This window comes from Medicago sativa, chromosome 5 (genome assembly GCF_051527215.1).
Source record: "Medicago sativa cultivar Bolivia chromosome 5, Bolivia_mono, whole genome shotgun sequence".
NCBI lineage: Eukaryota > Viridiplantae > Streptophyta > Magnoliopsida > Fabales > Fabaceae > Medicago > Medicago sativa.
Genome location: NC_140753.1, coordinates 8,619,132 through 8,671,493, shown reverse-complemented (window position 1 = coordinate 8,671,493; position 52,362 = coordinate 8,619,132). Strand labels below are relative to the sequence as shown.

The 52,362-nt window shown below is 37.1% G+C and overlaps 2 protein-coding genes and 1 pseudogene across 2 annotated transcripts; 1 reads left to right on the top strand and 2 right to left on the bottom strand.

Annotated features, from left to right (window-relative positions):
* Positions 1–11,719: 11,719 nt before the first annotated feature.
* On the bottom strand, positions 11,720–16,376 carry LOC146919733 (uncharacterized). The gene is made up of 4 exons (XM_085711062.1): positions 15,422–16,376; positions 14,892–15,091; positions 12,261–12,447; positions 11,720–11,739 (listed from the first exon to the last, which is right to left on the bottom strand). Exons 1-4 carry the CDS (start codon positions 16,374–16,376, stop codon positions 11,720–11,722), a joined length of 1,362 nt encoding a protein of 453 aa, XP_085567188.1.
* A 1,864-nt stretch (positions 16,377–18,240) lies between these two features.
* Positions 18,241–22,798, bottom strand: LOC146919732 (uncharacterized). Its single transcript, XM_085711061.1, has 4 exons — positions 21,844–22,798; positions 21,314–21,513; positions 18,683–18,869; positions 18,241–18,245 (listed from the first exon to the last, which is right to left on the bottom strand). The coding sequence occupies exons 1-4, from the start codon at positions 22,796–22,798 to the stop codon at positions 18,241–18,243; spliced, it is 1,347 nt and encodes a 448-aa protein (XP_085567187.1).
* Positions 22,799–48,816: 26,018 nt separating this feature from the next.
* The window catches only part of LOC146919731 (uncharacterized), a 4,949-nt pseudogene continuing 1,403 nt past the window's right edge, over positions 48,817–52,362 (top strand).

Below are 52,362 nucleotides of genomic sequence, written 5' to 3'. Positions count from 1 at the left end.
TACTCTTAATATGTCTATGCAAAGAACTTAACTTTGCGCCTTATCTTTCTAGGGATCTTGCTATCTTGCTAATTCTCGACAACTATGTCGAGGCTCTAGTTCTTTCCCTTGCTTACTGATTAACTTGCTACCCGATTCACGACTTGTTCCTCTCGTATACCATGCCTTGCTAACATACTTAATACTTGCCTCTTTTTCACAAAAATCTTGCTTAGATTGATCATCATTTAGGACCTTGGTTTGAGGGGTTTAACTTATAAAAAGACTGCTCAAAGGATCCGGAACGGAAAACACCGAATCTGCCAGAACGAGCAAGCAGTACCAGGAAGTACCACTTGCTCGCCATTGCGAGCTCCTTTACTCGCCATTGCGAGTAACTGGACTTTGCTCGCCATTGCGAGCTCCTTTACTCGCCATTGCGAGTAACTGTTCCTCCAGGGAGGGTGTTTTGCTTGCCATGGCGAGTAATAGCTCGCCGTGGCGAGTTATGACAGTTCAGAACCTGCATAAATGGCATTTTAAGCCCAAAAACCTCAAACCAAGTGTCTCTAAGTGTTATATGACCCTTAGGATCATTGGAAACCTGTAAAACATAAACTCAGCAAGTATTCACAAGTCAAGCAAGCATGGCATACTATTGGGGTAACTAAAATTATACTCAAACCCTAGAATTTTCATATGATTCACATCAATTAACAAGGCTTAAACATAATCCCAAAGGGTGGGAAAACTATCTATGGAACTCACCTAATGGTTTGCATTTGATCATCAAGCTTTAAAGCATCAACACTTCACAACTCTATGCTACATGCCTCATCAAAAGCTTCCATGCCCAAACCATCAAAACCCTAGCCTCTTGATTACTAACCAAACCCTAACTTCCATAATCAAACACCTTGGAGAACCAAAGAGAAGGAAGAGTTCAATTCAAACTCTAGAGCATGCAACTCCTTTCAAAGAACATCAAGTCTTTGCATAGGTTAAACTTAAACCATCCTTGATGAATCTTCATGCATAAGTCTTCAATTGATCCACTACCACTCCAAACCCTAACCCTAGAATTTCCATAGCAACCTTAAAACCTTAAATCCAAAGCCATAGTTGTTCCTTGCTAACAAAATTGATACATCCCAAGCTTGATTCATCACTTAAACAACTTGAAAGAAATGATGTTGAGAAGAGAAAGAGATGGATGAGCTTCATGAAGGGTGGAAGAAAGGAAATCAAACCATAACCAAACTTCTACTTGTACAAAGGACCATGAGGAGGCCATTTATTTCACTTGCCATGGAGAGGGAAGAAGATTTGGAAGATTTGGTGAAGAGGGAAAGAGATAGGCGTGTGGGAGAAGAGAGAAGGAAGAGAGAAAAGCTTTCCAACATTCAAGAGAGAGAAAGAGAAATGAAAATGAGATATTTTTGCCCAAAAATCAATTAAATATCCTTTCCACGTGAAATTACCATTTTACCCTTGGCTTAAGCGTGTTAAAAGACACACTGATACTTACTCTGTAATGAGCTGACATAGCATATTAAATATTATCCATACTTACTTTCCTTGAATTTAATCCTCTGGCACGATCGAATGACAAAATAACGATACTGACAGGCGGGATGTTACAGACGACTTCTTTCCTATTCAGGGACTAAAGTGACTAATCTCCCGGAAAAGAATTATACCAAAAAGAGTGATTTATCAACCCTCGTTTCATTCCAATAGGGATGACCATTCAAAAGTACTAAGATTTAAGTTTCTTTTTTGGTACAATGAGATTTTTAAGGTTTTGGTTAGTCAAAAAGAGTTATTGATTTACCATGTATTTATGTTTTGTGGGTTTCACCAAATTTTGAGTTAGAAGAACTCTAATGAATGTGAGTTTTTTCAAAAGAAAAAATTAATTAAAATATGATTTTTCGACTAAAAACTTAAATAAATCTCTCAAACATCTATGTAGTCTTTTTTTAAGAGTCTAACTGCAAAATTGCATACACACTAAGCGCACAAAATTGAAGAATTACTTATTCGAACTCGTATTACAACATATCAAACTTCCCTACAACATTGTATCATTTAAGTTGTACTTATGAGACATATACACATTTATGTTTAATAGACAAACAAAAACTGTCTCTCAAAAAAAAAAAAAGACAAACAAAAACTAAAGAATTGTCAACAATATTATTATTTTGAAACTACCAACTTATGAAATATAATTAAAGTTTTTATAAGCAAATATGATTAAAGTTTAATCCAATATTTTAAAATACTAACATAGAAATTACTTTAGAATAAGGTAACATGTCTTTTTTCAATGGAAATAAGTTAAAGTATTGAGGGATCAACTTCTTTTATTTGTGAAATACAATTTTCTGTCGAAATTAAGATGTTGTCATCTTTCATAAACAAACGAATTTCGATCTGAATATTCAAACATGATGTTTTAAAAATAAAAGATCCAATATAAATATTCATACATAAAGTTTTGAAAACTAAACTCCAGGTCTGAATATTCAAAGTGGATATTTTAAAATTCAAAACATACAAGAATTTCTACAAAATTACTTTTTCTTTCCCAATATTTGGTCATTTGTGTTTTTTTTTTGAAATACAATAATTGTTTTTATTTATTAAAATAAAAGGTATTTAGGTGGTTCGTGTATTTTGGAGCCTGCAGGGTTATTTGGGGTGGGTGGGGGGTATAAAGTTAAATTTTCATGATTCTAGACTAGATGATATGCTAGCTAGCCCACATGCATTAGATATTTACAAGCATATCTTTTCTTTTCCCACCTTTCATGCTTCTCGCACGCCTTCCATATTTCCAATTTCGCCCCCATTCATATTATATAACCTGAAATATAAAAACACACAACATATTATATAATCCAAAATATACCAATATAAAAGTCTTGTCATCCTCCTTCTCTCATTTCTTCAGTTTCAAGTTTTACCGTAAAATACTTCCAAACCTCCCAAAATCTGAACTTTGCTACGTTGTGCCTTATATGAAAATAAATAAAAAAAGTTAAACAAAAACATTTCTTTATTTTTTGAAACAACCAAAAAGGGATGTAGTAATAAAATAAACAATTGAAGACTCCTTATGCTGAAAGATACATACATTTCCTTTCTTCCAAATAACTCAAATGCATGCCATTCGTCGATTGAAAACATGAACGATCCTTTTAGAAACACTCCTAAACAATCAAATTGAATAAGATGATCATAAAGATGCACCGAAAACTCTAAATACATATCTAACCATTGCAAAATCAAAGACCATATACTCCCAAAAAATGTGTAACGTCCATTTCGATTATTTAATTATTTTAAATGAGTTTTAAGATATATTTATATGATTAGTGTGATTTATAAGATTTATGTGATTTATATGATTTTGGAGAAATTTATGAGATGTTGTGACTTATTTTATTGTTTAATAAAATAAGATTCGAAAATAAAATAAATATTAAGTTGTGGGGTTATTTTGTGTAGAAATATATATGTTATTTGGTGTAGAAATATATTTGTTATTTTGTGTGGAAATATATATGTTATTTGGTGTAGAAATATATTTGTTATTTTGTGTGGAAATATATATGTTATCTGGTGTAGAAATATATTTGTTATTCAGTGAAGAGATATATTTGTTATTTGGTGTTAAAATATTATATACATATATATTTTGATGAAATATGCTATTATGTGTTATTTAGTGTATTAATATTATTAAGTGGGAGATATATATATATATATATATATATATATATATATATATATATATAATTTAGAAATAAATAAGATTATGAGGAAAAGAGTAATTTTGAGGTGTAAGAGAAATTAGATGAGGGGTTATAAATAAAGAGAAGTTAGGTTTAGAAAGACATAGAACGTACGATCAGTTTTTGGAGAAAACAAGGTTTAGAGAGAAGAGAAAAGAAGAGAAGACAAAGAGAAGAGAGAAGAGACTGCATCAATTGTTAAGGTAAGGGTGAGACTAACATTCAGTATTATTAAGTCTATGATTCTGATAATTAGATTTAACATGTTGTAGGTTGAGTTTGTGAGGATTTGAGAATTAGGGTTTAACATGGTTGTTGTTGTTTGATTTTGATGATTAGAGAAATTAGGTTTCACTCAAAATTGATGAAATATAATGTTGTTGTTGATGAATTCATTGATGCTAGTTGTTGTTATTGTTATGATATGTTTTTGTTAATGATTGATGCAATGGGTAATCATAATCATAGAGCTTGAAGTGAATTTATGTTGTTCTTGAAGGTTTTCATGAAAAATGGGTCAAATGGTGATTTTTGTTGAAAGGATGTTTTAGTTCAAGTTTTATATGGATTTGGGTGTCTTTTCATGTTTATAAACGTTTAAACAAACTTTGGGACCAAATTTGGGCTTAGGGGATTCAAAATTGGGATTTTGGGATGAAAAGTGGAGTTTTCCCGAGAGCTATCTCTGACAGCATTCTCTGTTTCATGTTTTTGTATCTTTTTCACACGTGTCAGTTTTGAATTGGCTTTAGCTGTAAACACGAAAATTGTAGGTATGAATGTTAGCTTTCTAATGCCATTGGTTTGACTTCAAAATGATTTATAGAACTTGAGTTATGGTCAAATTACTGCACGTAGGTCATAGTGAATTTTTATGGACTTCTGCACAACTTTTTTGAATTTAAAATAAAAACTGGTATTGATCGGTACAGAATTGGTCTTTGGTGTAAACATGAAAGTTTTAGATAATTTTGTTAGCTTTCCAGTGGCTTTGGTTTGACGTGAATATGATTTTCAGTTTTTGAGTTATGATGAAAATACTCCAAGGAGGTCTTAGCGAAATTGTACGGTGACAACATTCTCTGTTTCATGTTTTTGCGTCTGTTTCACATGTTTCTGTTCTGAATTAGTCTTTGGTATAAACATGAAAGTTGTTGATATTTGTGATATCTTTCCAGTAGCTTTGGTTTGGCATGAAAATATGTTGTGGATAATTTATTATGTTTTTGCAAAGATATGTAGTGAAGTATTGTTAATGTTTAAATACGATGTTATATGATGTTGTTTATGATTGATGATTATGATGTTTTAAGATGTTGTTTATTATCATTTGATATTGTTATATTATGATATGACATGAATTATTATGTGATCCATATGTTGTCAAGATGCTAAGATGTTAAGATGTTAAGACGTTAAGATGATAAGAGTTGTTAAGTCGTCAAGTCGTTATGAAGTCATCAAGTTGTTAAGAGGTTATGTTGTCAAGATGTTTAGATGTTAAGATGTCATAGATGTTCATGATGTTTCCTAAGACGTAAGATGTTAAGTCCATGCATACTAATTTATAGATGAGGGCTCATGCCCTGAAGCTTTTGCTCTACCAAAGACGAGGGCTTATGCCCTAGGAGCTTTTACTCAACGACGATGAGGGCTTATGCCCTAGAAGTATATTTATGATCAACGACGATGAGGGCTTATGCCCTAGAATGGTAACATGCATTTGCATTTCATGATGATTCGAGATGATTTAAGACGAAATAGTTGCATAGTTGAGTCAAGATCATTTAAGATGAAGAGTTGCATAGTCGAGTCAAGTCGTTAAGTTATGATGTTTAAGATGATGAATGATTATGATGTTTAAGATGATGAATGATTATGAAGTTGTTTATGATGAATGATTATGAAGTTGCTTATGATGATTGATTATGAAGTGGTTTATGATGATGATGTTATGTTGATGCTATGATGATAATTACTATGATAAGTTGATGATATGATGCTATATGATTTATGATATGATGTCTATGTTTATTAAATGGTATATGATGTTACGATTAAGATGATATACGATGCTTGTGATTAATATTTGATGATAATGTGATGACTGTTTATGACTAATATTTGATGATATGTGATGATGCTTTTATGAATATATTTATGATGACATATGATGACGTTTATGTTTGTACTTATGATGCTATAAAATGATGTTTTACGATTATATTTATGAAGATATATGATAATGTTTATGATTGTATTTTTGATGATGCATGATGAAGTCTATGACTAATGTAGGAAGATTAATGATGCTAGTTAATGAATTTTAAGATGTTAGATATAATTGTTGAATTATATGCCTAATATTATTGTTTTGTGAAATCTCACCCCTTCTGCTTGAAAATGTTGCCCTTCGTATGTGTAATTTGCAGGTAACCAAGATTAGTTGCGGTTGTGAGTGGACTCCTCACAAGTGTGTGTCTTAGGTGCTCTGATACGTAACGGGATGGGAATATGTCTTTACTTTCTGTTCCTTACGTAATACTTTATGAATCTTTCAAGAATTGATGTTGAACTAAGTTTTATGAGATTTTATATCGAGGCCCTTGTGCCAGAGATTATTTAAGTTGTCAAACTATTCCGCTGCGAAGTTTTTAATATTATGTTGTTGAACGTTTTGAAGGATAAATTATTATTTATTCCATTTATGATTTTTAAGAAATGTGACATTCCGTTTTATGATGAAAAACTCTGATTTTATTTATGAAAATAATACGTTGGGAAAACGGGGTGTTACAAAATGCACACTTCAAAATAAGATGATCACCACTTTCCTCTAAGCCACAACCAGCATCACGAAAACTAGCATATGAATGAAGAACTCCACACCAAAGCAAATTGTCAATTGTGGGAATTCAATCACTTAATAATTGCCAAACAAATAGAGAGACCTTCAAAGGGGCTACTTTATTCCAAATAATATTCGAGATGCCTGGATGATTAATATGTCTCACGTTAGACAACATGTGATAAACATCACTAACTATATAACCATCACCTGGATAAAATTTCAATCCCACTTATCGTGCACATCAACGTGTGTATTCCATATTATTTTGACATTTTTAATCTCTTAAGCAACTACAAAGAGAGCTTAGATAACAATAAAAATTGTCAAAACAACGATTAAAGTATATTTTATTTCATTTATTTAGATTCGGCCCCTCGTGAAAAAATAGCTAGCTTCGCCCGTTGTGTAAATCCATATTCTTAATGTTTATCCATATTCTTAATGTTTTTTGAAGTATTTAATTGCATTTTTTTTTTAATTTTCAACTTCTCAAACTCTTCTTAATTTCATTTTTTTAAATCCATATTTTTGAAATACTTAATACATATGTATACGAAGTTTGAGTTTAAGTTGCATGTATAATATTCAAAAGTCTTCTCTTTCATCAGGAACAGATCTAGACATTTGGTATATGTGTGGCTAAAATTTTGCATAAAAAATAATGCAAATTATATTAAAAATAAGAAATACCATTGTTTGATGCAATACAATTACAATGAAAATTGTCTCCTATTTATTTGTCGAAAATGAGTTAAAATAACAACATTGCTAATTTTTAAAAGAACATAGTTGACTGTTCACAGCTTTTGTAGGTGAAAATACACATTCAATACTTGCAATTGCTACCCGCAAGAGCAAAGCCAACTTCAAAAGCTTATAAATCATAACAAATGTGTTGCACTTATTTGTTTCACGCGCGAGAGATAAGTGTTTTGATATAATTGTGTGTTTTATTTATAAATAAAATAAATAAATAAAACTTTGGGGAGTGGATGTGTGGCTTTAGCCACACATTGCATCCGCCCATGTCTTTGATGATATATTTGAGGCTAGCATGTTTAGAATGTTAGATTAGTGTCTTAATTCGTTCTTTTTTCTTTGGGCTTTAACCATCTTTTGTACAAAAAAAAAAAGAACAATGAACTTGTTAATTACAGATATCTTGTCTCCTTTGCAATCAAGGATTTTACGCATTCACTTAGTTGAAATTTTGGTAATTATTCGATCAAGACTAGACAATCTATATTCATGTTTGTTCGGTATTTTATTTATAAAATAAAATTTAAAATATGTTTTTTTTAGACCGTTTTATATTAATCGAACGACTACAAATGTCTTGACAACATGAATACAAGATTCCTTGAATGCATGGAATCCAAATTTGTTAAGTACTATATGCATTAACAGTGGAATGTAGTAATCAAGTTTTAAGACCTCCCTCAAATATAAAAAAAAAAAAAGTGATGAGACCAGTCATGAACATGTCGTGTTTTATACTTATATTACATCACAAGCTTTTAATTAACATGACTATTTTTTTTTTCTTTCTTTGTTCTAAAGTTAAGTTGTTCTATGCATAACAAAAAGAGCAGTGTTGGCCTCCCATGATTTTGACAGATTATTACTACTCACCAACCACTCAATTTGTTTTTAGTCTTCAAATTTCAAAAGGACATATTTGCATGTTTTCGTGATAACTATGATTACATAGTGAAAAATAGTAATACCATAAATTTTATAATTTTGGTAAAATTTTGTGCTTATTGCAAAACGTTTAACACTTGTAATGATAAGTTGGAGCAATTCAGAAGCTAAGAAGACTAAAATAAGTTAGCCACATTCTAAAGGAACTCCATGATCATTTTGGTTTGAATCCATTGAGTTTGTAACTGAAGCAACCCACCAACAACTTTTGATGTTGCTACCTAATATCATACGGTTGGAGTTGGTGTCACAATGTCGTGAAAATTATTGTTGGTCTGTGTTTTCTTATTTCCGCAATTCAACAAAGAGAAAATCTCTTGTTATTTGCAGCAATGTGATTCAATATGGTACCATAACTTGTAGCTGGTGTGAGTGGTGATGCATGAGTAAAACCTGCCATCATGAGACTAAGGGATATACCAGTATCACTATCATTAAGAATTGACATTTGACATTAAAATTGCTTTAGCAAAAAAGAAAATATAAAATATGATTGATGAACCATGATGTATATAAATGCTTGGAATTGTCACATGTGGAATTCGTGACATAAGGCAAAACACCGACCTTGATCTTACCTATAATCACAATATAATATTTTTATTTTTACATGTCTTGGATTTAAACTCCAATAAATTATTTGTTTTAAAACATAACTCTGAATTCAAACCTACAATTTTCATAAGAGGAGTATGATTAATGTTTAGTACGAGCATATTTGTGCTAAGAATGGATTTTAAAATATATATATATATATATATATATATATATATATATATATATATATGTACCTTAATGTAAAATAGTTTTAGACTAACATTTAATAAAAATTTATTATTTTACCACACCACACACCATTTGTAAGGATGTTTAAAATTTGTGGTATATAATATAGAAGTAATCTTTATGGTATGTTAGTGTAAAACTATTTTACAATGATAAAATTTGTCTATTAAACTCTTTACAATGATTATCAACCATATAGAAACAAGGTTAATATTCACCTTAATAGGTGCGATTTACTACTATTGATTTGTGTGTAATTTGTGCATAAGTTATTGAAACATTTAATCTTTTGCAGAAACATATCTTCACACCTCCTAACACAAGGCATATATTTAAATATTTAATAACTTATTTAAAATCTAAAACTAAATCAATCCGGCTATGGATTTAATTTGTATGTACAGATAGTATTAATTTTTTAAATTTGTATAACATCGTATCAATATGTATAGAGATATTTAGGAACTAACTTGATAAAGTGTCATTGTCATTAGATTTGATTGAATGCATGTATAAAAAGTGTTATACCGTTAGTACATATTAGTATATACTTATTTAATCTCTTCGGTTTTAGAATTAACATTGTGTAACATAATTAATATACTATAACACCCATACTAGACGTATCTAGAAAGTTTATCATGAGTGTTATCTTTAGTACTGGATACATTAAAAATATACAACATAAAATTTCCGAATGAATATAATATTTACAACAAGTCACGTTAGTATAAACAATAATACAATACATCACGTCCATACATAAAAATACATCCTTGATGACCATAACATCCTGCAGCGGTACGAACGAACCCTTGATGAAACATCCATCCGGCTACGAACATGCATAATCATCCTGCTTATCTGAAACAAATAAGGATTGGGATGAGACATAATGTCTCAGTGAGTTCCCTTAAACCCTAGGCTATAGGTAACCTCGGGGAAACATGCGGTCACCACGTGTCTACAATACAACCTGACGGTTGATTATACGTGTGTGGTCATGCTTTCCTAGACGGTAGTGCATACTAGACCCATCATAGGTTTATCTTACTTGTCATAGGTCTTTCTATCATCATATTTGTCATGGCGGTTAAGGGATCCTAGAACCGCAAACTCAAGATACGATATACGCATCAAGACTTAATGTAACACTCCGTTTTCCCAACATAAAAATTTCTTAAATAAATCAGAGTTTCTCAACGTAAACGGAATGTCACATTTCTTTTCTTAAAACAGTAAACGGAATAAATAAATATTAATCCTTCAAAATCCAACAACGTAATATTTAAAACTTCTCAGCGGAATTATTTCAACATCTCTAACAGTCTTTGGCACAAGGGCCCCAACATAAAATCCCATAAACTTAGTTCAATAATAATTCATGAAAATCTTCTCAAGTAATACGTAAGGAACAGAAAAGCAATAACAAAATTCCCATCCAGTTACGTATCAGAGCACCTAGGACACTCTTGTGAGGAGTCGACTCACGACCGCAACTAATCTTGGTTACCTGCAAGTTACCCATACGAAGAGCAACATTTTCAAGAAGAAGGGTGAGACTTCACAAACAACAATATTAAGCATGTAATTCATCAATTACATTTAACAACAGAATCATAAACATAAACAATAGTCAGGTAGCATCATAATATCATCATAATTCAACTCATAATCAACTTAACAACATCAACTTCATAATTAACTTAACGACATCAACTTCATAATCAACTTAACGACTTGACTCGACAATGCAGCTGAAAACTCGGTAATGCAACTTCAACTTCTTAAAATCATCTTGACAATGCAAATGCATGTGGTACCAATCCAGGGCATCAAGCCCTCAACATATTTGAGCGTAAAAAGGCTCCCAGGGCATCAAGCCCCCAACATAATTGAGCAAAAGCTCCAGGGCATCAAGCCCTGAATATAATTGAGCAATGGCTCCAAGGCATCAAGCCCTCAACTTGAATGAGTATGCATGGACTCAACTTCTTACAACTTGAAACATCATGAACATCCCATATGACTCCAAAAATTTGGACAACATCTTACAATTTTACAACTTAGACCGACATTTACAACTTTATGACATTAATGGTCAACAACAACAAAACAACGACATATGCAACATATAACATCTCTTGTATATATCATATCAACATTAAAGAATGAATCACATTAACATAAGCATCATAAGTAATCCAAATTGTGCATATATATCATTAACACATTACTAATAACATTATTCATCTTAATTCAGGCTCTCTGGTCAGCTTATAATGTTCTAAACAACCTTCATTCCTACCCCTGGAACCAACTCATAACTACACGTGCGAAAGGATCGCAAGGAAAATAATTCTAGGCAACCTACAACACTTACTCGCGTGGCGAGCCAACACATGCTCTCTGGACCTCCCAAAATTGCTTGCTCGCGGTGGCGAGCGATATGGGCTTACTCGTTGTGGCGAGCGATATTGCTCGTGAGGTGAGCGATGAATGTCAGGCTCAGACAGAATGCAGTTTTTCTCAAATTTTCACCTAATCTCATGGTCCTAACCTCAAAACTGATTCTAATTATCATCCTATAGATTATCTAAGGTCTGTACACATTTTCTGCATCAATCAAACAAGTTTTCATCATCTAACCATCAAATCTCTCTCAAAACCCTAATTCTCAAATCCTCTCAAACTCAACCTACAACATGTTAAATCTAATTATCAGAATTACAGACTTAATAATATTGAATGTTAGTCTCACCATTACCTTAGAATGATGAAATCGCAGCTCTCCTTGTCTTCTCCTCTTCTCTTGACTTTTCTCCCTTTTTCTCCAAAACTGATCGTACGTTCTAAACTTTTCTAAACCTAACTTCTCCTATTTATAACCCCTCATCTAATTTATCTTATTTTCGAATCTTATTTTATTAAATAATAAAATAAGTCCCTACACCTCATGAAATCACATAAATCACATAAATCTTATAAATCACGCCAATCATATAAATATATTCTAAAACTCATTAAAATAATTAAATAATCGAAACGGGCGTTACAACTCTCCCCAACTTATAGAATTTTTGTCCTCGAAAATTTACCTCAAGCAAACAACTCTGGATAAGACTCCAGCATCTTACTCTCTAGCTCCCACGTCATGCTTTCACCAGGCGTTCCGTCCCAAACGACTTTCACAAGAGGTATCTTTTTGCCTCTCAACTTTTTCACTTCACGACCTTCAATTCTCACTGGTAAGGTCTCAACCGTAAGGTTATCTCTAACTTGCACATCATCTCTTTGGATCACATGAGATGGATCCGGAACATACTTCCAAAGTTGGACACATGAAACACGTCATGCAAATTCGAAAGATGTGGTGGTAAACCCACTTGGTAAGCCACCGTTGCAATTCTTTCCGATATCTGATACGGACCAATAAACTTCGGAGTCAACTTCCTTGACTTCAATGCACGACCAACACCAGTCATGGGAGTAACTCTTAGGAATACATGATCTCCCTCTTGAAACTCAAGGTCTTTCCTACGGTTATCATGATAACTCTTTTGTCGACTCTGCGACGCTTTCATCTTTTCTTGATTCATCTTTACCTTCTCAGTAGTCTGTTGTACAATCTCTGGTCCTAAAACCACATTCTCACCTGACTCAAACCAACACAACGGAGTTCTGCATCTCCGACCATACAAAGCCTCGAAAGGTGCCATTCCAATACTAGATTGATAACTGTTATTGTACGTGAACTCTATCAGTGGGAGGTGACTATCCCAAGTTCCTCCTTGCTCAAGTACACAAACCCTCAACAAGTCTTCCAACGACCGAATCGTTCTTTCCGACTGACCATCAGTTTGCGGATGATACGCTGAACTCAACCTCAACTTAAAACCTAAAGCCTCTTGCAGACTCTTCAAAAATCTAGAAGTAAATCTTGGGTCTCTATCTGATACAATGCTCGAAGGAACACCATGCAGCTTCACTATATCTCGAATATAAATCTCCGCCAACTGAGACACAAGAAATCTGATATTAATCGGAATAAAATGAGCCAACTTCGTCAATCTATCAACAATCACCCAAATAGCGTCATTCCCTTTAGGAGTATTCGACAAACTCGTCACAAAATCCATGGATATACTATCCCATTTCCACTCTGGCACATCTAAAGGTGTCATCAACCCAGCAGGTTTCTGATGCTCAACTTTTGACTTTTGACAAATCAAACAGGAATACACAAACTGTGCCACATCACGTTTCAATCCAGACCACCAAAACAACTTCTTCAAATCATGATACATCTTGGTAGCTCCCGGATGAATACTCAAGCTACTTCTATGACTCTCTTCAAGAATCATCTTCTTCATCTCATCATTGTCAGGAATGCAAATCCTACCTCGAAATCTCAACACACCTTGATCATCGACTTTAAAGTCACCATCCTCAGTTTGATTACTAGCAACCAACAAGTCCACAAACTTAACATCCACTTTCTGCGTTTCTTTAATACTTTTCAAGAAGTCACTATCAATCTTCAACATCCCTAGCTTCACACTCTGAGGCGACAATTCACAAACCAAACTCAGGTCTCTAAACTGTTCCAGCAACTCAAACTCTTTAGCCATCATAGCAGACATATGTAAAGTCTTCCTACTTAAGGCATCTGCAACAACATTAGCCTTACCTGGATGATAATTCAAACCAAAGTCATAATCTTTCAATACTTCGAGCCACCTTCGCTGTCTCATATTCAACTCCTTCTGGTCAAACAAATACTTCAAGCTCTTGTGATCACTAAACACTTTAAATCTCGAACCATACAAGTAATGTCTCCAAATCTTAAGCACAAATACCACTGCAGCTAATTCAAGATCATGAGTAGGGTAATTTCGTTCATGAATTCTCAACTGTCTTGATGCATAAGCAACCACTTTATCATCTTGCATAAGCACACCACCTAACCCCAACTTGGACGCATCACAATATACCACAAAAGGTTCATCGGACTTTGGCAAAATCAAAACTGGGGCCGTCGTCAACCGCTTCTTCAATTCATTAAAATTATTCTCACAATGAACATCCCACACAAAAGCTTTTCCTTTACAAGTCAACTGCGTTAACGGAAGTGCCAACTTAGAAAATCCCTCTATAAATCTCCTGTAATAACCAGCCAATCCTAAAAAGCTTCTAATCTCTGTAATCGACTTAGGAGTCTCCTATTGTGATACCGCATCAACTTTAGACGGATCAACTGCAATACCACTACCGAAAATAACATGGCCAAGAAAACTTACCTCTTTCAACCAGAATTCACACTTTGACAATTTAGCATATAACTTCTTCTCTTTTAGCACTTGCAAAATGATCTTCAAATGCTCTGCATGTTCTTCTTCAGACTTGGAATAAATCAAAATATCATCAATGAATAGCACCACAAAACGATCCAAAAATGCATGAAAAATGCGATTCATATACTCCATAAACACACCAGGTGCATTTGAAACACCAAAGGGCATCACCTTATACTCATAATGTCCGTAGCGGGTTCTAAAAGCTGTCTTCTGCATATCTTCATCCTTCACTTTAATCTGGTGATAACCCGATCTCAAGTCAATCTTGCTAAACACACTTGCACCCACTAACTGATCCATCAAGTCGTCAATTCTTGGAAGTGGATACCTATTCTTTATAGTTACTTTATTCAACTGTCGATAATCAATGCACAACCTCATACTACCATCTTTCTTCTTAACTAGCAATACCGGTGCTCCCCAAGGTGAAACAATCGGTCGTATAAACTTCTTATCAAGTAAATCTTCCAACTGTTTCTTTAACTCAACCAACTCAGAAGCCGACATACGGTAAGGAGTCATAGACACAGGCTTCGTTCCCAGAATGAGATCAATCGTAAATTCAACTTCTCTCTCCGGTGACATATTACAAATCTCATCAGGAAAAACTTCTGGAAAATCGCATACCACTTGTAGCTTATCAATTACCGCTTGATTCTCGATGGACAAAGACGCCATCAATGAAAACATCAAAATTCCATCACGTTCTAACTGCTTCAGCTGTTTAGTAGACAAAAACTCTGCTCCACTTTCTTCTTCAGCAGAAGAGAAATACACCGACTTACTAAAACAATTAATGTGAACATGGTTGTACTCTAACCAGTTCATACCAAGGATTACATCCATTCCACTCAAAGGTAGACAAACCAAATCAATTTCAAAATCTCGACCAAACATAGACAAAGGACATCTTAAACAAACAAGAGAAGTGGTCACCGAACCTTTAGCTGGAGTTTCGACAACCATCTCTCCATTCATATTTGACATAGCAAGACCCAACTTAGAAACACAATCAATAGCAATAAAACAATGTGTAGCACCAGTATCAATAATAGAAACTAAAGGAGTATTATCAAAGTAACAAGTACCTCTGATCAAGCAATCCTTATTCTCTGTCTGAGTACCAGTCAAAGCAAAAACCATCCCAGTAGTCTGAGCCTTCTTAGGCTTCTTGCATTGAGACTCAATATGACCTTCCTCATTACAATTAAAGCACACAACATCCTTATGCTTACACTCTGTAAGCGTATGCCCCTTCTTGCCACAACGAAAACACCGTTTCACATCTCTAGTACAAGCATTACTTTTATGGCCTTTCTCACCACAAGTGAAGCAAACAATCTCAGCAACATCATCATTCTTTCTCGGCCTCCTCTCATCATTAACTCTTTGTTTTCCTTTATCAGCAGGAGCATTGTAAGGCTTCGGACGACTCTGCTGACCTTTAGCTCTCTTCTCGTTCACAATCTTGTAATGAGCTTTCGAGTCTTCCTCATAGATTCTGCAGCTGCTCACTAGTTCAGAAAAGTTACGGATCTTTTGGTAACCAATGGCCCGCTTGATGTCGGCACGCAAACCATTCTCAAACTTAATACATTTGGAAAACTCAGCATTCTCAGCGGTGTAATGCAGATAAAACTTAGCCAGCTCCACAAACTTAGCAGCATACTCTGTCATAGTCATGTTAGCTTGCTTTAGCTCAAGAAACTCAATCTCTTTCTTCCCGCGCACATCCTTCGGAAAGTATATGTCTAGGAACTCTCTCCTAAACATAGCCCAAGTAACAACCGCCCCATCTTGCTCTAAGGTAGGTAGAAGACTCACCCACCAGTCATCAGCTTCCTCAGCCAGCATGTGCGTACCAAACCGCACCTTTTGATCTTCCGTACATTGCATAACAAGGAAGACTCTCAATCTCTTTGAGCCACATCTGAGCTCCATCAGGGTCATACCTTCCTTTGAAAGTAGGGGATGATTCCTCAGAAAAGTCTCCAACATCCTAACCTCAGCATTAACACCAGCATTCACATTACGCTGTTGCCCCACAGCTTGAGCCACAACTTCCAACGCAGCAGCAATATCATCATCATTTCTTCCAGCCATCTTAGTTCTCTGCACAACACACAACAATCAGAATAACATAATAATGGTATTCCAACTGTTAAACGACACTACTCGACTCAACCACTTGACCGGATGGATCGACCTGCTCTGATACCAATTGTAACACCCAGTTTTCCCAACATAAAAATTTCTTAAATAAATCAGAGTTTCTCAACGTAAACGGAATGTCACATTTCTTTTCATAAAATCGTAAATGGAATAAATAAATATTAATCCTTCAAAATCCAACAACGTAATATTTAAAACTTCGCAGCGGAATTATCTCAACATCTCTAACAGTCTTTGGCACAAGGGCCTCAACATAAAATCCCATAAACTTAGTTCAATAATAATTCATGAAAATCTTCTTAAGTAATACGTAAGGAACAGAAAAGCAATAACAAAATTCCCATCACGTTACGTATCAGAGCACCTAGGACACACTTGTGAGGAGTCCACTCACGACCGCAACTAATCTTGGTTACCTGCAAGTTACACATACGAAGAGCAATATTTTCAAGCAGAAGGGGTGAGATTTCACAAACAACAATATTAAGCATGTAATTCATCAATTACATTTAACAACAAAATCATAAACATAAACTATAGTAAGGTAGCATCATAATATCATCATAATTCAACTCATAATCAACTTAACAACATCAACTTCATAATCAACTTAACGACTTGACTCGACAATGCAGCTGAAAACTCGGTAATGCAACTTCAACTTCTTAAAATCATCTTGACAATGCAAATACATGTGGTACCAATCCAGGGCATCAAGCCCTCAACATATTTGAGCGTAAAAAGACTCCCAGGGCATCAAGCCCCCAACATAATTGAGCAAAAGCTCCAGGGCATCAAGCCCTCAACATAATTGAGCAATGGCTCCAGGGAATTAAGCCCTCAACTTGAATGAGTATGCATGGACTCAACTTCTTACAACTTGAAACATCAGGAACATCCCATATGACTCCAAAAATTTGGACAACATCTTACAACTTTACAATTTAGACCGACATTTACAACTTTATGACATTAATGGTCAACAACAACAAAACAACGACATATGTAGCATATAACATCTCTTGTATATATCATATCAACATTAAAGAATGAATCACATCAACATAAGCATCATAAGTAATCCAAATTGTCCATATATATCATTAACACATTACTAATAACATTATTCATCTTAATTCAGGCTCTCTGGTCAGCTTATAATGTTCTAAACAACCTTCATTCCTACCCCTGGAACCAACTCATAACTACACGTGCGAAAGGATCGCAAGGAAAATAATTCTAGGCAACCTACAACATTTGCTCGCGAGGCGAGTTGGTTTTGCCCGTGTGGCGAGCCAACAAATGCTCTCTGGACCTCTCAAAATTGCTTGCTCGCGGTGGTGAGCTACTTTGCTCGCGGTGGCGAGCGATATTGCTCGCGAGGTGAGCGATGAATGTCAGGCTCAGACATAATGTAGTTTTTCTCAAATTTTCACCTAATCTCATGGTCCTAACCTCAAAACTGATTCTAATTATCATCCTATGGATTATGTAAGGTCTGTAGACATTTTCTGCATCAATCAAACAAGTTTTCATCATCTAATCATCAAATCTCTCTCAAAACCCTAATTCTAAAATCCTCTCAAACTCAACCTACAACATGTTAAATAATTATCAGAATTACAGACTTAATAATACTGAATGTTAGTCTTACCCTTACCTTAGAATGATGAAATCGCAGCTCTCTTTATCTTCTCCTCTTCTCTTGACTTTTCTCCCTTTTTCTCCAAAACTGATCGTACGTTCTAAACTTTTCTAAACCTAACTTCTCCTATTTATAACCCCTCATCTAATTTATCTTATTTTCGAATCTTATTTTATTAAATAATAAAATAAGTCCCTACACCTCATGAAATCACATAAATCACATAAATCTTATAAATCACGCCAATCATATAAATATATTCTAAAACTCATTAAAATAATTAAATAATCGAAACGGGCGTTACAACTCTCCCCAACTTATAGAATTTTTGTCCTCGAAAATTTACCTCAAGCAAACAACTCTGGATAAGACTCCAGCATCTTACTCTCTAGCTCCCACGTCATGCTTTCACCAGGCGTTCCGTCCCAAACGACTTTCACAAGAGGTATCTTTTTGCCTCTCAACTTTTTCACTTCACGACCTTCAATTCTCACTGGTAAGGTCTCAACCGTAAGGTTATCTCTAACTTGCACATCATCTCTTTGGATCACATGAGATGGATCCGGAACATACTTCCAAAGTTGGACACATGAAACACGTCATGCAAATTCGAAAGATGTGGTGGTAAACCCACTTGGTAAGCCACCGTTGCAATTCTTTCCGATATCTGATACGGACCAATAAACTTCGGAGTCAACTTCCTTGACTTCAATGCACGACCAACACCAGTCATGGGAGTAACTCTTAGGAATACATGATCTCCCTCTTGAAACTCAAGGTCTTTCCTACGGTTATCATGATAACTCTTTTGTCGACTCTGCGACGCTTTCATCTTTTCTTGATTCATCTTTACCTTCTCAGTAGTCTGTTGTACAATCTCTGGTCCTAAAACCACATTCTCACCTGACTCAAACCAACACAACGGAGTTCTGCATCTCCGACCATACAAAGCCTCGAAAGGTGCCATTCCAATACTAGATTGATAACTGTTATTGTACGTGAACTCTATCAGTGGGAGGTGACTATCCCAAGTTCCTCCTTGCTCAAGTACACAAACCCTCAACAAGTCTTCCAACGACCGAATCGTTCTTTCCGACTGACCATCAGTTTGCGGATGATACGCTGAACTCAACCTCAACTTAAAACCTAAAGCCTCTTGCAGACTCTTCAAAAATCTAGAAGTAAATCTTGGGTCTCTATCTGATACAATGCTCGAAGGAACACCATGCAGCTTCACTATATCTCGAATATAAATCTCCGCCAACTGAGACACAAGAAATCTGATATTAATCGGAATAAAATGAGCCAACTTCGTCAATCTATCAACAATCACCCAAATAGCGTCATTCCCTTTAGGAGTATTCGACAAACTCGTCACAAAATCCATGGATATACTATCCCATTTCCACTCTGGCACATCTAAAGGTGTCATCAACCCAGCAGGTTTCTGATGCTCAACTTTTGACTTTTGACAAATCAAACAGGAATACACAAACTGTGCCACATCACGTTTCAATCCAGACCACCAAAACAACTTCTTCAAATCATGATACATCTTGGTAGCTCCCGGATGAATACTCAAGCTACTTCTATGACTCTCTTCAAGAATCATCTTCTTCATCTCATCATTGTCAGGAATGCAAATCCTACCTCGAAATCTCAACACACCTTGATCATCGACTTTAAAGTCACCATCCTCAGTTTGATTACTAGCAACCAACAAGTCCACAAACTTAACATCCACTTTCTGCGTTTCTTTAATACTTTTCAAGAAGTCACTATCAATCTTCAACATCCCTAGCTTCACACTCTGAGGCGACAATTCACAAACCAAACTCAGGTCTCTAAACTGTTCCAGCAACTCAAACTCTTTAGCCATCATAGCAGACATATGTAAAGTCTTCCTACTTAAGGCATCTGCAACAACATTAGCCTTACCTGGATGATAATTCAAACCAAAGTCATAATCTTTCAATACTTCGAGCCACCTTCGCTGTCTCATATTCAACTCCTTCTGGTCAAACAAATACTTCAAGCTCTTGTGATCACTAAACACTTTAAATCTCGAACCATACAAGTAATGTCTCCAAATCTTAAGCACAAATACCACTGCAGCTAATTCAAGATCATGAGTAGGGTAATTTCGTTCATGAATTCTCAACTGTCTTGATGCATAAGCAACCACTTTATCATCTTGCATAAGCACACCACCTAACCCCAACTTGGACGCATCACAATATACCACAAAAGGTTCATCGGACTTTGGCAAAATCAAAACTGGGGCCGTCGTCAACCGCTTCTTCAATTCATTAAAATTATTCTCACAATGAACATCCCACACAAAAGCTTTTCCTTTACAAGTCAACTGCGTTAACGGAAGTGCCAACTTAGAAAATCCCTCTATAAATCTCCTGTAATAACCAGCCAATCCTAAAAAGCTTCTAATCTCTGTAATCGACTTAGGAGTCTCCTATTGTGATACCGCATCAACTTTAGACGGATCAACTGCAATACCACTACCGAAAATAACATGGCCAAGAAAACTTACCTCTTTCAACCAGAATTCACACTTTGACAATTTAGCATATAACTTCTTCTCTTTTAGCACTTGCAAAATGATCTTCAAATGCTCTGCATGTTCTTCTTCAGACTTGGAATAAATCAAAATATCATCAATGAATAGCACCACAAAACGATCCAAAAATGCATGAAAAATGCGATTCATATACTCCATAAACACACCAGGTGCATTTGAAACACCAAAGGGCATCACCTTATACTCATAATGTCCGTAGCGGGTTCTAAAAGCTGTCTTCTGCATATCTTCATCCTTCACTTTAATCTGGTGATAACCCGATCTCAAGTCAATCTTGCTAAACACACTTGCACCCACTAACTGATCCATCAAGTCGTCAATTCTTGGAAGTGGATACCTATTCTTTATAGTTACTTTATTCAACTGTCGATAATCAATGCACAACCTCATACTACCATCTTTCTTCTTAACTAGCAATACCGGTGCTCCCCAAGGTGAAACAATCGGTCGTATAAACTTCTTATCAAGTAAATCTTCCAACTGTTTCTTTAACTCAACCAACTCAGAAGCCGACATACGGTAAGGAGTCATAGACACAGGCTTCGTTCCCAGAATGAGATCAATCGTAAATTCAACTTCTCTCTCCGGTGACATATTACAAATCTCATCAGGAAAAACTTCTGGAAAATCGCATACCACTTGTAGCTTATCAATTACCGCTTGATTCTCGATGGACAAAGACGCCATCAATGAAAACATCAAAATTCCATCACGTTCTAACTGCTTCAGCTGTTTAGTAGACAAAAACTCTGCTCCACTTTCTTCTTCAGCAGAAGAGAAATACACCGACTTACTAAAACAATTAATGTGAACATGGTTGTACTCTAACCAGTTCATACCAAGGATTACATCCATTCCACTCAAAGGTAGACAAACCAAATCAATTTCAAAATCTCGACCAAACATAGACAAAGGACATCTTAAACAAACAAGAGAAGTGGTCACCGAACCTTTAGCTGGAGTTTCGACAACCATCTCTCCATTCATATTTGACATAGCAAGACCCAACTTAGAAACACAATCAATAGCAATAAAACAATGTGTAGCACCAGTATCAATAATAGAAACTAAAGGAGTATTATCAAAGTAACAAGTACCTCTGATCAAGCAATCCTTATTCTCTGTCTGAGTACCAGTCAAAGCAAAAACCATCCCAGTAGTCTGAGCCTTCTTAGGCTTCTTGCATTGAGACTCAATATGACCTTCCTCATTACAATTAAAGCACACAACATCCTTATGCTTACACTCTGTAAGCGTATGCCCCTTCTTGCCACAACGAAAACACCGTTTCACATCTCTAGTACAAGCATTACTTTTATGGCCTTTCTCACCACAAGTGAAGCAAACAATCTCAGCAACATCATCATTCTTTCTCGGCCTCCTCTCATCATTAACTCTTTGTTTTCCTTTATCAGCAGGAGCATTGTAAGGCTTCGGACGACTCTGCTGACCTTTAGCTCTCTTCTCGTTCACAATCTTGTAATGAGCTTTCGAGTCTTCCTCATAGATTCTGCAGCTGCTCACTAGTTCAGAAAAGTTACGGATCTTTTGGTAACCAATGGCCCGCTTGATGTCGGCACGCAAACCATTCTCAAACTTAATACATTTGGAAAACTCAGCATTCTCAGCGGTGTAATGCAGATAAAACTTAGCCAGCTCCACAAACTTAGCAGCATACTCTGTCATAGTCATGTTAGCTTGCTTTAGCTCAAGAAACTCAATCTCTTTCTTCCCGCGCACATCCTTCGGAAAGTATATGTCTAGGAACTCTCTCCTAAACATAGCCCAAGTAACAACCGCCCCATCTTGCTCTAAGGTAGGTAGAAGACTCACCCACCAGTCATCAGCTTCCTCAGCCAGCATGTGCGTACCAAACCGCACCTTTTGATCTTCCGTACATTGCATAACAAGGAAGACTCTCAATCTCTTTGAGCCACATCTGAGCTCCATCAGGGTCATACCTTCCTTTGAAAGTAGGGGATGATTCCTCAGAAAAGTCTCCAACATCCTAACCTCAGCATTAACACCAGCATTCACATTACGCTGTTGCCCCACAGCTTGAGCCACAACTTCCAACGCAGCAGCAATATCATCATCATTTCTTCCAGCCATCTTAGTTCTCTGCACAACACACAACAATCAGAATAACATAATAATGGTATTCCAACTGTTAAACGACACTACTCGACTCAACCACTTGACCGGATGGATCGACCTGCTCTGATACCAATTGTAACACCCAGTTTTCCCAACATAAAAATTTCTTAAATAAATCAGAGTTTCTCAACGTAAACGGAATGTCACATTTCTTTTCATAAAATCGTAAATGGAATAAATAAATATTAATCCTTCAAAATCCAACAACGTAATATTTAAAACTTCGCAGCGGAATTATCTCAACATCTCTAACAGTCTTTGGCACAAGGGCCTCAACATAAAATCCCATAAACTTAGTTCAATAATAATTCATGAAAATCTTCTTAAGTAATACGTAAGGAACAGAAAAGCAATAACAAAATTCCCATCACGTTACGTATCAGAGCACCTAGGACACACTTGTGAGGAGTCCACTCACGACCGCAACTAATCTTGGTTACCTGCAAGTTACACATACGAAGAGCAATATTTTCAAGCAGAAGGGGTGAGATTTCACAAACAACAATATTAAGCATGTAATTCATCAATTACATTTAACAACAAAATCATAAACATAAACTATAGTAAGGTAGCATCATAATATCATCATAATTCAACTCATAATCAACTTAACAACATCAACTTCATAATCAACTTAACGACTTGACTCGACAATGCAGCTGAAAACTCGGTAATGCAACTTCAACTTCTTAAAATCATCTTGACAATGCAAATACATGTGGTACCAATCCAGGGCATCAAGCCCTCAACATATTTGAGCGTAAAAAGACTCCCAGGGCATCAAGCCCCCAACATAATTGAGCAAAAGCTCCAGGGCATCAAGCCCTCAACATAATTGAGCAATGGCTCCAGGGAATTAAGCCCTCAACTTGAATGAGTATGCATGGACTCAACTTCTTACAACTTGAAACATCAGGAACATCCCATATGACTCCAAAAATTTGGACAACATCTTACAACTTTACAATTTAGACCGACATTTACAACTTTATGACATTAATGGTCAACAACAACAAAACAACGACATATGTAGCATATAACATCTCTTGTATATATCATATCAACATTAAAGAATGAATCACATCAACATAAGCATCATAAGTAATCCAAATTGTCCATATATATCATTAACACATTACTAATAACATTATTCATCTTAATTCAGGCTCTCTGGTCAGCTTATAATGTTCTAAACAACCTTCATTCCTACCCCTGGAACCAACTCATAACTACACGTGCGAAAGGATCGCAAGGAAAATAATTCTAGGCAACCTACAACATTTGCTCGCGAGGCGAGTTGGTTTTGCCCGTGTGGCGAGCCAACAAATGCTCTCTGGACCTCTCAAAATTGCTTGCTCGCGGTGGTGAGCTACTTTGCTCGCGGTGGCGAGCGATATTGCTCGCGAGGTGAGCGATGAATGTCAGGCTCAGACATAATGTAGTTTTTCTCAAATTTTCACCTAATCTCATGGTCCTAACCTCAAAACTGATTCTAATTATCATCCTATGGATTATGTAAGGTCTGTAGACATTTTCTGCATCAATCAAACAAGTTTTCATCATCTAATCATCAAATCTCTCTCAAAACCCTAATTCTAAAATCCTCTCAAACTCAACCTACAACATGTTAAATAATTATCAGAATTACAGACTTAATAATACTGAATGTTAGTCTTACCCTTACCTTAGAATGATGAAATCGCAGCTCTCTTTATCTTCTCCTCTTCTCTTGACTTTTCTCCCTTTTTCTCCAAAACTGATCGTACGTTCTAAACTTTTCTAAACCTAACTTCTCCTATTTATAACCCCTCATCTAATTTATCTTATTTTCGAATCTTATTTTATTAAATAATAAAATAAGTCACTACACCTCATGAAATCACATAAATCACATAAATCTTATAAATCACGCCAATCATATAAATATATTCTAAAACTCATTAAAATAATTAAATAATCGAAATGGGAGTTACACTTAACATACATAATCATGACACAGTCCTAAACCGGACGATTAGGGAAACCTAAGATTGTCATCGGTATAACATTCATATCATACTCTAATGCACGACTTGTTCTTAGCTAACATAATCTTCATAATCATAAACATATCATATCATACATAATCATAATCATTCATACATTCATTATGATAGCGTTGAACAAACATCATTATCTTGATTCATTTTACGGAAAGCCCCGGGGTGGAGTAGCCCCAAGTACAATCACATACGTCCCTCAGTGACGTGCGGGTCCCTTACGGCTTAACCATTCCCCTTGGAGAACATCTTGCATCCAACCTTGGAAGGAATACAAAAGACACGACACCTACACTCACTGACATGCGGGCCCCCCTTGCGGAGCTTATCCCGTTCCCATGAAGAGATCCTCTTGGGATCCAACCTAGCGGGATCACAAGAGACATGACACCTACCTCATTCATTAAGTCTTAGTCTTAACATTCATGAAAGGTTTCTAACCTATACATGCATACTCGTTTACCTCGGATCCGGGGTCGAACCGATTAATGGTAAACTACCTTACTGTTCATTCATGTTCATACTTAATCATTGTAGAGAAATTAACTTATCACTCCACGACTTATCATGCGTGCATACTCTTACTTAATCATATGCGAAGGGAAAACACTTTGCGTATTACTTACATAGGCATTCATTCCTATACTTGCCATACTTAGGGATTCATGCTATCTTTCTAGTTCTCAACAACTAAGTCGAGGCTTTACATTCATTCCCTTTCTTAATTCATCATCTACCCGATAACTCAGCTTAAACTCTCATATGCCATCATTGCCATTCATGTTAAGATTGCCATGGTTTTCATTTCAAGCATCATTTGATGTTATGTGCATTGCCTAGATGTTGTTTAGGGGTTATAAAGTTGTAAAACGTTGAAAGAAAAGCTTCGGAATGCACCACCGACCCCACAAAGAGCCAACAACCAAAAAGCATGCTGGACAAACCAGAGGGTTTCTCTATTAGCGACCCTGGGGCGAGTTTCTTGGCAAAATTTTGCTATTAGAGAAATAATTTCGCTAATAGCGAGTTTCTTCTGGTCTGTGGTGCTGATTTTGCAATTTTAACCCAAAACTCGTAAAATTCGATCCTACAATGCAACATAAACATCCAGCAACATATAGAATAATTTATAAACATATTTCATGGCAATTTAACATCAAATCAATAAGAATTGGCTAAAGGGACATTAGGGTTTAAAACCCCTCTTTAACATAAATCTATACTTTCTAACATGAATTTACACAACCCAAAGGTGGTAAACTATCTATAGAACTCACCTAAACATGCTTCTTGCATTTCCTTCAAGATTCAAGCCCAAACCCTAGGTTTTGATCCAATCTTGATCCTTAGCTTTCAAACCAAACCATGATTTAATCCTTTCCTTCATGTGTTTATTGCTTGCTAAGCTACCATAATCCATGCTTGATCATGTTTTGGAGGAAGTTTGGATGATTTAGAGAGGAGAGAGAGAGGGCGTGGGTTAGAGAGAAAAAAGAGAGAAATTCTTTCTCTCAAAACCTAGAGAGAGAAAGTGAAATGGAAATGAGGATAAAATGGCCCTTGTGGCCTTATAAAGTCCTTGCGGCATAATCGCGTCTGACTCGACACTGGTACTTAAATCCGTATTCATCTGACATTACATACCAATATATATATATATATATATATATATATATATATATATATATATATACACACACACACACACACACACACACACATATATATATACATATTGTCATACTTAGCATTCCCCATCACTTAACCTCTGACACATCCGACGGGTAAAATTCTTATTGTTGAAAAGCGGGATATTACAATCTACCCCCCTTAAAAAATTTCGTCATCAAAATTTAGAGTTCGCTTAATATTTACCGAGTTCAAAGCATAACATCTTGAGATAATCCTCATTTAGAGTTCGCTTATTCTTTCATGTTCTTGGCTTAACTTAAAACTTCATGGTCATAACTTATCCTTGTCACATGTGGACTAGCGACCTCAGATCCACATCTTACCTGCTTAACATAAACCATTCTGAAATTCTAGCGTACTTGTTTTAAAGTTCTATCAGATGTTTTAACGTTTTCAATGTTCCAGTTAATGTTTCAACATCGAGCGATAAAACAGAAATAAAACAAGAAAAATAAAGGACAGAAAATAAAGAACACAGGAAGTTTGTTGACCCAGTTCAGCACAACACGCTTACATCTGGGGGCTACCAAGCCAGGAAGGAAATCCACTAGTGTAGTCCTTATTCAATAGCTCTCAGCAAACTCCTCGTTTACACTATATGACCTAGGACCTACCCGTCTAGACTTCAACCTAGGAACTCCTAGATCTGAGATCCCATCTCACTATCCTAATGGTCAGTCACTGCCCCAGTGACCTATCAGACCTCAAACACAATGAAATAGAAGTTACCTTCCAACACAAACAACCAAACCTTGTTTCACAACTTCGGTTTGATGCACAAGAGTATCAATACTCACAAAACCAGTCCTAAACAAGTATCTAGACTCGACACTAGCAAGAACACAGTATAGATCCTAAACCTGCATCACAAACGATACAAGAGTAGGATACATGAAGACTCAAACCCTAAAAATCTAAACTTTTTAGCGTGACGGCTTGAATGAGCAATTAGGTCTTGAATTCTTCTTTTTATACTGAAGCAGCTTGGGCTAAATAATTCGTTGGGCTTCAGTAAAGTTGCAGATCGGTTCAACAAACCTGCAAAACAGAATCAGAAACAAATCTGGAAAGTCCTAATATGTCGGAACCTATATTAAAACATTCCAAATCGTAACAAATATTCCCTAAAATAAAATGTCTATTTTAGTAATATTCTACAGCTGATTCTCATAAGATATGCGCGTTACTTGGTCAGTAAGTAAAGGAAATACGGTTTCCTTAAAAGATAAAACACGCGCGTACAGATAAGGCAGAACCCAGGCACACTGAACCATGCCAGGATGTTGGAACATTGTATCCAACATCACACAGAGCTGCCTAACTACATGCTGAAACATTGGTTCCAACTTACAAAACAAGGATATTTGTTTTAGCAACAATGCAGCCAATACAAATACCCAACACATTCATATAAGTAACTCATCATTAGCTGATACACTCAGGATTTGCCTTTTAACTGGGGTCCTACCGAAATCCAGGTTTGCCCTGCAGTGCTCGTTTACATCGAAGTCATCTTTTCATACTTATACATAGTTCATACATATCTTCCTTACTGTACATTGAGACATATGCCTCCTTCTTACATTACTTATCTTGACAATTCTACGAATCTCTTATCTCTTTTCAGAGTCTTAAGAAATCTTTCGATCTCATTACCATTCTCATTGCATCCGTATTCATGGGTAACTCTCATAACTTGTCGTGGAGAAGTGAAATTAAATACGCCGATACATATGACATTCATCAACCCATCTTGTAGCTCACATGCTTTTAAAACTTCCGACTTAGGTCGCTTGCATTTGAATACTCTCAACATAAACTTGTGCGTCTCATATGACCTTGTGAAGAACTTTGTTGTTAACTTCATCAAACCTTACTTTACATGGTGTCCTGCATACTCTTAAGTGTCACATCTTGTTAAATAATAATGATACTTGTTCTAACACTTTGTTTCAAAATCTTTCTAAACATTGGTATACGGGTTCTTGGTACGAATAAATGCATAACTTTTAAAAATAAATTTTGTTTCCAAGTTCCTCAATACCCCATCTTAACTTTAGGAGTTTCAAAATCATGGTTCGAATTTACCATAGCAAGTATCGCGATCACTTAACAAGTTTGACATAAAAGGGTATGTACTTCATCGTGCATAACTCAAGGATCATGTCTCCTTTCATGATAAAATTCTTGAACTTCAAAGTAACTTCTTTTCTATCCTTTCTTAACTTACATGCATATCCCAGGTACACATTTCTTCATAACATAATTCATATAGGATCCTTACCTCACATGATAACATTTCATTTCCTCGTTCCAAGAACAATAAACTTGAATCTTCGAAACATCATATTCGAGTAACGCTCAATTTCTGTTACCTTCTCCCGTATATCACTTTTCTTCGGACACCGGTTATCACACTTGATAATCCAATCATTACTTTGAGTCATGAGAATGAACCTTTCAACTCTTACATGTATTTCTCTTATCATAGCACATACTCTTCATTTGCTGTAATTCCAGCCTTTCATATCTTACTTAGGAGAAAACACATCCATTATATCTTTACCATATCCTTCACTGACCGTATAGGTCTCATTACTTACTTAACGTTTCAAGAACTCTTCGCTTGTCCCATAATGCTTCTCAAGAGGACTCTTACTATCAAGATCCATGTTCCATGGTTACTGTTAACAACTTTATCAATTAACTTTTGTTGCGTCACTCTGATTCCCACCGGTTGGCTTTAACCAATACTCTATTCCATTGAGATGAGTGTACTTCACGTCCTTTTTCCTATATGATCATCATCTTCTTGAACTCTTGTCAAGACCTTTCATGTGGCAACAAATGCCATAAACTTGCACTTCTCATTACCTTGTAAGATTGAATCTCACGGTAGACTTGTCACATTACCATATTACTTTACTTGGGGATAGACCTTACATTCTCACTGGTCGGGTTTACCTCATGACATATACTTATCATACTTAAACTTAAACTTGTTTCTGAGTAAATCTCGAATTCCCATAGTAGACTCATCATAAATTCATACATACCTTTCTTGATCGTGCATCATTGTATCCTTGTATTCTCGCATACTATGTTTTGCGTAATCAAACTAATGCTTGCTCGTTAATTTCTTTCTTTAAGAAAACTTTATAATTTAACACACGGGTCATTGGCGTTGATGATTTTTCATCATATACATAAAACACATTGAATTCTGGGTCCTGGTCGTTACCATAAAATTCACTGAACGAGTTAACAACACAACTGTGCCATCAAACCTTGTTCCAGGTGAATTTAACTTACTCTATGCGAGTCATGACTGACCGGTACCTAAAGAACTCCCTTTTAACTTCATAAACGTCAACTCCAATCACCCGTAGCGTATACCTCTCTAAAATCATATAAACCTTTTGATTCATCATCATACGAGCCTTAGCAAATCAATCAAGCAAAACATAGATCCGGGGGGTTACTCATAACTTCATAAAATCTGAAAATCTTGTGACTTCGCATAACTCTTTACCACTTTACTTTCCATCTCATGCCTTGGCATCCACTTTATCCATTCCATAAGCCGAAACCTAAAACTCTTGACCCAAGCTCTTCTTTTGCTCTTGTCACGTTAACTTCCAAAGTTACCTTGAATCTGATTAATTTCGTTAATGATTGCCCATGCATTTTTCTTCTTTAGAAATCATAGGATGTAATGTGCATTCGATACTTGATGTTATAAAGAGTGCTTATTGCGTAAAAGATTGTGAAGACAACCCCCCAATAGTCATTACGGACCCTAGGGACGAACTGACAGTTTTTGAAAAAACTGAAAATTTTGCCCCAGGTTCGCTATCAGCGAAATCCTCTGGAGTAATTTCGCTATTAGCAAAAATTTCGCTATTGGCGAGTTTCTTCAGCTCAGTTTTTTCCAAAAAACATATTTTGCATAAAAATATTATTTCCTCAAGTAATCCTATGCACATCATTCCTTCCGATCATCTTAAATCAATTCTATAACTTTTGCATGGCAAGCATTAACATCAATTGATACAAGTCACAGCACATCAGAAATTAATGCCTTAGCCGCTCTAACTCTTAACATAATTCCTTAAATACTTCCGTTACGAGTGGTTTAACTTGTTTCTCTACTGACTCTTTCATCATTCCAAACATTAGAACCTCGTCCACTCTGGACATTCAGATCTTTGGCTTCGTTCTCATATCTCTATCCCTGAGAGCTTACTGATTCCGTCAACACATGTCGACTTCTCCTATTCGTGTATCCTTGCATTCCCGGAGGACTCACACTTATACTTGCTTAGTTCACCGGCCACCTACTGGCACAATCAAACTTTTACTATAACTCACCCCGAGTTCTTACTTCTCAGTTCATCTTCATCACATACTTCGTTCCTCCTGGGTCCTATTCAGCTCTCAGGCATCTGTTCTAACTGTCGAATGTTAAATTGAGTTGATCAGGCTCATCTAACAACAATAATCAAAACATTTACCCGGAACCCAATGGTCCCCCTACTTTAGTTGTAACTTAATGACCCATGGCACGATCTGAATCGACCTGCTCTAATACCAAATGTAACACCCATACTAGACGTATCTAGAAAGTTTAGCATGAGCGTTGTTATACCCTAATTTTGGACCTAAAAATACTGGCTCAATTCTTCTTTTCTTGCATGTTAAACCATCCAAGGGGTTTTTCTTGCATTTCAAGTCATTTGAATTTGTCCTTGATCAATTGCATCTTTCTCTGCATCTTATTCCAATGTCATTTGCAAAAGTCATGAAAAAGGGTATTTTAGTCATTTCCTGCATTCAAACTCATTTTAGTCCTTGAAAATTGTTTGAGTCTTTTCAATTGGTTTGTATAAGTCCTTGTTTCAATTCCATGTTAAAATCCATTTCAAAAATTGCATTTAAAGTCATTTTGGGTCAGTTTAGCCCCTAGGGCCATTTTAGTCAGTTCCAGTGTTAAAACTCTTTTAATCTCTAAAAAATTGTCTCTGAGTCTTTTCAATTTGTTTGAATAAGCTCTTGCCTTAATTCCCTGTTAAAAAACCATTTTAAAAATTACATTTGAGTCGTTTTAAGTCATTTTAGTCCCTAGGGGCATTTTGGTCATTTCACATGAAATTTTGACAGAGAGAGGTTACTTTGAAGTACCTCATTTAGTAGTTGGTTCATTTTAGTCCTTTTTGTGTTTTTTATTAGTTTCACTTTACGTTGTTTACAATTTATATTTTTTTTACCCAATTTTATTATTTGCATTTTAATCCTCAAAGTCTTATTATTTGCATTTCAGTCCTCAAAATTTTACTATTTGCACTTTAGCCCCATTTTTCATTTCAAGTCCTCTGAGTGGTTCGAGTTGTTTTTTAGTCCTTTGACAGTTTACATTTTAGTCCTGAAAATATTTTAATTTCATTTTTTAGTCCCTTTTCCATTATTGCATTTTGGTCCATGAACTTTTAACAATTGCAGAAAGGTCCTTAGGTCCTAAAACTCAGCAAGGCCGAGTTAGTTACAAGTCCAGGGATAGGTGTCACAAACTCACTGGTCAGAGCATTACACTTGGCAGCCTATATAAAGGCCATCTCAGCCACCGCCACAGTAACAACCCCATTCACAAAGTGCCAACTCAACAAACACAATTTCCCATTCTCTCTCTTCTCCCAAGGATCAAAATCCTAACAGTTTCCAGAAATTGCCAAGAACACGAAGAACATTCACGAAACCCTAACTTTACCAGAATCAAAATTAAGCCAAATTGAAGTAAATTCATCACAGTTCTCAGAGATTCACCACTGAATCATCATCATCGAACCTTAGAAATTGCAATTCAAGCACAAATTCCAAGAATTCATATGATCACAGTAAGAGAAGTGAGAAGAAGAGGGAATCGAAGCAAGTTCTAAACCAGTGAAGAAGAAAGAGAGAAGAACACCGATTTATTTTCGGTCCAAACTTACCAGAAGCTTTCAAGGATCTTTTTGTTCGAATCTCCAATTCAAAGTTCAGGTAATAATCAAAACTTCTTTGTTTTCATTGCAAAAACTCATCGAAGGTTCACAGCTACAAATAAACGGTGAATCGAAGCAGATTAACAAGTCCTCAGACTTGTTCTTTCAAAGAACTTTGAAAAGATTCGAAAAAGTGTGAAACGAAACCCTAAAAATGTAAATCTTCAAAGATTCACCGTTTATTTTGTAAATCCAAGCTCATATTCATAATCGGTGAAGAAAATAGTTTAGGTTAGGGTTTCATTTCAAGAAGTTTCGAAAAGTTTTGAAAACATAGAAACCGAAAGATTCAAGCGTAGATCTGTTCATATCTAGGCATTATTTCGAAAAATGAGTTTCAGAATCATGAAGAGGAGTCAAAGACGAACACAACGATGAAAAATTTTCAGAAAAAGTGTTCAGGTACGGCCGCGCCACCGTACCTCCGTCGTTGTGTTCATCGGAGAAGGTGATCGGAGAAGAAGAGAGTTGCAGAGCTTCTCTCACTAGGAGAGAGCTTAGAGAGAGAAAGAGAAGTGAGAAGTGTGCTGAACCGGTCCCTTAGCCTTTTTATAAACCTCTGAACCAGACCGGTTCAGTCCTGGTTCACCTCTGCTTCGTTTTCAACCACTAGATCTAAGGTTTGATGGAGCTGGATCAATCCAACGCTCCTGATGCGTTTGGATAGTCCAGATCCATCAAAGACCTTGGGCCTGGGCATCCTTTTTACGAGTCCATCTTTGCTCCATTTAAGTTTGCTCAATTTACCCCATTTACTATCATGGATGTGTGACATGTGGCAAAATAGAAAACCAAGGGCTGGGATTAAAAGTGTTGGAAAAAGCACTTGTTTTTATCAAAAACAAGCCTACGCGCATTTTGTTCTGCCTCATGCACGCTCTTCTTCTTCCTTTCTTCTTCACGGCTTCTCTCTCCTCCGCCTCCTCCCAACCTAACTTTGCCCTCGCCGTCCTCCGTCTCGTCGCCGAACCCTCCACCTCCGATCAGATCTGTCAAGCCGCCGCCGTCAACTTCAAAAACCAATTTTTAAGAAACCCAATTCTCAGAGTTCCGATTATGCTTCAATCAATGGTATTCTCAGTACCGATCTGAAGAGAGATTTATGGATGACATACCACCACAACCATAACCAGCAATCTGCAAGAATTGAGTTTGATAATTAATGATAGAAATGGAACATGAAATAATAAAAAGAGTGATGAAAGTGTGGTTGCTTACATGAAGTATCGACCTGTATATTTCTCATGAGATCAGTGTTCCATAGATTCCGGTAATTCCGCCGGAGTTGCATTTTCTCAGGAGTCTGCTGATACGCCATCGTGGATTGTTCTTCTTTGCCGGAGAAGTAGCGCGTAGCCTTGTTTTTGATAAAACAAGTGCTTTTTCCAACACTTTTAATCCCAGCCCTTGGTTTTCTATTTTGCCACATGTCACTGAAGGTGAGAAAAACACAAGAAGGGGGGGTTGAATTGTGTTTTAGAAAAATTCTTCGTTTCTCCTAAAAACTGAACACACTGATCAGAAGCTAAGCGAGACAGCTTCTGAAGTGATAATCAGAATCTAAATGCAGCGGAATAAAACAGAGAGAGAGAAGAAGAACGACACAAAGCAATTATACTGGTTCCTTCCACAATCCGGAAGTAGTCCAGTCCCCCTTGCACTTCCAAGGAGATTTCACTATGAGTAATATCTGATTACAAATGCTCAAGCACACAAGCAAGAGACTTCCAATGCTCAAGCACACAAGCAAGAGACTTCCTTTGCTCAAGAACACAATCAAGAGACTTCCTGCTCAAGCACAACTGCAAGAGACTTCCTAACTAAACAAAATTACACAGAAAATTGTTTAAGGTTGAACACTTGATATACAATCAGAGGTGCTCACAATACAAATCAGATACAGACTCAATGGACTTAAGAATTTCTAAGATATGACTTTGAGACACAGAAATTCTAAATGAATGCAGAACAATTCAACAGAGGTTTGGTACTTGTGAAAATCTTGTGAGTCTTTCGTTCAGCGTTCTTGCATTACCAAATCTCTAGGTCTTCACTCCTTTATATAGAGGTGTGAAAGAGACGTTGTGAAATTGCCAGCGCACCAAAGAGTCGTTGTTGAAGCTTGATCTTTCACCAATGATCTTTTGCCTGATTTGGTTGTTGTCCTATGAAGAACCAATTTGAAATCCATTCCTTATCCAAAGGAACATATATGCAGGCGAGACCGTATTCTGGAGCTGTTTTCTTGTCTTGAAGCGTGGACACAAAACAAAGTAGTGGAGAACGTGGTTGTACAATTCGTACAAAGTACAATGTCAACGCTTTCGTCCAAATTGCAAGCACAAGCCTTCAAACACCTTTGAAATGACCGTTGCAAAACTCCACTAATCCTTTGTTTGTGTTTTCGAATCCAATAGACAGCTTTTGCATTGATAATTCTTCAATTCTTGAATCTTTTGCAAATCCAGTTGAAATTCAGCTTCTGGTGAAATAGCTTCTGATGAGGCAGCTTCTGATGATGCAGCTTCTGGTGATGTGACTTCTGCAGCTTCTGATGACGCAGCTTCTGATGATGTGGCTTCTGGACCTCTTGTCTTCAGAAGCACTATTCTTCAGGAGCAGCTTACTTCAGAAGCGCTATTTCTTCAGGAGCAGCTTGACTTCAGGAGCGCTTTGCCTTCAGAATCATCTAAGCTTCATTTCCTTTTGCTCTATATTTGCTCATTCAGAACCAATGATGATGTAACTTTATAATTATGGTCCTGTACACTTGAACAAATATTAGCTAGTCCAATTTACAATTTTTAATACCTTGTTATCATCAAAACTCTTTAAGGTTCATTGTTAAACACATTTTGTTCCAACAATCTCCCCCTTTTTGATGATGACAAACAAAAGTATTTAAAATTGATCAATTGTTGTTAATCTAATTAACAAGTTGACTTTGGGGTTCTGAGGTTTGTAAGCTCAGAATCTGAGGTTTGTAAGCTCAAACTCCCCCTGAGTCTGATAGTCTTTAAGGTGAGGTTTGTAAGCTCCCCCTAAGTTCTATCCAGGTTAATTAAATTCATTTTTCGCACAATAAAAAATATCAGAGCTTAAAAACAAAATTGAATCATTGAAAGAATTAACTTATAGATAAGAAGAATGGTTCAATTAATTTTACTTGAATTTTGATACTCCTTCGTTAGTTCATAGCTTATACCAATAAGGTAAAAAAAAATGATAGAAGTTTTTCAAAAATTTCAAATGCCATTAATGGGGCTCAGAGCCTTTAAATACTTGTCACATACTCCCCCTTTTGTCATTATCAAAAAAAATAAAAAATAAGCATAAAAGACAAAAAAGATTTGAGAAAAACTCAAACAAAAGAGAGTATACAAGAAATTAATCAGATCAAAAATATATGAACATGAATATCTAAAATATCAGAAGCAGCTAAACAGTCAGAATCAGTAAGCATTCAGAAGCAAAGAGAATTAAAACAGAATGGTTTCAGAAGCAAGGACTAGGAATTTAAAACAAACAACAAACAAAAAGAAACACAAGGGTGTGCAACTAAGGGTTGGTTTGATGTTGTTTCTTCATCTCCTCCATTTCTTCAATCTTCTTCTGCAACAGTTCTTCAAGTTGTTGTTGCCTCTGGAGAAGAGCCTGTTCCCTTTCCTTAGCTTCTTGCTGCTGCTATGCCATCTGTTTCTTCAGAAGCTTACACAACCTGGCTTCTCTGGTCAAGTAATCCGTTTCTAAGAAGAAAGGCTGGTTTGCCAGGAGCAGTGTAGAACTTCTTACTCTAAGACTCTGATTCAGATTTTCCATTAGCCTTCTGACTGATGCTTGCTTGACTCTGATGCATTTAGCCTTGATCTCTTCAATAAGCTCAGCTGCCCGGTTCTGAAGAGATGCCCAGGAGTCTTCATATGCACTTGTGAGATCAATTGTCCTTCGTTGATCCACAAGATTATGCAACTGACTCAGGATTGAGAGAAGCTCAGAATTAATATATCCAGATTCCAGGATGTTTGAGGGTGGTTGTTCAAGGATTTCAAGATCAGAATCACTGATTTCCAAATCTTGAACAGGGTTAGGAACTGGAATGGTAAAGTGTGTTTGTGTGTTTGAAGATGAAGGCTGGTCAGAGGCAATGTGAGTGGTAGAGGTTGAGGCTTGAACATTGACTAGAGAGATGTCAACATCCATGGGAGTTGGTTCTGGGGAGTGTTCAGGTAAAGGTTGAAATTCAGTTTCAGTTGGTGGTTGTTGTGGTGAAGTTGATGTTTGAGTGTTGAGTTGGGGGTCAATGGTAGCTGTTGGTGATTGTGGGGGTGTTGTGGGTTTATGTGGTTCAGGTGTTTGTTGATGGGGATTTTCTGAAACAACATTTTCAGAAGCAGCTGCTTCTGGAGTTGCTTCAGAGGCCTTTTCTGAAGTAAATTCAACATTTTCTGGAGGAATCATGTTGAGAGGTTGAATGTTAAGGGGTTGAGGGTTAAGGCGAAAGATAGTCTCAATGACTTTTTCTCTCTGCACAGCCATTTCAGCCAACTTCTCATTAATTATGTGACCAACTGGCTCATAAGTAGTTGACTGAGAGGGCTTTTCGTTGGTTTTGGTTGATGTTGACTTGCTTTTTACTGGTTTTTGAAAGAGTTGGGCTAAGGGTATATCATCATCAGAATCATCAGAATCTGATAATGGTGTGGATGCGGAATCTGATGATATATTAATTACCTTCTCTGGTTCAGGATCAGAATCCTCTTTAACAGACTCACTGGTCATCAGCAACAGTTGCTTGGCTTCTGAAACTACAGACTCTTGTAGCTTAGCAGCAATCTCCATAGCTTTTCCAATAGCTTCTGACACAATAGTAGCAGCTTCAGTCTTCTTAGAAACATGAGGGAAGTTCTTGGTTCTCCTTACTGCTTGCTTCCTTTTCTTCTTTGGTATTGCAGGTTGATCAAGAGTAATGCCAACATCCATGATCATCCTGGAATCCATGTCTTCAATGGCTTCTTCAATAGAAGGTACTGATGAACTACCAATTTTGAGCTTGTCAGTAGCAACTTTTGCCTTTTTAGCAGATTGTTCAACTTCTAGATATTGCTCTGCAGTCATCTTCCTTTTTGACTTTCTGCCTCTGGCTCGTGGCAGAGCACCACCATACATTTCCTCTGGAATATCTTCCAATCTGATTCTTTCATTGGTTGCCTCAAAATGTTCCTTGATATAGTACATCTGCACTTCAATGGGATCCTTCTTGCAGATGGGTGGAAAGTCCTTCATAAGATCAGACTTAACAAGTGATTCACTCAAATCTGTATGAAGCTTGGTGACAGCAGGGATCAACTTCATATTCTTGAGGGTTTGTGCATTAATGAACTTTCCAGTTTTAGTATCAAGCAGCTCATCTGTGAAGGCTTCAGCACTGCTTAGCTTGTCCAAGACTCCTCCTTGATAGAATATTTCTGACAAGAGTCTTCCATAAGGTACCCAGGTTCTATTCTGCAGCTGACTCTGTTTCAGACACTCTATCAAGTATTTGAACATATATTTTGGCACGTTCACTTTCTCCTTCTTAATGAAGTGTTGAAGAAAGACTTTTTGTGCCAAATTAGGTTTCTCACTACCACCACATGGAAGTAAGTCCTCATTCTGAATCTTCAGAAGCAGCTTCTTATCCATGCTTAGATCAGCATACTTTCCTGCTTGCGTTGAGTTGTACAGTGCCAAGTTTACTTTTTCCTTCCAGAGGCGTTCTTCAGCTGTATTTGAGAGATCAATTCCAGAGTATTTTCCAGAGGCCTCTCTACAGAGTACAGCTTCTATCTGCCATTCCGCAATTCTCACTGGAATACCACAAATACTTGACCTGATTTCAATACCTGTAAATGGCTCAAGTCCCATTTCTTCTCTGGTCTTCCCTTCCAGTTCGGGATAAATCAACACCATTTGACTTTCTTCAGTTATAGACGCAGCTTTGTCATAAACCTTAGCCCTTACCCAGAAGTGTCTTACCAATGCTTCGTATGTTGGTCCATTCAACATCTTGAAGTAATGCATAAGTTCTTGCTCTTCATAGTAGCTTCTGATCCAACACTCATGGAAGGCGAGTGATTCAAAATCCACCGGATTTTCTATTTGAACCTGTAGTTCCCATTCTTCCAATTTCATGCTTCTTCCTTTGTAGTCAAATTCAGGGACCATCCGTGAAGTAGATTCTGAAACTTTTGAGCTTGATGATGCCATTTGATGATTGACGAAGATTTGAAGAAGATGAAGATTTTAGGGTTTAAAGTTTGAGAGAATGCGCTTACTTCGCAAGAGGTTTGAGAGCAAATGTGTTTGTTGTGAGTGAGTAGTGTGTGAATTGTCAAAGTGTTAAAAGTAAAACGATTGCAATTCAAAAGAGACAAACAAACATAACATTAATGACAAAAATTGGGGGCGCGTGAAAAGTACTTTCAAAGCTATTAAATCATCATTGCCCTTTTAGTTATACACCAACACATACAGGCCACGTAAGAAGTTCACAGAGTAACTACCAAGTTAGTGGGCCAGAAGTTACTTTTTAAAAGGTAACTTCCAACGTTTCCACTAATTCAACTATTCAGAAGCAACAAATCCAGCTTCTGGACTTCAGATGCTGACGTCATCATCAGAAGCGAGTTTTCCTCAGAACCTCAATAAAGAGCTTCTGATGGACTACCGCTTCTGAACTAACTTCAGAACCTAAAATCCTATTCAGGAGCAAGCAAACATTTAATCAGATACAAAGTGCATGTTCAAATTTTTCTTTATAAAATCAAATCTTTCAACAGTTAAAGGCTTAGTAAATATATCAGCCCATTGATTTTCAGTATCAATGAATTGTATATCTAAAATTCCTTTTTGAACATAATCTCTGATAAAATGGTGTTTGATTTCAATGTGCTTCGCTCTTGAATGCAAAATTGGATTTTTAGACAAACAAATAGCAGCAGTATTATCACAATAAATGGGAATACTGTTAGCAGTTATCTGATAATCTTCCAACTGATGTTTCATCCAAAGTAGTTGTGTACAACAACTTGCAGCTGAAATGTATTCTGCTTCTGCTGTAGACATAGCAATAGTTGTTTGTCTTTTGCTAGCCCAGGATATAAGATTATCACCCAGAAATTGACAACTGCCACTGGTTGACTTTCTTTCAATCCTATCACTAGCATAATCAGCATCACAGAATCCAATTAGCTTATAATCTAAGGATTTCCTATAAAGGAGTCCAAGATTAGTTGTTCCTTTCAAATACCTGAAGATTCTCTTGACAGCAGTCATATGAGATTCTCTAGGATCTGATTGGAATCTTGCACACAAGCATACACTGAATAAAATATCTGGCCTAGATGCAGTGAGGTATAACAAAGAACCAATCATACCTCTATACAGCTTCTGATCTACTTTAGCTCCTTCATCTTCTTTGCTTAAGGTGCACGTAGGGTGCATTGGAGTGTTCATCACTTTACAATCTTCAAGTTTGAACTTCTTCAGAAGCTCCTTTGTGTACTTTGATTGATGAACATAGACTCCATCTTTGCATTGATTGATTTGAATGCCCAGGAAGAACTTCAGCTCTCCCATCATGCTCATTTCAAATTCATCCTGCATTAACTCAGAAAATTCCTTGCAAAGAGATGCATTAGTAGAACCAAATATTATATCATCAACATATATTTGCACAACAAGAATATCTTTCTCAAGGGTCCTTCTGAAGAGTGTAGTATCAACCTGTCCTCTTTTAAAATCATTTTTGATTAAGAAATTACTTAGTCTATCATACCAAGCTCTGGGAGCTTGTTTCAAGCCATATAGTGATTTCTTCAGTTTAAAAACATGGTCAGGATATTTAATATCCTCAAATCCAGGAGGTTGCTTGACATACACTTCTTCTTCTATGACACCATTTAGAAATGCACTCTTGACATCCATTTGATATAATATTATGCCATGATTAACTGCATAGGAAAGAAGTAACCTGATTGCTTCCAATCTTGCAACTGGAGCAAACGTTTCAGTGTAATCAATGCCTTCTTGTTGACTATACCCTTGTGCAACAAGCCTGGCTTTGTTTCTTGTCACTTCACCTTGCTCATTCAGCTTGTTTCTGAATACCCATTTTGTTCCAATAATGTTCTTGTGCTGAGGTTTGGGTAACAGATCCCACACATCATTTCTTTGAAATTGATTCAACTCTTCTTGCATAGCTAGGATCCATCCATCATCTGAAAGTGCTTCATCAACTGTTGTAGGTTCAATCATTGAGATTAGTCCAATCATTGACTCTTCTTGTCTGAAATGTGATCTTGTTCTTCTTGGACTATCTTTGTTTCCAATGATTAGCTCCTCAGGATGTGAAGACTTGTGTTTGAATGTGTTTCTGGGAGGATCTTCTTGATGTGAGCCATCTTGTGCTTCATCAGAAGCAGTTTCATCTTGTGCTTCTGATGTGGGTTCAGCTTCTGGACTATCTTCAGATTCAGCTATCTGATCAGGTTCTGGAGTAGCTTCAGGAACCTGTATCTCTGCAGAACTTTCACCTTGCTTTGAAGTTTTATCTTCAAGCTCCTTGTCATCAAATTTAACGTGCATAGATTCTTCAACACAAAGTGTTTCTGAATTATACACTCTGTATGCCTTTGACCTTTCAGAGTAACCTAAAAAGATTCCTCTTTGGGCCTTGGCATCAAATTTCTTTAGGTAGAGCTTGTTGTTCAGAATGTAACATGTACATCCAAATTGATGAAAGTAAGAGATATTGGGTTTTCTTCCTTTAAAGAGTTCATATGCTGTTTTCTCCAAAATAGGTCTAATATAGATCCTGTTTTGAACATAGCATGCTGTATTCACTGCTTCTGCCCAAAAATGTTTTGGTAAATTGTTTTCATGAATCATGGTTCTGGCCATTTCTTGTAAAGTTCTATTCTTTCTCTCTACAACCCCATTTTGTTGTGGTGTTCTAGGAGAAGAGAACTCATGGAAAATTCCATGTTTTTCACAAAAAGCTTCAAATGGCTCATTTTCAAATTCTCCACCATGATCACTTCTGACTTTCAAAATTTTTGATTCTTTTTCAGATTGAATTTGAGTGCAGAAGCTACTGAATACATCACACACAACATCTTTACTCTTTATGAATTTCACCCAAGTCCATCTGCTGTAATCATCAACAATGACTAATCCATATCTACTTCCATATAGGGATGCAGTACTCACTGGTCCAAATAAATCAATATGGAGTAATTCTAAAGGTCTTGAGGTTGAAACAATGTCTTTGGTTTTAAAAGATGATTTCACAATTTTCCCTCTCTGACATGCACCACAGAGTGCATCTGAATGATAGTCAATGTCTGGTAGCCCTTTCACAAGTTGTAACTTACTAAGCTTAGAGATTAACCTCCAGTTAGCATGTCCCAACCTTCTGTGCCACATTCATTTCTTATCATTCACTGATAGTAGGCAAACCACCTTCTGATCAGCCAGTTCAGAAAAATTGATTTTATAGACATTGTCAACTCTCTTTCAAACACAATGGATTTGTCTTCCTTGTTGATTACTGTACAGTTGGGTTTTTCAAAAAGCACATCATAACCATTATCACAAAATTGACTAATGCTCAAAAGGTTATGTTCAAGACCATCTACCAACCATACATTATTAATTGAGGTAGAGGAATTACCAATAGTTCCTGTACCTATGATCTTGCCTGACTGGTTGCCTCCAAATTTCACATTTCCTCCCTCTTTCATTGTTAGGCTGAGGAACATGGACTTGTCTCCTGTCATGTGTCTTGAGCAACCGCTGTCTAGGTACCATGATCTTTGCTTTGGCACTGCTCTTAGACATACCTGCATCATTGACATTTTTAGATTTAGGTACCCATTGTTCTATGGGTCCTGGAAGGTTAATACTTAAGGCTTTACTCTTCACTTCTTGTACCTTGTGCTGTGAGTTGGGTTGCTTCTGATTAACCATCACCTTAGGTTTTGGTACTTCAGAAGCAGTAACTATCTTCTTCTGAAACTTAGACTTCAGAACCCCAGATTTTGGTTTCACCAGACTCTGAGGAATAGGTTCTGATCTTTTCAGGATCCTGACCTTTGAAGTCTTGGAATCAGATTTGATCATAGCCTTTGACTTAGAGTTCTTTGGCGTTGAAGTAATCTTAGCCTTAGGACTAGAAGCTTCAGGTTCTGATTGAACAACAGTTTCCAACTCAGTCCCTTCTGGTACAAAGAATGTTTTCAGACCTTCCTTGATGCATTCACAACAAGATTTTAGATTGGTTTTCTCAAGTTTCACTTCTGGAAAACCAATTCCTCTGCCATTGTTCTTGTAAATGCTATAAATCATAGAAGCTACTCTGCTTCTGTCAATGCCAGATATAATAAAATCTTCAAGAGCAATTTCATGGTTACTTAAAGGTTTTTCATTACACTTTTCTTGTAGCTTCTGACATAAGAACCTGAGCTGATCTTCATATGTTTTACACATGAAGTCAAAGCCCCTAAGTCCTTGTTCAGAAGCTTTCAGATCCAATAGAGTTGATTTTTGCTGTTGTACCAAATCAGCATATTTTTCTTTTAAATCCTTCAACTCATTGGTTCTTACTTCAAAATGTGTAAGAAGTTCTTTAAGTGACTCAACAAGTTCATCTCTGGGAATTTTGGAATATACCTCGTTTTCATCTTCTGAGTCTGAATCTGATCCAGCTTCTGAAGTTGCTGTTGCTACCAACCCAACAGCTACCTTTGCATCTTCATCAGCTTCCTCTTTATCAGATCCAGATTCACTACCCAAATCATCCCAGGTTGCCATTAAACTCTGCTTAATCTGCTTCTTGAGTTTGCTTGGTTTGAATGTAGACCTCTTTGACTTGTCCTTTGACTTTTCTCTTTGAAGATCAGGGCATTCAGCAATGAAGTGTCCAGGCTTCTTACAGTTGAAGCATCCCTTCTGATCTTCTTTCTTTGAGCTTCTGGAGTTACCCCTTCTGGAGAGAAACTTTCTGTTCTTCTTGGCCAAATATTGAAGTCTGTTTGAGAGCATGGCCATTTCAGCAGCATCTGGTTCAGAATCTGAACTTGACTGTTCTTCCTCTTCAGATTCAACTACTTTGAGAGCTTTTGATGACTTGCCTTTGGATGGAAGAGCTATTGATTTACTCTTCTTAGTAGACTCATGTTCATTAAGACTTAACTCATGAACTTTGAGAGAACTAACAAGATCTTCGACACTTAAAGTGTTTAAATCTTTAGCTTCCTCAATGGCAGTCACCTTTGGTCTCCATCTGGCAGGTAAGCTTCTGAGTATCTTGCTTACATGATCAGAAGCAACATAGCTCTTCTTTAGAATCTGTAGCCCAGAAACTAAGGTTTGAAACCTTGAATACATTTCCTCAATAGTTTCATCATCCTTCATCTTGAATAACTCATACTGATGTACAAGCAGGAGAGCCTTTGCTTCTTTGACCTTCTTGCTCCCTTCATAATTTGAACAGAGAGAAGCAAACATAGCTTTAGCAGTGGATTTGTCACTCATCTTCATGTATTCTGCTTTGGGTATGGCAGTGACAAGAGCTCCTCTGATAATATGATGCTTCTTGTAAAGTTTCCTCAGTTCTGGAGTATGTTTCTTTCTATCCACAGCAGCTCCTTCTTCATCAAGGACTAAATCACCAACACCATCTTCCAGAATATCCCATAATTCTTCATCCAGGCTCATGATGTAACTGTAAAAGTTGGTCTTCCACCAAGAGAACTCTTCAGCATCTCCATTGAACTTTGGAACTTTTCCAACACTGGTTTTCTTACTATCACTATAATCATGTGAGACATGTTTATAGCTAGTATCACTAGAACCAGTAGGAGGAGGAGTAGACATGTTTTTCTCAGATCTTTGACTGTTGCACGGTTAAGTGTTACACAACAGACCAAGGCTCTAGATACCAATTGAAGGTGAGAAAAACACAAGAAGGGGGGGTTGAATTGTGTTTTAGAAAAATTCTTCGTTTCTCCTAAAAACTGAACACACTGATCAGAAGCTAAGCGAGACAGCTTCTGAAGTGATAATCAGAATCTAAATGCAGCGGAATAAAACAGAGAGAGAGAAGAAGAACGACACAAAGCAATTATACTGGTTCCTTCCACAATCCGGAAGTAGTCCAGTCCCCCTTGCACTTCCAAGGAGATTTCACTATGAGTAATATCTGATTACAAATGCTCAAGCACACAAGCAAGAGACTTCCAATGCTCAAGCACACAAGCAAGAGACTTCCTTTGCTCAAGAACACAATCAAGAGACTTCCTGCTCAAGCACAACTGCAAGAGACTTCCTAACTAAACAAAATTACACAGAAAATTGTTTAAGGTTGAACACTTGATATACAATCAGAGGTGCTCACAATACAAATCAGATACAGACTCAATGGACTTAAGAATTTCTAAGATATGACTTTGAGACACAGAAATTCTAAGTGAATGCAGAACAATTCAGCAGAGGTTTGGTACTTGTGAAAATCTTGTGAGTCTTTCGTTCAGCGTTCTTGCATTACCAAATCTCTAGGTCTTCACTCCTTTATATAGAGGTGTGAAAGAGACGTTGTGAAATTGCCAGCGCACCAAAGAGTCGTTGTTGAAGCTTGATCTTTCACCAATGATCTTTTGCCTGATTTGGTTGTTGTCCTATGAAGAACCAATTTGAAATCCATTCCTTATCCAAAGGAACATATATGCAGGCGAGACCGTATTCTGGAGCTGTTTTCTTGTCTTGAAGCGTGGACACAAAACAGAGTAGTGGAGAACGTGGTTGTACAATTCGTACAAAGTACAATGTCAACGCTTTCGTCCAAATTGCAAGCACAAGCCTTCAAACACCTTTGAAATGACCGTTGCAAAACTCCACTAATCCTTTGTTTGTGTTTTCGAATCCAATAGACAGCTTTTGCATTGATAATTCTTCAATTCTTGAATCTTTTGCAAATCCAGTTGAGATTCAGCTTCTGGTGAAATAGCTTCTGATGAGGCAGCTTCTGATGATGCAGCTTCTGGTGATGTGACTTCTGCAACTTCTGATGACGCAGCTTCTGATGATGTGGCTTCTGGACCTCTTGTCTTCAGAAGCACTATCCTTCAGGAGCAGCTTACTTCAGGAGCGCTATTTCTTCAGGAGCAGCTTGACTTCAGGAGCGCTTTGCCTTCAGAATCATCTAAGCTTCATTTCCTTTTGCTCTATATTTGCTCATTCAGAACCAATGATGATGTAACTTTATAATTATGGTCCTGTACACTTGAACAAATATTAGCTAGTCCAATTTACAATTTTTAATACCTTGTTATCATCAAAACTCTTTAAGGTTCATTGTTAAACACATTTTGTTCCAACAGTCACACATCCATGATAGTAAATGGGGTAAATTGAGCAAACTTAAATGGAGCAAAGATGGACTCCCTTTTTACTGGATTTCGTTTTCTTGCTTTGGTTTTGCTATTTCAATATTGTTTCTTGCTGTTTGCATCTCTATGTGTTCAAAACTTTGATAAAAAAATTCCTAAAAATTTTCTACATGTTCTTGACAATTTTCTTGACATTTTTGTAATACTGTTATATGTTAAAACTTGAGGGAAAATATGTGTGGTATTTCTTGCTACTTGTTTACTATTCTTGTTAAATGTTTGAGAAGTTTGCATGTTCTTGAGTCTAAAAATCCTTTAAAATTCTAAAAGAGATTCATGCATGTTTCTTATTCATTTTATGATATTCTCTGTGGTAATTTTGCATATTAAAAGTTAATAGAAATAATGTGATGATTTTTCTTGCTATTTTGTGATATTTCATATTAAAAAACTTGTGAAAAGTGCATGTTCTTGATCTCCAATCATGATACATGATATTGATTTGTGAAGTGTGCATTTGTAATGAGTTTCTTGCTGTTTTGAAGTATTTTTTACTGTATGTGGATATATTGTGTGTGTTTACTTGTTTTACAAGCTTTGTTTGTGAATAAATAAATGAAGGATACGTCTAATTATCTCCCAAAAATGCTCATTGTGATACATGCTTTTTAATTCTCTTTGCAACACCTGAATTCATACCTTAGAAAATGTGTTGGATTGTGAGGATTATAAGTCATGTGAACTTGGTATTTTTGTGATGATTTTAGGCATTCTTTTGATTTGTTTTTACTTGTTTTTGTGATACTTTCTTACTTTTGTTATGATAGCCTTTACTTGCTCTATATCTTGTGCTACTAACATTTCCATCTCATGTTTCATACATTCCATAAGCATATTTCATCCTTCAATCTTAGTTCCATTTCTTGCACTTTAAAATTCATGCAAAAGTTAGAATGTAAAGTCTAGGGATTTTGTACTTTATTTTATGCTTTTAAATTCTTGCAAGACCATAGAATGTAAACTAGGACATATGTAAAGGACAATGGACTCTAATGATGTACACCGACACAAGCACCGACACATGCACACACATCACATAGGTACTTTAGATGTATGTTTAGGGTATGCATGCCTTAGATGTATGTTTAGGGAATGTATGTTAGATGTATGTTTAGGAACTTTAAAACTTAGACCAAAAATCCTTTTCCAAAAAATGTGAACAACATCACTCAAACAATTTTCCAAATAAACCTTGGGATCAAAATCCCATTGTATTTTCCCTTTTATTTTCTTAAACAAAAAACTTTAATGAATTCTAATAATACTTAGACTTTCTTTTGCAAAATGACTAATTCAACCTCATATTTTCACAATCTTATGCCCTTGAGGCCTCTTTCTCTCATTCTTCAAAATTCCACTTTTCAAACTTAAAATCAACCAACAAAGACAAAAACATTTTGTGGAAGAGAACTACGGTGGATTTGATCCCTTAAAAGGGTACGTAGGCAGGGAACCAATATTCCTTCAATTCAAATAAAACAAAAAAAATCAAACATTCTTCTCTCTCCAATTCTTCACTTAGTAAACTCTTAGGTGTAAATATCCTTTTTCAAATAGCATTTAAAAATAAAGCACGCGCGTAGAAAGTAAAGACGGTTCCTATAGGATACTATAGTTGTTATGGGTGCCTAACACCTTCCCATAACAAAAACAACTCCCGGACCTCGATTCTCAAGGGTTTTTCTTATTTTTCCCTTCCCAAGAAAAAATGAGATATCAAAGGTTAGAAAGGTTCAAACTTAATCAATGTTTGACACCCGGAAAACCAAGATAAAACAGCTGGCGACTTCACTGGGGAGATTCGAGAGTTACGCCTAGTCTTTATTTCCATGCTTGCGCTCTTTTTACTTGTTTCTTTTACTTGCTTTCTTATGTGAATAAATGTTTAAATTCTTGCAAACGTGTGGGGGTGAGAATGTCAAAAGCCCTACACCCGGGCTGAGTGAACTTAGGATTTAGGGGGGATATAATCGACAATTCATTCCGGGGGTTGCCTCGTGTTTTGGATTATGCGATCAATCCCACATAGCTAAGGCATTTTGGGGGTGATGTTGTCGGCGCGTGTTGTCGCGTTTAGGCACTTTACTACCAATCGTTCTATGACGCTATGAACCGTAGATAACCAAACCCATCCATGGCCATTTTCTAGGATGTAGTGCGGAGGCTAAACCGGGTGTTGTCTCGAGTTTTAGTCGTCACGCGATGCTACACTCAAGTTAGACCTTCTTACGGATAATCATGGAGCGAGTGTTGTCTCGTGGCACCATGATATACGTGAGAGAGGTTGCGACTTGGGAACCTTTTTAGAACCCGGTTACTATTTCCTAAAGCCCTAGTTTCACCGGACACCGTGTCCACCCATGACTCCTCGACTTTGAATCTCAACCCACCATGTTTTCTCCGTACTTGAATGTGATCATGCATACATGCATACATGCATACATTCATAAACTTTTTCCCATGCATTTATTGAAGGGCTTAGACAAATTGAATTTGTAAACATTGTAGGAATGGGAAAGACTAAGTCATACAAGTTCATGGAGGTTGATTTGGCTAGTTTGAGGGATTTGGCACTCAAGATCAAGGATCCGATTGGTTTCCAACACCGTTATGGGAACTTACTTACTATTCTCTGGACTAATGTGGATGAGAAGCTTGTGCACACTCTAGTGCAATTCTATGATCGGGAGTATCGGTGTTTCACTTTTCCTGACTTTCAGCTGATGCCCACCCTAGAGGCTTATTCTTCTTTGACCAGCTTATCCATAGCCAAAGGGACACCTTTCGCGGGACTTGAGAATGCTCCTGCCCCATTGGTTATTGCTAAGGATCTTTATCTCAAGACCACCGATGTTTCCAAGAATCTTGTCACAAAGGCTCACATTCGAGGGTTCACTTCAAAGTATCTACTTGAGAAAGCCAATCTCAAAACCACTTGTCAAGACACTCTTGAGGCTATTCTTGCACTACTTATCTATGGGCTTATTCTTTTTCCAAATCTTGACAACTTTGTGGACATGAATGCTATCATGATCTTCCGTTCCAAGAATCCGGTTCCTACTTTGTTGGCTGACACATACCATGCTCTTCATGATCGATCCGGCAAGGGTCGTGGATACATCTTTTGCTGTGTACCTCTCCTCTATAGGTGGTTTATTTCGCACCTTCCAAAGTCCTTCCATGATAATCCAGAGAATTGGTCTATTTCACAGCGAATCATGGCTTTCACTCCTAATGAAGTAGTTTGGCTCACTCCTGCTGCTAGAGTCAAAGAGATTATCTTTGGTGGTGGGAAATTTCTTAATGTACCTCTTCTTGGTACCCGGGGTGGAATCAACTATAACCCGGAGCTCGCCTTGCGACAATTTGGTTTCCCGATGAAAGATAAGCCCGTCAATCTTGCTACATCTCCTTACTTCTTTCATTACTCCAATGCTCCCATGGGAATAAGAGAAGATTTCATAGAGGCTTGGTCCAAGCTTCGGAAGAGAGATGTGAAGCATATGGGTGTGAGATCCGGTGTTGCTCATGAGGCCTATACTCAATGGGTGATAAACCAAGCTGAGAAGATTGGCATGCCTTACCCCACCATGAGATATGTGTCTGCATCTACTCCATCCATGCCTTTGCCTCTACTACCACCTACTCAGGAGATGTATCAGGAGCACCTAGCTATGGAGAGCCGAGAGAAGCATCGGTGGAGAGCTAGATGCTATGAGGCTGAGAATTTGATCATGACTTTGGATGGAAAGGATGAGCAGAAGACTCATGAGGTCTTGACATTGAAGAAGGAATTAGCTAAGGCTAGGAAATAAATTAAAGAAAAGGATAGGTTGATCATGAGGGATTCCAAGAGGGCTAGGGGTACCCGTGACTTCTATGCCCGATATTGCAGCTATGAGTCCGAGTCTGAGCCTGAGGATGATCCTTCTACTTCCTATGCTTGAGGGTTCCTGTTTTCCCGTTGATGTTTCCAGTTGTTGTTTATGTTGTTTACATTCCAAAGTTTATCCCTTGGCTTGGCATTTCAAAGGGAATCATTTTGAAAGACCTTGTAATGTTTGAATGTTTCATCTGGTGTTGATGTTTCAGTTGTTTAGTAATGTTTACAAATTTCTAATTTGTCTAAAACCCTTCGATAACATAAAAGGAGTCTTTTTTGAATAGGCATTTACACATTTCATGCATCATATGCATTCATGGCTACCTTTGAAGAAGAAAATGCTCAGCTCTGTGCCGAATTGGCTGCTATGAAGGAAGACTTGGCTAAGGCTCATGATACTATGTCTACTCTGATGGCTGCCCAAGAACAACCAGCCACCTTTGTTCCAGCTTCCACTGAAGGGATTCCCTCTATCCCACTGTCTACTGTGGCTTCTGATGCTCGGTTTGTTATGCCCAGTGGGCGTCCTTATGGACTCTCAGCTTTCTATGCTCCTAACACTGCAGCCGGTATCTCTGGTGTTGCCAATCAAGGGCCTACTCCCACAACAACTTTTGTTCCTACAAATACTTTTATGCCTCAAGTGACTACTGTTGTTACCGAACCTGTGGTACACACTGTGCCTCAGGTGATTGATGTTGACACTCCGCGTGGACAAGACCCTATAGTGGAGGCTATGAGAGAACAGTTGAGAGAGCTAGCTGGAGAGCTCCGTGAGGTCAAGGCCAGCCGTGGAAATGGTGTTTCTGCTAAGGTTCGTGATCTATGCCTGGTATCCCGATTTGAGATTCCTAAGAAGTTCAAAGTACCAGATTTTGACAAATACAATGGATCCACTTGTCCACATAGCCACATCATCCGGTATGTCCGGAAGATGGATAACTACGCAGATAATGATGCATTGATGATTCACTGCTTCCAGGACAGCCTAGCAGAAGATGCGACAGACTGGTACACTGGCTTGAGTAAAGATAATATCCATACTTTTAAGGAACTTGCGGCTGCTTTTGAGAGCCATTATGAGTTTAATACCCGCTTGAAGCCGAATAGGGATTCTCTTAAGTCCTTGTCTCAGAAATCAGATGAAACTTTCCGTGAATATGCTCTGAGATGGAGAGGGGCAGCTGCCCGTGTTTCTCCTCGGCTTGATGAGGAAGAACTGACACAGACATTCCTGAAAACTCTGAAGAAGGAATATGTTGAAAGAATGATAGTCTCTGCTCCAAACAATTTCTCCGACATGGTTACTATGGGAACTCGTCTAGAAGAGGCTGTCAGAGAAGGCATTATTGTTCTTGAAAAAGGTGAGTCTTCAACCAGTGCGCCGAAGAAGTATGGCAATGGCCACCATAAGAAGAAGGAATCTGAAGTGGGGATGGTATCCGGTAATCAGTCTACATCTGTTGTCGCTCCTGTTAATGCTACTCAGTTACCTTTGCCCTATCAATACATGCAGTACTCTCAACATCCCTTCTTCCCACCGTTCTACCAGCAATATCCTCTGCCACCGGGTCAACCACCAGCACCCGTGAATGTCGTTGCTCAGTAGGTACAACAGCAGCCTCCTGCCCCACAGCAGCAACAACAGGGTCCTCGACCCAGGACTTATTTTCCACCAATACCAATGCGGTATGCTGATCTGCTTCCAACTTTACTTGCTAAGGGACATTGTGTCACTAGGCCAGGCAAGCCTCCGCCTACGCCATTGCCTCCCAGGTTCCGTCAGGATCTTACATGTGAATTCCATCAGGGTGCTCAGGGTCATGATGTTGAAGGTTGTTATGCTTTGAAATATGTTGTGAAGGATCTGATAGACAGAGGAAGGCTGACCTTTGAAAATAGTGTTCCTCATGTTCTTGACAATCCACTTCCAAACCATGCTGCTGTTAATATGATTGAGGCTTTCGAAGAAGCTCGTGTTCCCCAAGGGGTCTCCGCTTTAGATGTCCGTAATGTTGTTACTCCTTTGGTGTCGTTACATGTTAAACTCTGCCAAGCTTCCTTGTTTAACCATGACCATGCTTCTTGTTCAGAATGTCTTTGGAATCCTATGGGCTGTTGTGTGGTGCAAGATGATATACAGAGCCTAATGGATGATAAACATTTGGTTGTC

Coding starts and splice junctions, on each gene's coding strand:
- LOC146919732 (XM_085711061.1), bottom strand. CDS start 22,798: ATGCAATGTACGGAAGATCAAAAGGTGCGGTTTGGTACGCACATGCTG. Junction 21,514..21,843: donor TGTCGAAACTCCAGCTAAAG/GTTCGGTGACCA, acceptor GCGATTTTCCAG/AAGTTTTTCCTGATGAGATT. Junction 18,870..21,313: donor TTTCACCTTGGGGAGCACCG/GTATTGCTAGTT, acceptor CAACTTTGGAAG/TATGTTCCGGATCCATCTCA.
- LOC146919733 (XM_085711062.1), bottom strand. CDS start 16,376: ATGCAATGTACGGAAGATCAAAAGGTGCGGTTTGGTACGCACATGCTG. Junction 15,092..15,421: donor TGTCGAAACTCCAGCTAAAG/GTTCGGTGACCA, acceptor GCGATTTTCCAG/AAGTTTTTCCTGATGAGATT. Junction 11,740..12,260: donor CATGACGTGGGAGCTAGAGA/GTAAGATGCTGG, acceptor TGATTGATGCAG/AAAATGTGTACAGACCTTAG.